Raw genomic sequence first — 53,857 nt, forward strand, 5'->3', positions numbered from 1 at the left:
AGGATGAGCTGGACCCTTTTGGAAAGGGTTAGAAATCTTTTGACTTCATCCGGCTTACCCGAAATGTTTTGGGGTGAAGCTGTAGTTACAGCAACATATTTGATAAATAGATCACCCTCTATCCCCCTTAAAGGTGTATGTCCCGAAAGTAAATGGTTGGGTAGAAGAGTCGACATTTCTAATGTTCGTGTATTTGGGTGTTCTGCTTTAATACATGTTTGCAATGATGGTTTTGATTTGAAAACTGAAAATTGTGTTTTCTTAGGTTATGGTGTTATGGGGTATAGATTGTGGCTTTGTTCTAGACCCGGATTTAAAACTATTTTTAGAAATAATGTGACATTCAATGAATGTGAAATGCCATGTTTGAATGTAGAAAAATCTGAATTTGAATATGTTGTTTCTGATTTTAGTGAAATAAACACTGATTGTTATAATACTCGAAATAAGGTGGAGCATGATAAAGTTGAGATAGAAGAGGGAGAAAATGAACACTTTAATTCTAATTTTTGTTCTGTCAAACAGCAGATTAGGAGTGAATCTGAAAGTATACAATTTGATAATTCTGAAATTGTTGATATGGATTCTGAAATTGATTCTTGTGTTTGTTCTGCTGCTGAAACACAAACTGTTTTTAAAAACAGAAAAGTTGATGTTGAGGACAAAAATGTTTCTGTATTTTGTGCTAAGCCTGCTGTAATTCATGAATTTAATTTTGAAGAAATGCAGTCTTGTGATGTAAATACAGTTGATACTGATTGTGAATCAGAAAATGTGCATTTTGATGATTTAAATAATGCTGATACTGATTCTGAATGTGCACTGAATGTGCAATTTGTTGCTGAAATGCATGTTGTAAGTGAAGAAGTATGTTCTTGTGATGATAAACCTCTTAATATTGATCTTGAATCTGAAATTCGTGCTAACTGTTGATACTGTGCAAATTGATGTTGAATTTGATTATGAGGTTGAAAAGAATAACACTGATTTTCTTTGCAAGTCTTTTGAAAGTCAAAAAGTTGTTGTTGATTACAAATATGTGCAGTTTTGTGAAATACATGTAGATAATACTTGTTGTGAATCAGATTGTGTGCATTATGACATTTTAGTTAATGCTGATATGATTTCTGATTCTGTTTTGTGTGTGAAAACTGCTGCTGAGCAACACTTTGATTCTTTAAACGAAAATGTTGTTATTGCTGATTTTGACAATTGTGGTCAAAATATGGTGGAGTTAGATAGAAACAGTGAAACTGAAATCTTTGTTGATGATTTTCAAATTGGTGTTGCTGCTGGGCAGCATATTAAGGAAAATTTTGAAAATTCAGTTTCTGAAATTGAAAGCAATGTTGGAACTGATTTAAATGAGAAAGATGAGATTGAAAATTACCTATTTGTTAGAGATGGAGTTAGGAAGAGTCCTATATTGTTCTCTATGTTTGGTAATTTGAAGTTATCTTCTTTAGCTTGTTGTATGTTTGATGACTTACATGTGAATGAACCTATGATTGTTAGGGAGACAAGTAATTCTTGGTATAAGTGTCAATGTTTTGAAGCTTTAAAAGAAGATATGAACTCATTACTTAAGAATGAAAATTTGAATGTAGTTCCTAAACATTATGATTGCTTTGGTGGTGATTTGTTATCATTGATTGTAAATGATATGTGCTCTAGAAAGCTTGCTGTTTTTCGTGTTTGTATATTGTGTGATGCATGTTCTTGTTGTAAGACACAATTACAATGTTTAGTAGCTTTGTTAATTGTTGAATTTGAGTATAATCCTATTGGTGAAGATACAATGCTTTGGAAAGTTGATATGTTTGTATCTTGTGTGAAAATTGTATGCTTTGATACATTTGATTAGCCGGTGCTACTTGTGTGTAGCTGTAGGTTTTATTATGTATCATATTAGGTTTTCATATTGTCTTAAACCTAACTTGATTTCAATTTTCTTTGTGCAGGAGAGTAATTCAACAATAGGCTAAAATGAACTGTTTTTTAAAATGAACTAAAATATAAGGAAGCAATGAAAGTTCGGACCGTGATGACACCCGAGAAAACAATCTTCCACGCCCAAAATAAGGTGGAGATTTGTTATATATTTTGGCCCGTGATAATTGAGGCCTAGAATGCACACAACCAACCCGCCCAAATTGAAGCCCGGACCCGGCAACCCACTACCCGACCCAATCTTTTGAGAGACTCGTCGGTTCGCAAGCTGCCTGGCTTTGATCCGGGCTGGACCGGTTTGAACCGGTCTGGACCGCTGGTCTGTTCTGTCCTATATATATAGGCTGATCCATTGAACCGGTTCACACTTCATTCCAGAACATACGATACATAACAGAACCTTCTCGCGATTCTTCTCTCATGCCCTAGGCGATTCCTTCGTCATCGCGTCTGCCTTCTCCGGTGAATCTGTCCGGCGAGTTGGGAGTTCCTCTTCCCCGTTGATGCGCGCCTCTTCCCTCGGTGTTTCTACGGTTTGGTTTAATCGATTTGTGCCTTTATGTGTGTCTCGCGATGTATATGCTGTTCGCGGTGTGATAGGCTTGAAATCGATTGTGTTTCCGTAGATAAGGGTTCGGGTTTGTGTGTTTGTTGCGTTTCCGTGGCGTGTCGTTTGTAGTTGGGTCTTGGATGTGTGATTGATGTCGGTTGGTTTGATATTAGGGTAAACTGAGTTTGAACTGTTGCTTCCGTAATAAATCAAAGTTTTCTTTAAGTTTTCTTCGATGTTAATTTGATTTCGAGAGAATATAGCCTATTGGATCTTGGATTAGTAGTAACAAATATAATAAAGAGTTTTTATTTTAAAAGAAAAAAATGTGATTAGATATATAATTAGGATAAATAAAATTATCTTCTATAAATTATTTATACTAAACACATCCTAAATATATTTATTTATTCTTATTTTTTATCATCCGAACACATTAATTTTGTTTTTAATAAGTATAAATCTATTATATATATTATTATAAATAGTTTCAAATTTATATTTATTTAGATCAATAGTGTCATATTAATTTACATATCAAGAGCAAAATCTTTCATATATAAAAATACTATCAATTATCATTATAATATAATATTCATAAAACTCAAATCAAAAGAAAATAAAGAATCTTTGATTGTGTTTGGTTGTGATTTTTTTTTTCACTATTTATCTAAAAAAATACTTAAAAAATAACAAATTAAAATTTTATTTTTATTTTTATCTTTTTGGATATTGTTTTTAGCCCTATATGTTTATTTTGTTTAAAAAATAAACGGGGATAAAAGTTTTTTTTACAAATGCAATAGTTTTTCTTTTTGTGTTTTCCAATTTTATGTATATTTCAAGTATATGTTATTTCCTTTTCACTCTTAAGTAGTATATTCCCAGTCTGTAAGTAGTGTAATTTTAGAAAAACTGAAAAATTTATAATAAAAAATTGAAACCAAAATTAAAGAAACAAAAATATAATAATAATAATAATAATAATAATAATAATTAATAGGTTAGCTGAATCTCCAATCAAGTCTGACTTCTCCGGGGCCCTGGAATTGCTGACGTGGCTTACGGAAGGAAACGATGTGGCTGCCGGCCATGAACGCCGTCACCCGCTCCGACACTCTTATCTCCTCCATCCTCAGCTCCGCCAGTCTCTGCACGTACTCCGCCGAGTGCACCACGTCCCACACCACTCCCACCCCTCCCGCCTTCAGCACCCTCACCGCCTCCCCCACCACCCGCATCCGCTCCGCCGCCGCCGCCGCCGTCTTCTGCCCGAACTCCTTCCCCACCGTGTGAACGAACGCCGCCGACACCACCACGTCAAACGAGCCGTCGCCGAACGGCAGCGCCCTCGGGTCACCCGTGCGGCACGTGACGTACTCCTGGACGCCCTCCAGACCGGCGGTTCTCAAAGTTCGGGTCGGGCTAACCGACCTCTTCCGATTTCGGTCCGGGTTCAGACCCACGACCCGACCCGACGATCCCGATTTCTTCAGCTGCAGTGCGACGGCGTTGAGGAGGATGCCGCGGCCGCAGCCGAGGTCCAGGGCGTGCCTGACGGAGGACCAGTCCGGGACCAGGGATACAATCCGCTGCGACATTTCCCAGTGCAGGGAGACGGCGGAGAAGAAGAAGTTAGCGGCGGCGAAGAAGAGGCACACGGCGGATATGGCCGTGACGGAGCCGGTGAAGCCGGCCGCGAAGCGGGCGGAGCCCGGGCCGGGTAAGAAACCCTGCAGAAAGAAGCAAATGGGCTCGAAGTAGATAAGGAAGGCGAGGGACAGAGCGGAGAAGACGACGCCATGGACGAAGAGGAACAATGGAGTCTGCCAATCATCCACGCCGTAGATTGCGTAGATCTGCGCCCAATCTCGGCCGTTCGTTTTCCCCATTGATTTAGTAGGGTTTTGCAGACTGACTGAGGATTTATGATCTGATCGGATGGGATCGGATCTTACAATTCGTTAAGACAGAAGTACAACACACATAGTATAGAGCAAAACGACGCCGTTTATGTCGAAGGAGATGAGATAGAATCTGAATTCTTGATGATCAATCGTAAATTCTCTCTTACGCGTTTTCGTTGTGGGTTTTGATCAAGAAACCCAAGAATGAATACATATATATATATATGTATGTATGTATGCAATAGTGGAATTACATAAAAAAGGGAGTGGAAAGTTGCTGTGGCGATTGGGGTTTAGGGTTGGAAAGGATCAAACTTTCATTGTTTCTTTTGACAAAGTAAGTGTGAAGATATATAAATATAGATCTGAGAAATATAAAATTTAGAAAAATATAGATGATATAGATCTAAGAAAACAAGAAATTTAGGAGGTTCTTTTTGTGATGGATCGTCCAATTAATTGTGGGGGGGGAGGGTCTGGTCTGGTTCATGTGTAGAAAGATTTCCTGGAATAAAGGATCTGGGAGGAGTTGATAGAGCACCACGGTTGGATTTGATAGGGACATGATCCGACGGTCCAACTTGCATTTTGGCATCCTTATTAGATTTACCATCTCATTTTATCCTTACATAAACTATGCATTATTATTATTATTTTATTATGAAAATACTTTAAAACCCTCCATGTCCATTAAAAGAAAGTAAGGTTGTTCTCCTCCGTCCCAATTACAATAGTGTTTGTTTCTTATTTTTGTTTGTTCTAAAACAATAGTATTATTTTTATATATAATCATGTTACTATAAAATTATCCATATTTTTTTTATTACACAATTAAAATTATATTTATGGGACGAATAGAGTATTTTTTTTTTTAAATTTTCACATGTTTTTTACCATTCAAATTTTCTTTTTCTCCAAAAATATCAATTTAAGTAATTTTCATTTTTTTTATATTATATTACAATTTATTTTACATTCAAAATATCGTATGAATATTTATTTATATCACATCAAACAACTGTTTAAAACCCCAAACCCACAAACAAACACATCCTAACATGGATATACATATGATGGTAGTTACCAATCTGTCATTACCAAAGAACGAAGTTAATCGAATGATCGTCAAAACGATGTGTCATGTTAATTAACGATAAAATTATAAAATTAATTAATTTCCGATATAATAATTTGACAAAAAGAAATGGAAAAGAATTCATCATCAATATTTGGCTTGTTATCTAGTTGTAGAATCATTAGTCCCATCAAGAAGTCCATTACCTTTTTTTTAAAAAAATAAAAAATAAAAAATAAAAAAATAAGGGTGCGTTGGACAATTAGTTGATAATTTTTAGCTGTTAACTGATTTAATTAACGGTTGATTTGCTGTTAGCTGATTCAATTAGCGGTTTGTATTAAAGTGTTTGGTAAAACAACGGTTTGACATTAGTTGTTTATACATAAAATGACTATTAAGGACATTGATATGTTATTTTTTAAAATATTTAATTTTGTTCATTTTAATTTAAAATTTATGAATTTTTTTTATTAATTATTGAAAATTATAAAAATATTATAAAATATTTATCTTTATTTTTATTAATTAGATTTCGAAAATTATTTTTACTAAATAATAATAATTTTTTTATTGAAATTATGTTAAATATAAAATATAAATCTTTCGTGTATATATATTTCTATTATGTTAATTATTATTTTAATATATATAAATAAATTAATAATTTTTGTTTTTTTTATTTGATTTAGTTTTAAAATTTTATATATTTTACAAATAAAATAATTTATATGTAATAATTAATAATAGTAATTATTTTTAATTTACAAAAGTAAAAATATAATTTAATAAATTGGATATATTAAACATAATTAATAAATACTGCTATAAAAATATATTTATATATATAATAAATAATTAAGTTTTAAGGATAAATAAAAAATAATCAATATTAAAATAAAAAAGTCACTTTCAAAACGTTGGATAAATCAGTTTTTCAGAAATTAACTTTTTAGGTTCAAAAAACTCTTTCAAAAAATTAATTTACCAAATATTTAAATTAACTTTTTAACCGATCCAACAGGTAAAAACTTTTTACAAAACTATTTTCCAAAAAGTTAATAACCCACTAATGGGTCCAAAAGAACAATCAAACCTCTAAAAGTTAACAACCCACTAATGGGTCTAAAAGAACAATCAAACAAAGAACCCAACATACATACATACATATATACATATATTTTGGCCCAATAAATAGGGCCGACTGATTAGTCTAGGCTTACACGATTTTCACCTTGATCATTTATCTTTTATATTCTCTATAATATTCATTGCTTGACAATTTTAACTCACAAAAAATTATTAAAAAAAAAAAACTTACTGCAATAGTTGAAGAAAAATAGGACATATTCTTTTGTGTTTTTACCTTTCTTTTTTCATTGGGCTAACATAAAATTCATTAATGTTTATTATAATTTAGAAATGATTTAATTACTGATATGATTCGATTGCAAATGAGTTCATCAACGTATATCTGTCCGGTCAATGGTTTCTGAACTTCTCTGGCTATCCTATTTAATTTGCTTTTCGGATCTTGTAATTAATTGTCAAGCTATCTTTGCATCTGAGTTTGAATTTTGAGTTGAGATTTGAATAATAAAAATTTTGAATTTGAATAGTTGTATGATGTGATATAAATAGATGTTGATGTGATGTTTTGAATGTAAAATTGATTTTTAGTATAATATAAAAAATAAAAAATAGATGTTTTATTTGATATTTTTTAAGAGAAAAAAATAGAATAAATAGTGGAAATCTAATCCAATCTCCCAAACAAACACACCATAATTAAATTTATTAATTAGGTGGTCCGACAATTTGTATAAATTCATTTTATTTATTAAATTACAATAACTGACTACAGGTTTGTTTAGACATAGATTTTTTTAAACTTGAAAATTTAGAAAAAATAAAAAATTAGTATTTAATTTAATATTTTGTGCTAGAAAAAATGTATTCCTTTCGATCCATTTGAAGAGTGATATTCGTTTTCTTTTGAATATTAGTATTTTATTGGAGTGTAGTAAAAAAGACAAAAATATCCCAATTAGTATAATATAATATAAAAGTAATGATATTTGTGTAATATATGATAAGTTGATCGAAAGGATATTTATTATTTTAAATAGGTAGATAACTTTATTTTTGGACGGACAAAAATAAAAAATAATAATTTTTCAATGGGACAAAGAAATTATTTAATTTAATATTTTTCTTAAAAATAAATAGTATCAAATGAGATGGAAAGTATCTGTGTATTATAATTTATTTTATTTATTAAATAAAATTAAAAGCAACCTCTCCAAGTTGAAAGTTGAAATGGCTCCTCTACATTGAACAAGAACAAGAATCATAAATATTCACTATTCTATTGTCAAAACCGAAGCAGTAAGTAAACCATGGCGATATTCCGATGGCCATCCGCCGCCGTCATCTCACTACTGCCGGTGCTCGCCGCCGTGGTGGTCTACCAACTCGAGACCTTCGACCCGGTCCCCTACCCGGTCGAGGAACTGGACCGGATTGGACCGCCGCTGGTCGCCCCCAAACAAAACGCGCGTATGCTGCTGGGATCTGAAAAGATCGCCCACGGTGAGGTGCACGCGCCGGAGGACATCGCTCTGGACCCCAACACCGGCGATATATACACCGGCGGCGAAGATGGGTGGCTCAGCCGCGTCACGGCCGGAGGCGCGGCGACGAAGTGGGTCAACACCGGCGGCAGGCCGCTCGGGATTGCTCATGGGCTTCACGGCGAAGTCATCGTCGCCGACGCCGATAAGGTCATCTTGTTCAGATAAATTTAATAAGGGTGCTGGGGCGGGCAAAAATTAACTCGACCTGAACCTGAACCTGACCTGAAATAGTTGGGTTTGGATTGAGATTTTCGACCCAATTAATAATTGGGTTAAATCTGTTTAACTCATTTAATTAAATGGGTTAGGTTAAGGTCTATATTTTCGACCTGCAAATAACCCGTCTAACCTGGTTAATTAATATTATTTTAAATTTAAATATATTTTTTAAATTTTATCAATACAATTCAATATTTATGGCAAATTTTATAAAAATAAACAATAAAAAATAAAAGATTGTATTGTCTACTATTATGTAGCATTTGTTAATTCAATTCTTGGATATCGGTTTCAGAATAAATAATTTTTTGCTTTAATATATATATTATGCATTTAAAAATTTTGTTAGTATAAATTGTAATTTTAAATTAAAATTTAAAAATTTTAGATTTAAACGGGTTATATGAATCAGATTCACGTTGACCCGATTAATAAAAGGTTGCAAATATCAACCCATTTAATTAAATGGGTCAAGTTCAGGTCAAGGGTTTTGTAACCCGTTTAAGCTAATCCGGACCTGAACCCGATCCTTTGCCAGCCCTAAAGAGTGTGTTTGTTTGGGAGATTGGATTGGATTTACAATATTCATATAATTTTTCCCCCAAAACATCAAATCAAACACATATTTTTCATTTTTTATATTATACTAAAAATTAATTTTACATTCAAAACATCACATCGACACCTATTTATATCACATCATACAACTATTCAAATTCAAAATTTTTACTATTCACATCCCAATTCAAAATCCAAACCTCCCAAACAAACACACCCTAATATTATAATTATTTCTCACGATTGATTTGAAAATTTATTTTTTTATAAAAAGAAAAAAATATTTAATAAATTGCTCCTTTGACTGACTTCCTAGTATTATTTATTTTGGCCATGTGAATCTGCAGTTTTTTTTTTTAATTCATTCTGTAGTGTTATGATTTTTGTCTTCTAACTTTGCCTTTGAACAAGAGTCCGAAAATAGTTGTTTTATTTTTTTAATAATTAAAATGTAAATACTAAATATGATAATTGGAACAGAAAATAGTGGTTATTTTTAGATATTGGTCCCTCCATCTCATATACTGGGTCTTGTTTGCCACAATTAGTAGATAATTAAAAATATATTAGTCAAAATAATTATCTTATAATATAAATAATTTTAAGATTAAGATAATTAATTAATTTAATTAAAATTTTAAAAAAATAAATTAAAAAATTTAAAATAGATTAAAGTGTGTAATTATTATTATTATTTTTTTTAAAAGTGACATAAAATATGAGACGGACAGAAACGAGAACGTAGGCATGATATGTGGGACGGAGGGAGTATAAAATAAATTTTGATATAATCCTTTATTTGATGTCATGGTTTGAATTTTCTAATGGCCCTGTGTCTATTTATTTCTTAGAAGGGGCTGGTTTATTTGTACTTGTACGGCTCCAATTTTGTTTGATCTCAATTTCAATTATATACATATATATTGGCTTAATACGCCTCTTCACTTAACATAATATATATTTTTAAAATTAAAATACTAAATAAATATATTTATAATAAAAAAAATAAAAAATATCAAACCTAATATACTTATCTAATTATAATTTAACAGTATGTTCTAACAATATACTTTCTTCTGTCAGTTCATATATTGTATTTATATTATATTAGTATATATCGTGCTGACTTTTTTTTTTTTTTTATTTTTTTATTTTTTGCAATTTTGGTTTTTAGTTTGATGATGTTTTTGTATCTAAAGTGTCTTTGGCTGAGTTGTGACTTCAGGGACTCCTAAACATAAGCAAAGAAGGAGTGATCGAATTGCTGACAGATGAGGCCGATGGCCTGAAGTTCAAATTAACGGATGCCGTAGTTGTCGGCCCCGACGGCACCCTCTTCTTCACCGATGCTTCTTACAAATACAATGTCCGAGACAGCGTTCTCGACTTGTCCGAAGGTAGACCCCATGGCAGATTCTTGAGCTATGATCCATCCACGAAACAAACGACACTCCTTTTGGACAATCTCTATTTCGCGAACGGGGTTGCGCTCTCTCCCGACAATGCCTACCTTATTTTCTGCGAAACCGGCATGTGAGCTCTTGAAGTTTCTTTATGCTTGAGTTATCTTTAATTTGAATGAGATAATGTTACTCTCATCGAGACAATTCGCTTCGAAAATTTACTTCTTCTTACGTAGTTTCGAATATTAGGTGTCGCTGCAAGAAGTATTACATAGAAGGTCCGAAGAAAGGAAGTGCCGAAACATTTGTTGAGAACTTGCCCGGGCTACCCGACAACATAAGATACGACGGCAAAGGGCATTATTGGATTGCATTAGCCTCGGTAATAAGTGTTTTGATTTTTGTATGGGCATTATTGGATTGCATTATTTGAAAAGTTTATATTATTCTTCTTTTTTTTTAAAATCCCATGAAACTCTCTCTTTATCTTAGAAAATATTTTACAAAATTCTTTAAAAATTGCACGACGTTTTCTAGCATTCTCGAAACCTTACATAGAATCCTCCAAAAAGAACTTATACGATGTTTTTTAAATCACGAGGAGAAAATGTGCGGACTTTTTAAATTACAGGTGGAGCAATTTTGCCTTCTAAAAAAAACTTCTATCACTACCGGAAAAATCTAATATTGCTGCGGAATTATTTGTCGCAAAACATATATAGTTTCGCGACAAATTTAATGAATTGTCAAAAAAATGTTGCAGAATTATATTTGGGAATGGATTTTTCGTGACTATTTGTTATTATCACGGAAGACCCTTCGGCAACAAATTGCTGGTTACGTTTTCCTTCTGATAAAAAAATATATCTTTTCTTGAGTTTTATTCGATGTCGTTTGTGAAACAATGTAACAGGAAGCGAAATTCTGGCGATTGGCGCAGAGATATACGTGGATGCGAAAAGTCTACGGGATGATGGAGAAGTACAAAATTCGACCGATTCTAGAGAACAATGGCGGTGTTTTCGTGGTGGATTTGGATGGCAAACCAGTTGCACACTATTACGATCCGAAGCTATATTACATCTCCACGGGGATTCAGATCGGTGACAATGTATATCTTGGATCGATAGTGTTTCCATACATCATTAGCCTAAACGTGAGTCGATATCCGGCAACTCCAGTAGCTGTAGCTGCATGATCAACCAGAAATCAATCTAGGAAAGGAAATGTTAGTGTATCATAGGACTCGACGAGGATCATAAAACTCCGTTGTTTTGCTTTCATTTGGTAGAAATAAATACAACATGGCCGTGTTTTTCCCTTTGAAATGCTGTCTGGGTTGAATACAGAACATGTTATTGAAGATAGATTTTAAGAGATCGCGCAGTTAGGTTGTTCTTGTTTGTGATGAGCACTGGCAATGTTCTTAGAGGACACGGCCGTGTTCTTTCTGCATTATTCGGATTGTCTTTTGTTGTTCTTACCTTAGAAATATAGCTGTTTTACTTTTTAGAACAATAAGTCGTTTCTCGGAAGCATTATCGAGACGTAATTATTTTGTATATAAAAAAAGTTTCCGCGACTAGAATATTTTGCGAAAAGGAACCAAGTCACTAAAAAGGAGTATGCCAAAATTATTATTAACACGATTTATTTAACAAATTGTCCAAGATCTAACCTAATATGCCTTGTGAACAAACTAAATTGATATACTACTAACTAAAACCACGAATACTCTACTAGAGTTTTGAATAACTTAAAGTATATTTAAAAGTACTATAATATATGTTCGACAGATAAATTTTAGAGGCATCGAAAATTTGAATCTATGACCTTACAGTTACGAATTCACCTCTACACTATCCGATTCTTCCGGACTAATATATGTACTTAGTAACATGTGCTTTAATTAGTCTGCTGCATTAGTAATATTAATTAGTATTATTATATCAGTAACCAACTGTCCAACTTGAAAGCTCTCACCTTCTCTGATAACACTTATTATAAGAACTGTATGGCTATTTCACTATTCTATTCCATCGCATCTGTAAAACTAAACAAGTTGAACAATGGCGAGAATCCGGCGGTCTTCCGGCGTCATTATTGCAGTATTTCCGGTGCTCGCCGCCGTGTTCGTCCACCGTATCGACGCCTTCGATGCGGCTGCGTACCCGGACGACGAATTGGTCCGGATCGGACCGCCGTTGGTCGCACCCAGACAGAACGCGCACATGCTGCTGGGATCTGAAAAGCTCGGCGACGGCGAGTTGGCGGCGCCGGAGGACATCGCTTGGGAAAGGAAGACAGGCGCTATATACACCGGCGGCGAAGATGGGTGGGTCAGCCGCATCAGTCTCGGTGTCGGCCATTCTCCGGCGGTGAAGAAATGGGTCAACACCGGCGGCAGGCCGCAAGGGATTGCTCATGGCCTGCACGGTGAGGTCATCGTCGCCGACGCTTATAAGGTTTGCATGTCTTTGTTTCGCAAAATCATATACTTTGTCTGTTCAATAAAATTATCTAGGTTTTGTTAATCAATAGTATTGTTTTATCATTTTTGTCATATTTAAAACAATAGTTTATTTTTGATAATAATCGTATTGTTATAAAATTATTTTTATTTTTAATTATAATTATTACCTAAATACCATTGTTTTTTATATTAATATACTAACACTGACAAAATATGTTTTGCTCAGTACTTTCTATACAAAAGAGTATTATTTATTAAAATAAAAATAATAAAATTGTGAGGTATAAATTGTTTACTATAAGAGTGCATTTACTTTAAATCCTTAATATGCCAATCTTAAACATAAAAATCTCGACTCAATTCAGCTCATTTATCACAAGATGCTTCTCAATCTTTGCAGGGTCTTCTAAATATCAGCAAAGATGGCGTCATACAATTGCTCACAGACGAGGCTGAAGGTCTCAAATTCAAATTAATTGACGACGCGGCTACAGGTCCCCACGGCACAATTTTCTTCACGGATGCTTCTTCCAAATACGATCTTCATGACTACCTTCTCGACATCTTCGAAGGCACACCAAATGGAAGATTCTTGAGATATGATCCAGCAACCAAACAGACAACAGTTCTGTTGGACAATCTCTATTTCCCAAATGGGGTTGTTCTCTCTTCGGACAAAACTCACCTTATTTTCTGCGAATCTCCCATGTCAGCCCCAAACCTTAGCTTAATTTTCTAAACAAATTAATTTATTTCAAAATAGAATATTAGCCAATGGATCGATCGATGAGGTTGCAGGTGTCGCTGCAAAAGGTATTACATCGAAGGTTCGAAGAAAGGAACTGTCGAAATATTTGTCGAGAACTTGCCGGGACTTCCGGACAACATTAAGTACGACGGCAAAGGCCATTATTGGATCGCATTAGGCTCGGTACGTAGTTAAGGTTCTGTTTACTTATGGTTTCAAGATTGTTATGGCATTATTCATTAAAACTTATTTTTTTAAAAATTCAAAATGTGTGTATATATATATATAATATTTCTAATTATGTTCACTTTTATATTTATTTAGTATTTAATATTATCCTACATTTCATTCTTGACAACTTTAATTTAAAAAATGTTCTACGTTATTCTATCTTATACAAAACTCACATGCTAATGTGATATTCTTTTTTTAATCGATTATTTAAAAAAAATTCTTTTAAGACAATATAGGTAGAACGAATTGAGTAAAAAAGTAATCTCAATTCATTAATTCAAATACATATACTTCTTATATCTCATAAATAGATATAAATGTGATATTACATTAATAATTTGACGAGGATTATATAAATTATTAATAAAAATGAATATGGTATTATATTCCCATTTTTATTGCTTTCAAAGTAATCTAAAACTCCAAAACATTTTCAAACTATATGTAAAGATACTCTTTAACTTTTAGATTATTGTTCATCATATTGGGTCGGGTTGAAAACATATATATGTGCATCGATTATTTGTGGAGTAGGACGCGAAATTGTGGCGAGTGGCACAGAGAAACCCGTGGATGCGGCAATTGTACGGGACGATGGAGAAATACAAAATACGACCCACCCTTGAGAAGAATGCCGGAGTTTTTGTGGTGGATTTGAACGGGAAGCCAGTTGCGCACTATTACGACCCGAAGCTATATCACGTCTCCACGGGGATTCAAATTGGCGATAATATATACCTCGGATCCACAGTGTTTCCATATATTGTTACTCTCAATATAAGTCGATATCCAGCAACTCTAGCACCGTGATCAACTCAGCACCTTTCTAAATTATAATGTATGTCAACATTTCGATCTACTTTTGAAATTATTTTTGTGCTCGTTAAATATTATTGGTGTGTTCTTCCTTAATTAATATTATGTTATCGTGATATACTTTACTTTTCAGAAATTTCAATATTTATATTCTTTTTTGTCTGTGAATGTGATTTAACATATTCTCGTAATTAATGTACTTAACTTATATATAAGAAAAATAATTTAACATATTACATAATCTAAAAGCTACTTATAATCTTTTGTACCTCTATTTTTTTATAAAATTAATTTTATTAATTATAAATAAAATAATAGGACTTTTTATTTACTTGTATTATATAAAACTTATTAAGTTTTAAATATTTTATTTTATTAAATTTGAATAAAAATAAATTTATTATTTATAATTATAAAATTCAAACGAACTTTTAAAACTAACGACAATACTAATCACATAATATAATAATAATAATAATAATAATAATAATAATAATATAATTAACTTACTAAACTCAACTACATAAATACAACATATTATTTATATACTGTGTTTTTTTAATAAAATATTTTTTGAAAAATAAAAATCACAAGTGAGAACAATCAAAGAATTGGGTCCGATTTATTTTACACTTTCGAATAACGATTGCGAATATCACGTTATTAAAAAAATAAAATAAATAAAGAACAAAGTCAATTAACCGAAGACACGAACAATAAACATCCACAAAACACAATAAATCTTCGATCAACAACGTCTTGTAATATCCGATCAAAACAAAAAAAAAAAAAAAAACGTTTTGTAAAAAAAAAAAAAAACAAAACAAAACAGGGGACCCTTTCCTTTCCCTTTTGGCCTGTCTCAGCCTCTACAGTTAGTTCTCTGCAGTAGTGTGCTTTGCTGGTGCACCTGCACCAGCGCCCACAGCAAAGAACTCCGTGATCACCTCCAGCGGCATCCCCTTCGTCTCCGGCACCTTTGCGAACACGAAGAACCAAGCCACCGTGCACACAACTGCGTATATTGAGAATACGCCGCCGAGCCCGATCGAGTTCAGCATCACCGGCAGCGTATACGTCACAATGATGTCTCCGATCCAGAATGTCAGAGCGCATATCGCGATGCATAGCCCGCGCACCCGAGTCGGGAAGATCTCCGAACAGAGGATGTTCGGGATCGGCCCGAACCCCATCACGAAACAGCAGAAGTACACGATTACGCTCACCGTCGAGATAATTGCGTGCGCCACCGATCCCAAATCGACGACATTGCCGAGCACTAGAAGCACGAGTGACGCCAATAGAACCGGCAATGTCGACAACAACAGCCACCTGAAATAATAGCATTTTAATAATAGTGAGTAGTTAAAAGTAGTGTAAAAATAATTTTGTCTTTAAATAATAATGTGATGGTAAGATAGAAATATTTGTGGAAAAAAAAGAAAAAGAGATATTTAATTAAATGATTACTTTTTAATTGAACTCACAATAAAAATATGTGTACTTCATAGAGAAAGTATGTAATTATCTAAGCATTTCCTACTAATTTAGCTGAGGTCTAAAGACTATATATAATACTATATACTTCCGGCTCTAAGGTCCCATATATTTTTTGTCTATTGATCTTTAAATATTAAAAATTATATAAAAACACAGTACAAATCAAGAGAAAATGACAAAATATTTATATTAGTATCTTATAATAGACTTTTGTGAAAAAATTATACAAAATAGATAAATATTTTAATATTAAATACAATGACGCAAAAGATAAATGAAACTCTTATAGCCGGACGGAAGCACTATATAATTAATAAATATTTTCTCATCAATTTGAACTTACTTTCTCATTAATTTAAACTTTTAAGTGAGATAGGTGTTATATAATAATCCAGAGTCGGGTTTACCGTCTACCGGCAACATCCATGAGCCGCATTGCGACGCCGATGCTTGGAAGCATCAACAACGTCGTAAGACTGCTGATAAGAAACGACGCAGAGTCGGAACCGATGCCCAAATTCGACAGGAGAACTCCGACTCCGGCTTGTTCCAATATTTGAGGAGTGTAGTACAGAACGCCGTTGATCCCCGAAAACTGCGTTGAAAACATATACACGTATATACATGAATGTGTATCGTCGAGAACCACAGACAGCGCAATCGTAGCGAGTATAATCGTCGCAATACCTGTTGGAGAATCTGAATCCCAACGCCTACAACAAGAGCATGTCTAACTCCGGGTTCGAAAAGATCCCTCCAGCTCGGGCCCTTCGCCACGGATTCGAGTTGCTTATCCGTAGCCTTACCGATGGATTCGTGATCAACGAGGTCGTCCACACGAAGAACGGAGCGGTTAACGAGCGCGGCCGCATGGACAAAATCGCTATCGATCGGAGCATCACCTCCGGGAATCGAAAGAACGGAGCCGTGTCTCGATCCTGCGCCGCCCACGCCCTCCTCGTGCAAGTAGATCCTCTTAAGGCCGCTCGAGCTCATTTCATCTTTCCGGTACGCCAATTGCCAACCGCCTCCGATTCCCATACTAACTTGTTCGCCGGGGACAACATGACCACCGTCTTTTTCCGCATTTGTGTCCTGACGAGTGATCAAAGGGCTACGAAGATTGTCGTCGGATTCAGCACCCGAGCCATCGGACACGTCGTCGCCTTCCCGTTGGAGGCTTTCCTCGTCCCATTGCTCGTTTCGTGCATGATCCGCGGCTACGTTAAACATGCTGCCGAAGTTCGAGAAGAGCATGCTCCTCATGCTTCCCGTCTCCGGAAGCTTCTCGTGAACGCTTCCGAAGAGAGTCACCATCGGATCCATTAGCATGCTCCCGTGCCGGGAGGCCATACTTAGCATGCTCGGTCCCCTAACCGGTTTCGCTATCCAAGATTGTCCTTCCTCGGTGCCGTATAACTTGATTCGATCCTTGTCTACCGCATGATCGCGGTGGCCCATCGCGTCGTTATCGGGCCCAATTATGTACTCCTCGATCGATGTCTCGCCTCCAACATCCAAACCCTCGAGCAACAACGCCATTTCAGCTGTCACAAGAACACAAACAAAGTCAGAGAAAATAGTATTTTTTTTCGTTCTTAAATCTACTTTTTCCGTTACTAATGATATTAGAGTTACTAATGATATTAGAGACAGAATTAGTATGTTAGCTGCTTGAACTTTAGAGATAGAATTCTGTTACAAATATATTATGTTTTTGTAAATCTAGTGGTTGGATCCCAGCATCGGTAAGATCTGGGGTTCGATCCTAGACTGTGTGAAAAAAAAAAAGGGAAATAAATCATCGCGCAAGTTTCCTATCTCGTTGTTAATCTTGAAAATTAACTAACAACATTTTACCCGAAACATCTTCGCGGCCGCGAATCTTTTGTAGAACTTTCTTGGCTTCTTTCATCCTCCCTTTACTAACAAGCCATCTAGGAGACTCTGGTAAGAAAAAAACAGCCAACAAGAAATAAACCATCGAAGGAATTGAGAGAACGCCGAGCATTAGCCTCCAGCTCGGCGAATCCATCAAAGACATCCCGAAAACCATACAATAGGCCAAAAACATGCCGGCAGAGCCCGTGAACTGAGGCAGGGTATTGAGAAGGCCTCTGATTTCAGGCGGTGCCGTCTCCGATATGTAGACAGGCACAAGCGTTACGGCGAGGCCAATCCCGAATCCATCCAAGAGCCTTGCAAGAAGGAGGACATACACATTTGGTGCCCACAGCATTACCAGTCCACTTAGGAAGTATAAGATGGATGAGACGATTAGCATCGGGCGCCGGCCGAGCCAGTCGCAGACCGATCCTGAAAATGTCGTGATCACGGTCGCGCCGATAAGCGAGGCGGCGACGATCAGGCCTTCGATGGTGGGCTGACTCTGTAAATCGAATTCCTTCTTGATGTATAGGACGGATCCTGAAGTTAAGAGCAATTTTGATCAGTTCATATTTTCTTACTTGCAAATAATGTTGTGTTCTTTTTCTTCTTATTCTTGATTAAGTTTTTAAAACTAACTTGAATAGTAAAAAATCAAATAAAAACTCAAAATAACACATCCCTAGTATTTCCGAAAGGCCGTGTGTCGGATTGGACTCTTGATCCTGAAGTCATAATCAAATAATAGCTTTGAAAAAAAAAATTATATCTAAAATATACTCCCACAGTCTACATTACATTTTTTTATCATTTTTATAAAATAATTTATATACAACTATCAAAATACTATTAACTTTTACAAAAATATATTGATTTCTTTTTCAATTATAACAATAAAAATATTAAAACACTTTCATTAATAATTAAATACTACTCCGTCCCGTTTGAAGAGTAGCGTTTGTCTTTTATAAGTAGATTTTTTAATATTAGTATTATATTAGGTTATAGTAAAAAAGACAAGAATACCTAATAGGCGTAATATAAAAATAATGTCATTTGTGTAATATATTCTAAGTTGAAATGGTATTTATTATGTTTCCGATAAAAAAAAATATTTATTATCTTAAGGAGGTAGTATAATTACTAAATTAAAAAATAGTAACCTTGTTTTGGGACGGACGAAAATAAAAAATGGTAACCTTTCAATAAAATGGAAGAAGTATTTTAATTTATATTTAAATTTAGAATATTACAACTAGAACTTATGATTATATGAACATCACATCTAACAAGATCAAATCAAATATCAGACTCTATTTCTGTATATTTTCAAATCACTTATTTCATCAAAGATATATTTAAAAACATATACTTAAATATCAATTCTCAAAATTTTCAAAACTTCCAAACATATCTGGATTAGAAGGAACTCAAAAACATATCTAATGAATAAGTGAGGAATAAAAAAAAGAAAAATCAGTATTACCAGCTATGGTAGCATTATCCCATCCTTGCAATAAGTTGCCAATGGCGGCAGCAATTGCAACCAGCACAGCTCCCTTCATTGTCGATCGTTGGATTAATCGACTGAGATCTTTCTTACAATCAAACTCAGATATATATATATATATATGAATTAATAATAATACTCACTGATGCTCATCAAGAATGTATATATATATATATATATATATCAGCAATGGAGATTTGGAATGTGAAGATATACATCAACGACAAAAAAAACCAAAGAAATCTCAGAAACCCATCTCGAACTGAAAATCGATTCTCCAGCAAAGAAACAACATGGGATTCCACTAACTGATTACCCAAACAAAAAGCTAAACTTAAACATTGGCGAGTTGTACATACATATAATACCAAATTAAAGATTGATTTTGTAATAAATGGGATGGGTGAGAGAGACAGAAAGTCGACCTGCTGGCAAGAACGTGAGTGAAGGAAAGGATTAATTGGGGTTTTGGATATGAAACCTAAAAGGTATGAATGAATGAATGAAGAAATAACTATAATGGGGTTTTAGATCAGATTCAGTTTTAAATAAGAGAAGCAACGTGGTGAGATGATTGGTTCTTTGATTTATTGATTGATTAATTCAAAATTGATTGGATCTGTGAAGATTCTTTGGCGTTTTCTTCCTTTCTTGTTGTTTTTAGAGTAAATGGCAGGCTTGTTGACAATGGTTATTATTACATTAATGTCGGATCGAGTCACAGAAAGCGATAGTTTTTGTTGTCATTACAATTTATTTATCTATAATTATGGTTGATTATTATTATTATTATTATTATTATTATTATTATTATTATTATTATTATTGTTTAGTTTAGAAAGTGTGGACGCTGCCTTTAATTTCTATGGCTGTGGTGTATCACAGGTTGTACGTGAAGACTTCTTGAAATTAACTGGTACTGATTTTATGATTTTCTCGCATTATTCATCATTTTTATAGATCAAATACAGATATTTACACATTTAAATTTATCTCCTACTATAAATATATAATAACTTATCACGCATACATTATGAAATAATTATATTTTCCAATTTTATTTTTTTTAAATAGTGCTACATAATATTTATTTTAATAGTATTTAGTTTTTTAATCTTTATATATATCCAACAAAAACAAACACATTTTTTTACCGGAAATAGTATAAGTTATTACTAACATAGTATTTTTTTTTAAATAAAAATTAATAATGCCTAAATTATAAAAAAAGATGGCATAATATTAATGGAGGGACCGGATTTTTGTCCCATATGTACATATACAAATCTTTACTCCAAATATATACATATATATGTATACTTCCATATTATTAATTGTAGTATTATTACTATTATTTATTTTTTAAATTCAAAATATCATAAAAAAATATAAATATATATATATATATATATATATATATAAGCATTTGATATGGATCCCACCAATGCTAAATTGTACATACACGATACTGTCTCCAAATCTAACAATACTACAACAATGAATTTGAAGGCCATACTTCAAATATAATCTAAATCAGTTTTATTAATTTAAAATCTGATCTCAAATCTAAACGCATCTAACAAAACAAAAAAAAACTTGCGCACACATTATTTGGAGTGAAATTTCCAATAATGTTGTTTTACCAATTTTTTATTTATTTAATATACAATTCTATAATCAATTTGTTTACTTGTAACTTCAAATTTATTAAAAATATATTGATTTTAATTTTTTAAATTTATATTGTTATTCATTTGCTTGTGTCGAATTTTAAAAATAATAGTATTATATTTATACATAATACAAATTAAAAAATAATAATAATACTTCGATGTTGTATAATACAAATGTAATGACATTGTATAATATTTTATACAAATATACATTAAATATAATGACCAAAAAACAAACAAATATTTTGTTACAGGACAGGAGCATAAAAAATATTATACAAAATAAATAATATTAATTTAGATTAAAATCACAAAAAAAAAAAAAAGAAAAAAACCATCATTTCCAATAAAAAATATATACTCCCTTTTACCCAAAAGAAATGTCTTGTTTTTTCTATTTTCGTCCGTCCTAAAATAATTGTCTAGTTTCCTTATTTAGTAATCGTAATCCCCACTTTATAACAAAATTATTCATACTTTTTCAAACTACCCCGATTATTACTTTAACTTTTTAAAATCTTTCAAGCATTTTAATCTTTTATATTCTACTTTATACTCACTTTCAATTAAATATGTGCCAACTCCTAATAAGACGTCTATGAAGTTAAACTACTATGCAAACACAACCACACACAACAAGTACCAATTAAATTAATCATATCATATTTAGTGTATTATAGCAGTAACGCAAACCTACAAGGCAGGATGAATTGAAATAAATAAAAACTCTACAGTTAAAATAGTAGTCTACAACCTATTGGGTGTCAAGATATGATATGTGCCAAAGGAGATATAAATAGAAGAAACACTTGGGGTGAGGGATTCTGTACTATTGCATGTGCAATCTGCAAGATACCCACCCACCATTTATTTAGTGTGTGTGTGTTTTTTCTTTAAAAAATACAAACAAAAATAAAAATATTTTTCTGAAAAGGGACTTCCCACAGCTCATCAAACTCAAACTAACCATTAACATACACGTACATTTAAGATTGATTTCTACAACTTCACTATATTGGTTAGTTTTCCAATATCCGAAACCCAATTCACTCATCTGAGCATTTTCTTTAAAATAACAATAATAAATAAAAATAAGTATAACCCTTGAGATGTCTAGGTTCAGGAACCCTCACCCTAATTTTAGGGTTCCATTGTCATTAGCAAATTGTGCATTTTAACAGAGACAAGGACGATAAGGACACATATAATAGTAGATAATAACATGAAGAAGAATTATATAATTATTTATTAAAATAAAACATACAGCCCTTGAATACGCAGAAGTAAGAAATAAATAAATTAATAACAACAATGGTGATATAAGAGGAGACATTCCAATCTAACCCAGCCATGTTTAGAACAACTTAGATTTGCAGTCAGTTTAACCTTGCAAAGCCTAATAAAGTTTCCATATCTTTTCTACCTAAACGAAGAATAATAATAATAATAATAATAATAATAATAATAATAATAATAATAATAATAATTTATTATTATTATTTATTATTATTATTTTTCTAAACAAAAAAATTCTATGAATCGCTCTAGAGGAATTATCAGCAACAAAGTGAAGCAACAGAGAGGGCAATTAAAAGAGAACATAACTTGGCTGTCGGGAAAAAATGCTTAACCATATTAACTTTCTTCTTCAAATCATCCCAACTCAAGAACTCACTTTGTAGATCCAAATTTATATACTCAAATCCTAACTGCTCAATATTATATATAAACATTGTCGCTTAAATTTCCAATCCCAATGTATAAATTTGGAACATTACATGTAAGTTGTAACTAATGGGGAAAACATGAACATATGAAGACCCCAATCAAATTTGGTTATAACCAAGCAGGTATTTTCCGAAACAAGTTAAATTAGAAACAATCAGACTGTTTTAGGTTGGGCAATTGCTGAATTAAACACATACAAAAGGGTGTGTGATGATGTAACCTGACTTAATGAGAAACTTGTTGAGCTGGTGGAGCTTGCATGAACAGATACTGCAGAATGATGATCGATGTCAGGGAGGTGATTTACCAAATGAAGTTGCATTTATAAGTAAAAATTGTGAAAGTGTCAATTGTTGCTACTATTACCTCAAAACTCTTTCCTGATCTCTCAAACTCGAGCATGCTTAGAGCAACCTCACAGCTTTGTGCTACAATGGGCTCGGGGTCCTTCGTGAATTCCTCCAGCAGGGCAACACATTGACTGTCTGCGATAGGATAATATTATATGGTCAGCATAAATATACAAACCCACAAAAATATATATATATATATATATATAGAAAGCACACAATCAATTAGCTTAATCTATCAGAAAATGTCGGGTGTTAAGGGGCTAGTGTGCTAGTTATGAGATGCAGTATGATAATTTCCCTATTCTGCAAGTTACTGAGCTGCTTAATAGTGTTTTAAGATAAGTTACATGTAACTCAGGTATACACCGGAGGCATAGCATCTAAATGACATCTAAGTATGAATTAAGGCTGCACCACATTTTTTGGAGATTATAGAACAAGATTTTGTGAGTTAAACATAGATCAATTGCAACTCCTTGAGATGGGAATTGGTCTATCAATAAAGAACCGTACGGACCAGCAATAGAACCAAGTGCTTCAGCTGCTTCATGTCTAACCATTGGATGCTCATTTTTGTCTTGAAGAACTTGGGAAAGTGCATCTGAAGCTTTTTGGTTCTGCAATTGACCCAACACATATGCAACCTGGTTTGGATCCAATTTCAGAAATCAGTCACATAAGAAACAAGAAAGAAAAATAAAAACAGCACTATGAATAGAAAGTAATCAACAGTAGCACAGAACTTGCTTGACTATAATAACCTAACAGAACAGCGGAGCATATTGCATAATAATATATAATAAAACAATAACATAAAAGTGAATTAGAATTTATATTCGAACCCTCAGAATATATACTTTCAAAATGTAGCTGATTTCTTTCTCTTATTTATATACTCACATAACTCTCCTCCTAGGGACACATCTTTGATGCACCGTGCATGTTAACAATTCAATTCATTAACTGATATTTAACACTCCATTTCTAAATTGCCAGAATCTGTGCCAGAAAAGTAATCTGGTCAAAGAAAAAGCAGCTGGACAATAATTGGAATGGCGGCCAGAAAAAATGACCAAAGTAGTGACCGTAAGAACCACTGCAAAGAAAGCTGGCTTTTTCAATCTCTATTTCAGAGTGCAAAATCTCATAATGGTCCGAATTAAACAGTTCTATATATACCTAATTGAGTAACCCTATACTGGAAAAATTATTAAACCCTCACAAAAGCACCAAGCAAGAAGAAGACAACACACCTCATGTCGTAGAAGAGCACTGTTTGAACCTAGCGATTCCACAATAGCAAACACAGCATCATCTTCTCCAAGGTTTCTAAGAGCAAAAAGAGCAGCATAACGCTCATACATACTTCTATCCTCATTCAATAGAACTTCCCTGGAAAACAGAGGATACTCAAGTGGCAAAGTCGTAAACTACTTACAAGATCAGGAACTTGTGATAGTTGAATAAATTAACTACCTAAGTTCTTGGATAGAAGAAGATGCAGCAGGTGCAGCAGGGTCAACCGACAAAAATGGAGATGAATCTGAAATTGAGGTATTCTTCAGCTCCTCAATTCGACTAAGAGCTAATTCACAGGTTTCTCGTACTTCCTGAGCAGGATCTGATACTAAACTGTTTGTGAGGAGTGGGACATTACATTCCAAACCAATGGCACCAAGAGCTTCTGCGGCCTGATGAAGCAGAAGCAACATGAAGTTAATTAAGAATATATTTTATGTATTATAGATAATGAAATATTGCGATCAAAGCTTGATCTTATACATACCTCATGGCGAACAATAGGGTGCAAAGAGTAATCATAAAGTATGGCTTCTAAAGCTGGAATAGCTTCTGCATCTTGCATCTGACCCAAAGCAAATGCAGCCTCATGTGCAAGCAGGTTCGACTTATCCCTAGTGGCTGATGTAGAAATTTTGATATTAAATGTTGTTCTCTATCTATTATGAATTTACATTTATCTAAAAGTTAAACGACCAATGAAGCAAGGAAATCACAGTGTTACAATTTTTTAAGATTTCATTCATGAGGGAAAAAGTTATTTTTTTTTTGGTGCTTTCGAAGGCCGTCACTTATCACAATGCCTAACCTTAGTAGTGAGTCACTCAAATAAAGGTTCTGATAAAAATTCCTTTTCACATAAAAGAGTGATTCCATCCTTCAACTATTTTCCACTTAAAATATAACATACAAAATTTATTTTTTATTTAAAGCATCACACTAAATACCTATTTATTATCAAATAATAATTTACAATCTAAATTTCTAGTATTCCCAAAACACCCAAACACAATCAAAGAAACTCAAATGTGCATGCTTGTTGAAGAGAACTTTATTTACAAGCCAAATTTCTACTATTCCCGAAACACCTAAACACAATAAAACAAACTCAAATGTCCATACTTGTTAAATTAAACTTTAACTACTTCAACATGAAATTTGGATCCAAATTCCAACTTAAACAAGAAAAAATGCAAGTAGTATTTCTCCGCAGGTAATTTCAGTAATTTAAAACCGAAATCACAGTAGTGCATGACATAAGATAAATTTTATTAATATTAGATAGAAATCGAAATAAAACAAAAACTAACTTCTAAACAAGTTAACATAAGTCAATAACCAAAAGCATTAGATACACCTTGGATAAGAGCACTGCGGGGCGCAGAACCACGAAGGTTGCGTAGAGAGAACAGGGCTCTAAATCGCTCCGAGATAGGCTGGCTTTGATCCAACAATCTTTCACAAAGAAATTTTTCAGTTTCGGGAGAGACGTGGAATGGACTACAGTTCGAATTTTCCATTGAGATCGAGAGTAGAATTCCAACTAAAATTCCAAAGCCCTAGCCCGTCGAAGTCTCCCAAAGTCGCGCGTTTTAGTGAGCTTGATTGATGGCTTTCAATCGGACTTACCAAACGAATTTCGCAATCAAACGCAAAACAGCAATAACGATGAGGAAGGAATTAAAGAGAATTTCAAAACCAATATTATAAATATACAAATAGTATAGCCTACCGCCGACTTCTACCCTTAGCGGGAGAAACACAAAATCAAGATATATAAACGAGATGCAGATCTTTCCGAATCCGAGACGGCGGAGTGCGCGACTGCTGTCGGCGGAGGCGGAGCCGGTGGTGAGGAGGATACTAGGGCTTAAAAGATGGATTGCGTTCCTCTGAATTGGGAAAGTAAAATCGGGCGGGGTCCCGGTCCCGGGATACACACAAATTACAAATATAGATAAAAATATCTATATTAAAAAGTTAATTATTTTTAATTTAAGGTGCAGGATAAGCGTGGAAAATATTTTTTCACCACATTGCCAAATAGCTATGAATTAAATATATATATATATATTTATAATAATTAGGAGTAATTCATTTTTCATACTCAGCACACTGCTTATTTGAAATTTATCCACGCCTAATTTGTGCTGTTAATTTAACTAGTGTGATAGTTATAATAGAATAAAATTATTTATTTAGAGTAAAATAAATATTAATTACTCCGTATTTAGCAGGACCGGTACATCTGAATGTTGCAACGAGATTGAACAAGGACCTAATCTCCAAAGGGAAGATACTAGTAGCATTCGTTATCTTTAACAGAAAATAAAATACAAATTAGGCTCGACGAAAAAGTAATAAAATAAATTACAAAAATAATAAAATAAATTTGTAATATAATATAATAATTTAAATTTTATTAGGAAAAAAAAATCATATACACATAATCAATTAATTTGGAAAAGTACGAAACCTTACTGTATTATGTTCGGCTAAGAATTTACTGATGAGTGGAAGATACGTATATGATTAGAATTCGATATTTCCTTAATTATTAATTATATATTTATATTAATTAAAATATGAAAATTACAGACAGACGTTGACTCAAACCTCAATTCTTCCCTCACAATAAGAATAAAGCAAGCTCCTTCCCGAATCCCCAATTCAATTCCGCCATGGATGAGCTCAAGCCCAGTCCTCCCAATTCTTCCCCCTTGACTCCCATCGGCTTCCTCGAGAGGGCCGCCGCCGTCTACCGCAACTGCCCCTCCATCATTTACAACAGCACCGTCTACACCTGGTCGGAGGTCTTCCGCCGCTGCTCCAAATTGGCCTCCTCCATCGTAGCCCTAGGCATCGCCCGACGCGACGTCGTTTCCGTCGTCGCCCCCAACGTTCCGGCCATGTACGAGCTCCATTTCGCTATTCCCATGGCCGGCGCCGTCCTCAACACCATCAATCTCCGCCTCGATCCCCGCAGCATCGCCGTCATCCTCCGCCACGCCGAATCCAAGCTCGTCTTCGTCGATTGCCAGTCGGTACCTCAGATCCTCGAAGCGATCTCGCTGTTCCCGCCGGAATCCGCTCCGCCGCCGCTAGTCGTCATCCCGGAGGACGGCGATTTGGGGTGGCCGGAGAAAGGATTCTCCGGGAACTACGAGGCGATGATCCTGAACGGAGATCCGAACTTCGATTGGATCCGACCCGAATCCGAATTCGACCCGATGACCCTTAATTACACCTCGGGCACCACCTCGTCGCCGAAGGGCGTCGTCCACAGCCACCGCGGCTGCTTCGTCGTCGCCGGCGATTCGTTGATGGAATGGTCGGTGCCGAAGGAGCCCGTCTATCTGTGGACACTGCCGATGTTCCACGCCAACGGGTGGAGCTACACGTGGGGGATGGCGGCCGCCGGCGCCGCCAATGTCTGCCTGAGAAAGTTCGACGCCGCCGCAATTTACGCCGCCATACGTAAATACGGCGTCACGCATATGTGCGGCGCGCCGGTGGTCCTCAATATGCTGACAAATGTCCCCGACGGAAAGCCCCTGGAGAAGCCGGTGCATATTCTGACGGCCGGAGCGCCGCCTCCGGCGGCGGTGCTTTTCCGGACGGAGTCGCTCGGGTTCGTCGTGAGCCACGGGTACGGGCTGACGGAGACCGGCGGGCTGGTGCTTTGCTGCTCGTGGAAGCGGAGCTGGAACAAGTTCCCGGCGGCGGAGCGGGCGCGGCTGAAGGCGCGGCAGGGTTTCCGAACTCCGGGACTTGCGGACTTCGACGTGATCGACGAGGAGTCCGGGCGGCGCGTGGCGCGTGATGGGAAGACGCTAGGGGAGGTTGTGCTAAGAGGCGCGTGTGTGATGCTGGGGTACCTTAAGGACGCCGCGTCGACGGCCGCCGCCATGAGAGGCGGCTGGTTTTACACCGGAGACGTGGGGGTGATGCATCCCGACGGGTATTTGGAAATCAAGGACCGTTCGAAGGACGTGATCATCAGCGGCGGGGAGAATCTGAGCAGCGTGGAAGTGGAGTCGGTTCTGTACGGACATCCGGCGGTGAACGAGGCGGCGGTGGTGGCGCGTCCGGACGAGTTCTGGGGGGAGACGCCGTGCGCTTTTGTGAGCTTGAAGGAGGGGGTGAAGGAGAGGCCGACGGAGAAGGAGGTGGTGGCGTTCTGCCGGTCGAAGCTGCCGGGATTTATGGTCCCGAAGACGGTGGTGTTCAAGGCGGAGCTGCCGAAGACCTCCACCGGAAAAATCCAGAAGTTCGTTTTGCGGGAGATGGCCAAAGCCTTGGGACCCTCCAAGGCGAGCAAGCTCTAGCGAGTTGACTCGGTGAGTCGTAACTCGGTACAAACAATTATGGAATAATTGTGAGATATATTGGGGGTTGTACCGTGTACTTGTCACTTCTTGCTTGCTTCTATTTAGTATTTTTAGCTATTTTGATACTCTTCTCATATGCCAAAATGAGTCCATTCGAATTCGACACGAAAAATAAGAACAATAAATATTTTATTAAATGAGTGATATGTAATATAGGGTGTTTTTAAAATTTTGCTTTGAAATAAAAGTAAATGAAAATGAAAATTTTGGTTTGAAATAAAAGTAAATGAAAATAAAATATAATAAAGAAAGTTGGTGACGATTGTTATAAATAATATTGATTTGTTGATTTTACAAATTAAAAATAAAAATAAATTTGATGAATAAAAAATACTATTATATAACTTTTTAATTGAACAGAGCAAAAATTTTAATGGCTTGAGAGAGTTTACCGGTAAAATTTTAATTTTGATTTTGATTTTAAACAATAAATATTTGAATTAAAATAGTAAAATCGAAAATAAAAATCTCACAAGTAAACATGACGCAAATGTGGTCATTTTGCCTTTTGTGCCGTGATTATGTTATGATGTAACTTTTACTACTATTAATTTGTATTTCACATAAGTTTTTTATTCTATTATTGCAATATTTATCATAAAAAAAACTAATATCAAAGCAAGATTAAGACCTTTGTAGAATCTTCCATCTATAGGCATAATCCATGGCAAAATTAAAACGCAAATATTTTGTCTAGCATCAAGCCCTGCAAATATTTAGTTTAGGACTAAAGTTTGGTCCATTTCTTTATTAGCTTTTTTGTTTGTATATATAGGTTTTATTTTTGCATTATCTAATCATTCAATCCACTTCAAAAATACAAAGGGTTTGTTTCTTTTGATAAGTTTGAAAAGAATTTGATTTAAATTTGGTATTAAAATAATATATAATGAAATATTTTGTAAAAAAATATATATATATTTTTTTTTTGAAAAACAGAATTTAAATAGTAGAAAGTTACGAGGGTTTGGGGGTAAAAGAAACACGCCCAAAGTTTTGAGGTCACCTTTCATTTGAGGTTTGTATTTGATGGGTAGATTTATATTTTATTTTTTAAAAATCCTTAATTGAATAATTTATTTTATTTTCCCTCCGTCCCACATACTGCGTCTGCTACACTGTAGATACGGTATTTTAGGAGGAGTATAATTAATAGATAATTAAGAATGTATTAGCGAAAATAATTATCCGATAATATAAATAATTATAAATTAAGATTAAGATAACTAATTAGTTTAATTAAAATTTAAAAAAATTAAATTAAAAAGTTTAAAATAAGATTAAAGTGTGTAATCATTTTTCCAAAAAGAAAAGTAACATGGTACGTGGGACGGACAGAAACGGCAACGTGAACATGGTATACGAGACGGAGGGATATTATTCAATTTAAAACTTTCAATTCAAAATCAATTCGAATTCAATATTTATTGAATTGATTAATTCAAGTTAAACACATCAAAGTTAAATTCCATCAACTTTTTTTTAACCAATAGTTAAATAATTTTAAAATTATCAATTAGTTGAGTATTATAGTTTTATGTTAAACCTAAATTTAAATCAGGTATTTAAATATTTTAAGTACTATATCTCAATAATAATCCGTCTGTTTCAATCTAAAATACTATTTTATCATTTTCGTCTATTATACTTGATACTCCAAAATAATTTTTTTTTACAAAAAAGTAATTATACACTAATACAAAAATACACTTTAATTTTTATTTAAAAATAATAAATATACTATTACATATACAATTATTTTTTACAAAAAGTTAAAATGTAAAAGTGTCAAAATCTCTTACACATTTCCAGTAACTAATAAAATATTATTATTATTTCTTAATTTATTACAAAACCTCAAATAAGCATTTCAAAAGAAAGTATATAATATGTATATCAAATTTTATATAATACAAATAAATTAAAGAATATATTTAGTTATTTATAATTAACATAAACTAATTTTATAAAAGATGAAAATTTTTAAATATAGATAAAAATATTTATTTATTAAAAAAATAGATAAAAATTAAAAGATTTTGAATGGATCTGCTGTGTAAAAAATTTTAAATTTAATTAAATTAATTTATATTTATTAAGTATTTTTTAATATTGTGAAATGAAATTTATCAAAAAAAAAAGGCATCTTATTAAATTTACTCTCTTCGTCTCAAACAATGTGTAGCATTTTATTTCGATTCGGAGTTTTACATTGATAGTATTAAATAAGATAATTTAAAAATTAGGTAATGTGATGAACAAAAAAAAATGTATATTTTATAGTATTTTTTTATCAGAATAATATAATGAGATAAATGTAAGATAAAAATTAAATATAATTAATTATTTTCTTTATAAATACTTTACATATTTGGGACATGCCAAACAAAAAATATTGAAAAATGTTTCAAGGCAGAGTGTACTATATTTTATGTGGTCACCTTTCATTTGAGGTTTGTATTTGATGGGTAGATTTATATTTTATTTTTTAAAAATCCTTAATTGAATAATTTATTTTTCCTCTTAAAAAGTAGATCATTAATATTGTACTATTTTTTATTTTTTATATATATATTTTTTTTTACGTGTATGATTTGAATTCGTGGGTGGAAAATAGTTACAAATTCATTTATTATTAAGAATGTTTGTCCATACCTCCTCATATATATTGCTCTCTGGTGCAATTTTTTTTTAAAAAAATAAAATATAATTAAAAAATATATTAATATAAATAACTATAAATGAAAATAACAATAATTAATTAAATTAATTGAGACTACAAATATTAATTATAAAATTTAAAATATAATTAAAATGTATAATTATTTTAAAATAAATATATATATATAAATAAGATGAAAGTGACTAAAATAACAATAATTGACCAATAAAGTAAAACGGATGATGTATAAAATAATATTTGTCCATAAGCTTAGGCTTATCCTCAAAAAGGGTGGTACATAATTTGTAATTTTGTATCACTATTGCCTATTGGATACTGTCTTCGGTAACTTTATAATATTTGGATTCGATACAAAATATTAAAAATATATATATTATTGAAAAAATAATAAAAATAAAAAAATAGTTAGGATCATTTTTAAAAATTTAATTAGAAATTAAAAGAAAAATAAGAAGAGAAAATGTAATAAAAATAGTAATATTTATTGTAAATAAGTATTAAATGGAGAATAATAGTTAAATGTTGATTTTGCCAAAATTAATAATGAGTAAATTTAAGGGATAAAATAAAAATGAAAGCTAGAGCAAATTTGGATGACATACTGAAAAAGAAAATAAAAATAAATTTGACGATTAAAATGAAAAACTTTAAATTCATATATATTTACATAAGTATTATTAAATCAAATTAAAATATAAAAAACAAAGAGTCTTCATATACAAATATATTTACTATTGTTTAATATAATAGTCCTTTCATTCCAGTAGAAGGTATTTATTATTTTATTTTGTGATATTTTTATATGTTTGAATAGATATAAAATAGATTGAATATAGTACTCTATCCCCTCTTTTATTTAAATTTATGCTCACTTTTTTTTTTAGCTGTCATTAAAAAAATATTCTTTGTTTCCTTTTTAAGTAAATGATTATTACATTTTTGTATTTTATTAAAACTCGTGTATGGTCAAATAAGCACACATTATTATTTAGACTTTTAAGTTATCAAAGTAAAAAAAAATGATTAAATATTTTATAATCACATTATTATTTTTACAATTTAAATAAACAGTAAAATTATAATTATACTATTTTTAATTATTTACTACAATTAAAATAATATTATATTTTAAATTCTACATAAAAAATTAAATGTATACTTGTAATAAATATTTCCTACACGTTGGAAGCAAGCTTCGAATACTATAAATACATTTATTGAAGTTCATTAAGGTGTGTTTGTTTGGAGGATTGAATTTAAATTCAACTATTCATCCAATTTTTTCTTCCAAAAACATCAAATCAAGCACCTATTTTTTATTTTTTATATTATACTAAAAATCAATTTTATATTCAAAACATCACATCAACACCTATTTATATCACATCATACAACTATTCAAATTCAAAATTTTTACTATTCAAATCCAAATTCAAAATCAAAACCCTCAAACAAACACCCTAAAAATGACAGTGACGTGATAAGATACGTCACCAAGGATGCTATGCTCACAACTTTTAATAATTTAAATTAATTAAAATACTCTTAAACTATTTATCAGTGGCTAAGTATTAATTCAGCATATTGCTAATAAAAATTAACAAATCATCGCACAATATCCAAACTCAAGATAGAGATACACATGCCACGTACTTGCTGCGTTCTAGATAACTGTTCTTGACTTTTGAAATTTTAATAATAGTAATAGAATTTTAAAATTTAATATGATATTTTTTAAAAAATTTAAAGTACCAATTTTGTTTTTTTTGTCTTTTTTTAAGTATAAAGTAGATAAGTAATTCTATAATTGACCGAAATAAGCGATATTCACTGGGCCAAGAGCACTCTTCGAGTAAAAACTTTCACGGTCGATTGCCCAAAATAGGATCCCAAATTGCCCAAAAAATATCATATTCATAAAGCAAAAACATAGACACACTCCTATGGACATAGAAAATAGACCGGATTGGAGAAATATTTTGTTATTTGTATATAAATTATTTTTTACAATAATAAAATAAATGATACTTTTTGAATAGACACATAGAATTAATATAAAAAAATATACTATATTAAATTGATATAAATAAAATATTAATATTATATATTTATTAAAATGAGAAATTTACGGGACAAACAAACTCATAATAATTTTAGCATATATAGATTTAAAAAAAAGAGATGATGTTATGAAAAAACGAAAAAGAAAGCAAATAAAGAACACATAAATTTTACGTGGTTCGGTGACGGTGTGTCAATCTACGTCCATGGGTAGGAACCGGAGAGATTTTATTATACTGATTTAGAGATTTACAATTATATCATCACACTAAGAACCATAACTATCTATTAAACACCCCAAAATACCCTAAATCCTAAGTCTAATTGTTATTAATTAAGATAAATCAAAAAACCACTCTGCCAATTGAAACAACCATTTTGCTTTGATTTTGAATCGAATAGACGGCTAAATCCAAATCACGTGTCTCAGCGGATGATACCAAAACGATGGTGATGCTGGCATTGAAGATGAGGCGTCACGTCACTCTCTCTATTATTATTAACACTTATCCACAACCTAAGTTTGCTACCTTTCTGATAAGCCCTACACTTCATACACATATATATAGAGAGATATATATATACAGAGAGAGAGATTAGAATAAGAATAAGAATGGGAATGGCAGTAGCACATTGTGTTCAGTTCATGTCACTTGTTAATCCTGTCAATAATAAGTACTACCATAGGTCATTAATCACCCTGCCCACCAAGCCATCATCATCTTCTTCTTCTTCTTCTTCTTCTTCTTCTACTGATCTCTGCAGGTACTACCATCATAATATATAAATAAATAATTAGTTTATTAGTATGGCTGTCTTCTCTTCTTGTCTACGGTTGATTGATATACAGTTTTGTGCAGTGACACGCCCAGAGTCAGAGAGAAGAGTCGCAGCTGCGTAAGCGTAACCTCCGTCCCCGTCCGTGTGGCTCATGAACTCCTCCAAGCTGGTCATCACTATCTCGACGTCAGGTAATTAATTAATTAATTAATTAATCAAGATTATGGTTTTGTTTTAATTTCAAACTACTACTATTTTCAAATTTAGAGAAAAATAAAAAATTTGTATCTAATTTGATGTATTGTACAAAAATATATATTTGATGTGATATTTTTAAAAAAATAAATAGTATCAGATAAATGAATAAGTAAAAATGTGTTGTATAAATAGAACGAATAATATACTACTACTTAAGTAAAATAAAATAATAATAATTTTGGTTGCGGTGGCAGAACATGTGACGAGTTCAGCGGTGGCCATGTTGTGGGTGCCGTCAATGTTCCTTTCATGTTGAGCCTTGGACCGGGTTAATTATTCTCTTCAATTTTCTATTTTTATTTAATTTATACTACTACTATTCTAATTAATTAAATTAATATAATTGGTGACTGGTGCTGCAGGAATGACAAGGAATCCTAAATTTGTGGAACAAGTGCTCAATCACTTTGGCAGATATGATGAGATCATCGTTGTAAGTCTGTGATTAATTAATTAATCAATCCTAATTTAATTAATGATTAATAAATTTTATTAATTCATGATGGGCTTTTAGGGTTGTCAATTAGGTAAGAGGTCGATCATTGCTGCGTCTGAGCTCCTCTCTATGGTAAGTTAAATGACTGGACACACGTGCGCGCTAAATTATTAATTACATATAAATTAATAAAAATAAAAATGATTGAAACAAATGGTGACGTGGCAGGGGTTTACTGGAGTGACAGACATGGCTGGTGGATATCAAGTGTGGGCGCAGAATGGGCTTCCATCCACACAGTCATACCCTCGCTGTAACCTGTCCCTATAATGAAAGGATGCCCCAACACGGCCGTGTCAATGTCATAATCTATAGCGAAAGGATATACCCAAACACGGCCGTGTGTCAATGTCATAATCTATAGCGAAAGGATACCCGAACACGGCCGTGTCAATGTCATAATCCAGAATGTATAGTGAGAATAATTTGTTGGTTTTAATAAACAAATGAAATTAATTATGAGATATTTGTTAGATATATAAAGAGTGAAAAGTTGAAATAGGAGAAAATTCAAACGAAAAATGCATCAACGTAATGCATCAAATTGTCTTCAACCATTCAAGAACATCTCATCGAGCTCTGATTCTTCTAACCAAAACATGCCTTACGACCCCTCAGTTAAAGCAGCTGCATTCCCACCTAACCGTCTCCGGCGCAATCGGCGATACACTTACCGCCCGAAAACTCGCCGCACAATTGGCGGTTTCCGACTACTCTCACGCCTGGACCTTCCTGCGCCACCTGCCTTCCAAATCCGGCTCCATCTGGACCAGCTCTATTAGATCCTTATGCGAAAATCACCATTCCGAGAATGCAATTTCACTCGCCAATCACATGGTTAGAAGCGGCTGCTACCCTGATAATTACACCTTCTCGTTTGTATTCCGCGCCTGCGCTGAAATTTCCGATGTTGCGTCGGCGTTGATGTTTCATAGCTTGGCGGTGAAGCTAGGGTGGGCTGGGTATGATTACGTGGTTAATTGTTTGATCCATTGTTACATTGGGTGTGATGCCATGGATAATGCGAGGAAGGTGTTCGACGAAAGTTCTGTACGGGATGTGATCACTTGGACTGCAGTGATCAATGGGTATTTCAAGATTGGGCAACTTGAGTTAGCACAGAAGATGTTCGACGAAATGCCGCAGAGAAATGAAGTTTCTTGGAGTGCTATGATCAATGGCTATGCTCAAATGGGGATGTTTATGGAAGCATTAGAGGCTTTTAACGAAATGCTGGCCTCCGGCGTAAAGCCTAATCAGTCGGGATTGGTCGGAGCCATCTCAGCCTGCACGCATCTCGGCTCATTGGATCAAGGCAGATGGATCCATGCATACATCGATCGAAACGCAATACAATTGGATGGAGTGGTGGGGACGGCTCTCGTCGACATGTACGCCAAATGCGGGAGCATCGACATTGCCCGTGATCTCTTTGAGAAGATCCCGCGCCACGAAAGATATGCTCATGCTTACACCTCTTTGATCACGGGTTTAGCTAATCATGGCGAGAGTAGAGCCCCGCTCGAGTTGTTTAGAATTATGGAGGAGGACGGCGTTTGTCCTAGCGAAGCGACGTTTGTTTCCGTCCTGAGTGCTTGTAGTCGGATCGGTTTAGCAGAAGAGGGGTTAAGAATCTTCCGAAGAATGGAAGAAGTTTACGGGATTGTTCCGGGAGTGCGCCATTACGGTTGTCTTGTGGATATGTTGGCAAGAGCCGGACAATTGGAAGAGGCTGACGAGGTTGTAAGAAGGATGCCGATGGAGCCTAGTTTGTCAGCGTTGGGAGCATTGCTGAACGCTTGCAGAGTTCACGGCGACGTGAACCTAGGAAAAAGGACAGTTGATGAGTTGTCTGAGCGCTCTCTCGACCATAGCGGAGTGCACGTACTTTTGTCGAATATTTATGCATCTCTCGACAAATGGAACGAGGTGGCGGGTGTCCGGGCGAGAATGGCAGAGAAAAGGGTCCAAAAGGTTGCGGGATGTAGCTGCATCGAAGTCGAAGGTAAGGTTGTTGAGTTTGTAGCTGGGGAGAAATGTTTGATTGATATGAACAAGATGGATGAAACTATAGCAGCATTGGTGAGGGTTGAGAGACACTCTAAATCACTTTGTACTTGATACTGATATATACTACATTGTTTTCTTGATGTTCTTACAAAATTCATAGCAAGAAAGTTTTGAAGTGTGTATCCATTCCCAAATGTCCTAACAAGAAAAGAATGTGAAATGACAAAACTCTTGAATACCAATAATAATAATAATAATAATAATAATAATAATAGAGAATAGTTACGGTGCTGATTTGAAAATTTTTGTACTATGTTAAGATTTTCAAATCAGTACCTATAATATATATAAACAACACATGTTTTTTCTACACACAACATATGTGGTGTGTAATAAAAATATATAATGTTTGTTCATAATTATATGTGTATTGTATAAGAGTACGCTGTGTTCTAAAATCAATTGTTCTGTGTGCTATATGTGAATATAGCATGAACTGTTAGGTTATGTGTTATATTTGTATTATATTAATATATATAATATATTGTCCGTAATAATAATATTGTATGCTGTTAAACAGAACATACTGTGCTGAAAGTACAATGCTCAACACTGTAACCACCGTCATAATATAATAATAAACAAGTCACTAAAAAAGTGAAATCAAAGCAAGCAAAGATGTTAAAGCCCAAGTAATCAAACCAACAAATTAGCAATCAATTTCAATTCAAAGTTTGATTAGTTTTCCAAACCAAAAAATTCATGAAATATACAACAAAATCTTCATGTATTAGGTATTGGGGATTCAATCAATGCCTCACGTGGTACCATTTCCCACTCCTAATCATATACTAAGTTACTACAACGGAGTGATCATGTAATCAAATTCTATCAATCAATTTTTTTTTAAAAGTTTTTTTCCTTCTAAATATACAATAGAAAACAACACACAAAACAAATGTAGAGAAGTACCTCTTCTTCCCTACTCACTTCATTCCAATACTCATCTTTCTTGCTCACTTGATATTGAGCCACGGATCTTGTAGGCATTTTCGGGCAGATGGTCTCTTCTCAGGCTCGAAATCAAGTATGGGACAAAGAAAGGCAGCAAGTTCTCGAGCATCTGTGTCAGAAAATTTATATTTATCCACGAGTAGTCGATCAAGAGATGAGTACTTGAGTCTTCGAATCCTTTTCAAATCACCATATCTATTGAAGTAATCTTTGGATCGAACCCCCGATGAAGCAACCTCAATTTTACAAATAATAATAATCAGCAGTCAGCAAGAGTAGTTATCCAAGGTTCTTAATAAGATCATGATAATAGTATATAAACAATTACCTTCCGTGGCATCTTTCCGAGGACCTCCATCATCAAAGCAAGGTGATCCTATACAAAATATAAGCGTCGTACAAGAAATCAAGGGACAAAAATTCAGGTAAAGCTTGGCAAAACTGCTGAATAATAAAGAGCATAAGAACATTAGCATTTTTGTTTCCTTCTCTTAGTTTAATATATCTTTCGCTAGATGTGCACACAAAATCCGAAGGGCCATTGTTCAGCATCAAGAATTGCAAAGTAGTGATTGGAAGTCTTTTAATTGAAGAATCCCAGAGGCAGAGGTGGTGCAAATTACTAATCAAGAGATTGTTTAACATCAATAAGATCATGGAATAAATTGGAACCAAATTAAGAATTAATACCTCATCCTCACTGAAGCCTTCTCCGCCTTTTGGAGTAAACATCATTTCACCAGTCGCGAGTTCAAAGGCAATACAAGCAAAAGACCACATATCCGCAGGATAAGAATAACCAGCTTGAAGTATAACTTCTGGGGCTCTGTACTGTCTAGTTTGAATTTCTTCAGCTATCGGACTCTTCGCCCAACATGCATTTCCGAAATCTACAACCTTACATCTCAAGTCAATCCCATCCAAGCACCTGGCAGGCTTTGCAGATGCATGTGTCACCCCTTCCATTGTAGATCGCTTCTCTGATATCCTTGCAACTGCTCTTCGTGCCCTTTGCTTTAGTTTTTTTTCTATGATATTCGAGGTTGCTCCACTGAGTCCACTCCCCTCTGGCCTTTCAAGAATTGGAGTCATTCCTGATCTAACTGGATCTTTCGAAGGATTAATGGTGGAACATAGAAGAATGTTTTCAAGTTTCAGGTCAGTATGTAAAATTCCAAGCTCCCCATGTATATAATCAAGTGCTACTAGAATGCATCGGCATATCTCCCTTACTTTATTCAACTCAAGTCCTTTGTACCGGTTATACTTAACAAGGCGCAGTAAACTATCACCGAGAAATTCCAGGACCATGCATGGATGCTGCCCGTTTGGGCCAACATGCTTAAAGTGATCCACTAACCGTACAACAGATTTTTCATTTGAAGGATCGCCATTAGCAATGGCAGAAAGAACTTCTATCTCATGAGCAGCAGCTTGAGCAAATTCTGGAGCACTCTTCTGGATCTTTAAGGCAACATATTTCTATAGCAAAGCCAACAGACCCACAAAACAATTTCAGAATCGAGACAGGCAACTTAAAATAATTATTATTGTTATTATCTTTCTTGAAAAGTGTTTGCTAGTAGAAATCCTCCCCAATTCAAAACCCTTAAAACCATCTAATAGAAGAACAAGTTGCAAAGGTAAGCTTCTTGAAAAAAAGAACAATATAGTGCATCGAAATCCATCTCATTTAATTACCCCACAAATCTAGTCAGAGAGAGATGTAAGTAACCATATATAGTGAAAAAAAAAAAAAGGTAAACTTTTATTGAATAGGGACAATTGAATCAAATATCTTCCAATATTAATGAACAATAAATGCCCAACAAATCTGAAGAAGAACACTTATGGAATCTTTCTTAAATTGATCAGAAAATTAAATTCAATTAAATGATCATCTATGCTCACCTCCTTAACATGTCCTTATCAAGATCTTTTAAGTTCATCTATACAACACTACATATCATACATGATTCCTGCAACCATCAAATCTTAAACCAGAGACGCGATGCAGGAAATGAAAATTGGAATCTCTAATCCGAACCAATTCGATTGAATAAAAACAAAGCAGCACAATGCCGATGCACATCAACAGAGCTTCAGATCCATCTTAAATCAACGAAATCCCCATAGTTCGCACGGGAAATCCACACATTCAATTAAACATAACATCACAAATAAAAAACAGACAACTACACACAAAATAAACACAATCGGAGCAACTGCACACAAAATCAAAATCAAAATCAAAAGCGAAAAGTAGAAATAAATACTCACAGAAGATTGAGTATCGTAGGCAAGCCACACGGTGGAGAACTGACCCCAGCCGAGTTTCTTCTGGGCGATGTATCGGCCGCCGGCGAATGAATCGGCGATCCTGACAGCATGGTAGCCTCCTTTCCTGTACGAATCGAATCCCTCGTCTTCTTCTTCGGATCCCGAGGAGGAGGAAGAGCAGGTAGCCATTGCGATGGGAGTGGAATGGATTGGCGTTGTGAATCAGGCAATAATTTCTAGCGTTTGATCAAATTAATATTAGTAAAAAGAACTGAAATCAATGAAATGATATTATTATGTGGCCTTCGCCACAGAACTCTCTCCACCTTTTTCTCTTGGTTTTATTTATTTTTAGTCTTTTTTCAACCTTTTTATTTCATCTTTCTTTTTACGCTTCCTTCCTTGTATATATATCAAATTATGCTGATTTATATTAAAATTAATTACTTAATTAATTTTTTCCACTGTATTATTTGTGGGTTTTAGGGTGGGTCTGTTGCGGATTTTGAATGGATCGGCCCAGTATCTGGATGGGCCTGAAGGCCCAATATATTAATTTAATCTCACTTTTATTTTTCTTTTTAAGCTTATGTATTTTGTTTAGATATGTTTAAACTAAAACAATTCTTGATGGGGTGATAGCAAGTGTGGCAGTGATCTAAGGCATCGGTGTTAAATCAATGATGTAAGTTAAGTAGAGGTGAGATTTATTTATTTATTGTCTAATTTATTTTACCAAAATTTAAATTTAAAATTTAAATTTTGCCTTTTATATTCCAAAAACTCTCTTGTGAACAAATGTTGAACATAAATCGAAGAATGAAAAAGCGTTCACGATTGAAGGGGTTTTTTTTATTCAATTTCGTGTGTTCGTAAATTAAACAGATCTCTAATAATAATAATAATATATTAAGTTCGACCGGAGGTTTATCCGGTCTGCACTTTTGTGTAGCGGTTGCGAATTCTCATGTTATATAATAATAATAATAATAATAATAATAATAATATAATTCTTTAAAGTTATAGATTTATAGATTTTCTTGTGGGTAATGTGGTTCCATCCTTAATCATCATACATGAGCCATATACAGTGTGAACCCGTCCAATTATCGGACCTAATTATTGATTTGAGCAGGTTTGTAATTAATATATAAAATACTTTTTAAAATAATTAAACATATATTTTAAAATTAATCAATTATATATAACATCACTTATTTCATTCAATTCAGCAATTCAACCACAAATCCCATAAACAACCAAAAAATTTTAAAAAAAATTAGCCTAAAATAACCAAAAGATAATATATGACGGGAGTGCGTATGGTTTGGGGATTTTGTAGATTTTCTATTATTCTTTAAAATAAATTTCTCAAAAAAGTATTAAATTAAAGACATACTTTGCAATTTTATTTTATAAATTAGGTTAGTAGTTTTGAAATTTTAAAATTTTGAAAGAACTTATGAATAAACAAATTAATCTTCAATTTAATACTATTTTCGTCCCAAATTGCAATAAATTTTTGGTATATTTCATAATTATACAATGTTTTAAAAAGAGATAATAATTAAATATATTTAATTTAGGTTTCATATTTTATCTCACCATATTTTTCTCTCTTATCATATTAATTAATTATTAAATTATCCTAATCAATATTACTTACCTAAATTTCTCGTGGGAAAACAAATATTGTATATTTTATAAAAAAAATAAAGTCGTATGTATTTATTGACACTTTAAAAATAACTACTATTAACAAATATTAAAAAAAGTTCCAAAATTTTTGAAAAAACAGATCATACCCCAAAATTTTAAATTTTTATTATTTAAACTATATATTTTATAAAAAAAATAAATACATTTTTTATATAAAATATCATACTATACATTATTTTAATATTAAACTCAAATCAAATTTATAAAAAAAACAAACCCTTAGTTAAATAAGGGAAAGTGGAAAATTGAGGATTAATCTGAAAACTGCAACTAACTCAGGGGATTTAATTGCAAATCAACATCACACGAGTTGATAAGATACGTTGAGAAATACACATTCGCACACGACAAATTAGCGCTCACCCAAGTCTCAATACAAACGCCGAAACAAAGAAAAGGCCAACCGGGCGGTCCACATCCACGAACTCCACGCGCCCTAACGCGCGCGTGCACTTCACTTCCCCCTTTGCTCATTATCCCCCACCCCAACCCTACCGCCCCCACCCCAGATTCTCTATAAAATCCAAAATCAAAGCCCCACACTCCCAAATCCCCGCCCACAATCCCAATGGATCACTCCAAAAAAACCGACGGCGACGGCGACGCCGATAGGAGCACGGCGGCGGGGGCGGCGGCGACGGAGGAGGAAGAGGCGGCGTCGGTGGAGAGAATATTCGAGAGACAGGATGTGCCGACGTGGCGCGGACAACTGACTTTCCGGGCGTTCTTCGTAAGTTTCGTCCTCGGGATCCTCTTCACGTTCATCGTGATGAAGCTGAATCTGACGACCGGAATCATCCCTTCCCTTAACGTCTCCGCCGGCCTCCTCGGATTCTTCTTTGTCCGTACGTGGACGGCGTTTCTAGAAAAATCTGGACTCCTCCGGCAGCCCTTCACCCGCCAGGAGAATACTGTTATTCAGACCTGCGTTGTCGCCACTTCCGGCATTGCCTTCAGCGGTCAGTTCTTACATTAATATATATATATATATATATTTGATTTGTTGTTGTGATTGGGAATTTTTTTAATTTTGGATTTCTGATGGGTTTAATTTCTCTTTTGATTAATTTCTGAAATTCGTAGAAATTTCTGTAGAGATTAAACCCTGACGCAATTCTGGGCACTAGTCTTTGGTTGCGATTGATTGTGATGAAATTGAAGTACAATCGATCTTTGTTGTAAGAACATGGCCGATCCGCTGGCGTAATTAATAAATAATAATAATAAATAATTGAAATTGAAGATCCAAAAAGTTTGGCAAGCTAATGCTAGCAGTGCGCGGTGGGTAAAGCGGGGGCTCTTTATTTATGATAGGTGTGTTAATGTGGACCATGGAATATACTTGTTTAGGTTTGAGATTTAAATGGTAAAATTCGTGAATTTGAATAGTAATATGATTTGATGTTTTTACGAAATCTTTTTAATAAATTAGTAAATTTTGGAGAAAATCTTTTGGAACAAACATATGGGTATATCCTCTACTCATGGTATTAGTGTATTGCTTTTTTTGCATGAAGCACTGTCAAAAATAAAAATAAAAAAGATTAAACTAATCTTATTAATATAGTATGATATAAAGACAAAATTGTAAAAGTATTTGTAATATTAGTAGATAATATATTTTGTTATGGTCATATTAAAATAAAAAAAAATGATTAAATTAGTATGGAAGGAAAGATGCATATGATTTATTTTTTTTTTTTTTATGTTTTTTAGAAAAGAGTAAAACCCTTTGATCAAAGGATACTACTATTTGATATGCTATGATGTGATATTTATTTAATTTAAGAATATTTAGTGTATATAGTAGGGTCGTATTTGTTATTGTAATTGAGTGCAAGATAGAGACGATTAAAAGTATTATATTTATGTGTGCCATCATTATTATCTATTTTGTAGGCACAGCCATTATCAATTGGCTTTTTCATTTTAATATATATATATATATATAAAAGGATTTTTTAAAAATAAATAAAAAATTAAAAATGAAAAGGTAATTGGAGTGTGGGAAAGCGACTTTCAATTCTGAGACGATTTTATTATTTTTCCTTGAATTCTGTGACACAATCTTGGGATGATCGATGATCTATTATTGTTGGGTTGGAATTTAATGGCTTCACACGACCTTCTTTGGTCCACCTGTCCCCTTTTTTTTAAATATAATTTAATGTGTATATATAATTAAATATTTTTTGGAATATATTTTTATTTTTTGATTAAAGAATATATGTTATAACACCAGTTCAGTTTTATTCATGCATATGGTTCCCGTCCATGTTACGGGAGTGACGTTACTCTGATGTCAATATGCCATCACCTATATAGCTTACTCTTCCTCCGCCCTCCTCTGAGGTTTTGCATTCCTTAAAGTTCCCGAACCATTCGTGAATTCTAACGTTGCAATAATTTTGGCTAAGCTTTTGTGTACGAATGTATAAATCCATCATCAGGAGGCTTCGGGAGCTATCTCTTCGGCATGAGCGAAACCATCGCGAAACAATCGACGGAATTAAGCGATCCTTTGAACATCAAGAATCCGTCGCTGTCCTGGATCATCGGATTCCTCTTTGTCGTCAGCTTCTTGGGCCTCTTCTCCGTTGTCCCCCTTCGAAAGGTACGCTAATTCACCATTTGAAGTGAACATTTTGTCGAGTAGCATGTTTTTGTCCTAACAAAATTTTACTGTCCGAATTTAGATCATGATCATCGATTTTAAGCTCATTTATCCGAGTGGAACTGCGACCGCGCATTTGATCAATAGCTTTCACACTCCTCAGGGCGCAAAACTAGCGAGGTCTGTATTGTTGGAAAACTATATAATATATAATTAATGATGCATTTTTCCTATTAGCTTATTTTTAAATGTGTGTCATTTAGCCGGCAAAAATACTTAAAATCCACCAATCATTTGAAAAGTCTACGCCATTCTCCCTTATGGTTGAAAAATTGCATTAGACTTTCTTACTTTTTCAAAAATATTGCAAAAAATCCATTTTTAGGGGATTATGTGCAATATATTCAAAAAACATGAGGGATTTTCGTATAATTTTTGGGAATTTTGTGTAATATTTTTAAAAATACAATAGAATCTCATGATAGTTTTTAATTATAAAGGAGTATGGGATGCAAATTTTTCAGACTACAAGTGAATTATAAGTAATTTTATCCATATCAAAGTGGGGCTTTTTCGTAAAAAAAGGAAAGAAAAAAAATTGTCCTCGCGCAAGATATGTGTGACCGTATGTAGAAATGTATTTGTTCTTATGTATGATCGATCTTTTCTTAGGAAACAAGTTCGAACTTTGGGGAAGTTCTTCTCCTTTAGCTTCCTTTGGGGTTTCTTCCAATGGTTTTTCACCGCCGGCGACGGCTGTGGGTTCGTCAACTTTCCTACATTCGGCCTCCAAGCATTCGAGAACAAGTGAGTTGTCGTAATTTGGTGTAGAATAACTTGTTTTAATTAAATACCCGAGTTTTTCCTTTTTCTTTTCAATCGTATAAAGTCTATTTACTTGTGGTGATTGGAAAACCAGATTTTACTTCGATTTCTCGGCAACATATGTTGGTGTCGGCATGATATGCCCGTACCTCGTCAACGTCTCGTTGCTACTCGGAGCCATCCTTTCGTGGGGTATAATGTGGCCGCTCATCGATAAGAAGAAAGGAGATTGGTACCCGGTTAGTGAAGCGTCCGGCCTCCATGGCTTGCAGGGATACAAGGTATGCGTCGATATATATGTCTTTTTAAATTCATTGAAGGATAAAATGTAGTTTCATCGATTTTTCTTTGAATTAGGTCTTCATTGCGATCGCGATGATTCTTGGCGATGGCCTTTACAATTTCGTCAAGGTCCTCAGCCGAACTTTTATAGGGATGTACGGCCAAATTCGTCAAAAACACGCCGGGCATGTCCTTCCCGTCAATAACCAGTCTCCCGATTCGAACGCTGCAACTTCTTACGACACGGAGCGTAGAACCGAGCTTTTTCTGAAAGACCAAATCCCGACGTGGGTCGCCATCGTCGGCTACGTAAGCGTTGCAATTGTCTCGGCTGCGGTGCTCCCGCACATCTTCCGCCCTCTCAAGTGGTACTACATCGTCGTGATATACATATTCGCGCCGGTTTTAGCGTTTTGCAACGCGTACGGATGTGGCCTCACCGACTGGTCTCTCGCATCAACTTACGGGAAGTTAGCGATTTTCATCGTCGGGGCGTGGGCTGGGTCGCATAATGGGGGTGTCCTCGCCGGATTGGCGGCTTGCGGGGTTATGATGAACATCGTTTCGACGGCGTCCGACCTGACGCAGGACTTCAAGACCGGGTACATGACGCTGGCGTCGCCGCGGTCGATGTTCGTCAGCCAGATCATCGGAACGGCGATGGGTTGTGTGATTTCGCCGTCAGTATTTTGGCTATTCTACAAGGCTTTTAAAGGAATAGGCCAGCCGGGAACCCAGTACTCCGCGCCGTACGCGCTCGTCTACCGCAACATGGCGATTCTCGGAGTCGAAGGGTTCTCGGCGTTGCCTTCGCATTGTCTTACGTTGTGCTACGTCTTCTTCGGTGCAGCGATCGCAATTAACGCCGTAAGGGACATCGTCGGACCGAAGTGGGCGCGGTTCATCCCGCTTCCGATGGCTATGGCGATCCCGTTTTATATCGGTGGGTACTTTACGATCGATATGTGTATCGGGAGCTTGATTCTTTTCGTTTGGGAGAAGATCGACAAGGCCAAGGCTGATGCTTTCGGACCGGCTGTAGCGTCGGGATTGATTTGCGGAGACGGGATATGGACGCTGCCGAGCTCGATACTCGCCCTCGCCGGGATAAACCCGCCGTTGTGTATGAAGTTCTTGTCGAGTAAGGACAATGTAAGAGTGGATAGCTTCTTGAAAGGTTCTTGATTGATGATGATTCAAGAAGCTCTTTAAGACACATCCATCCTCTCCTGTTGGCTTCTGTCCAGTTCGTGCAGTTTGTGTTATACGTTGGAGTGTTTGATCTTATGGAACGTTATTGAATTTGCAATAATTTGATGTAATTAGTCATTTTACTTCTATCTTCCTTAATGTTCTCTAAACCATGTGTGCATATCTAAATCGAAACTGTTAATTTGATGTTTTAAAAAAAAAACGATCAAATCAATTACTACGCTGACTTGACCGAATTAGTAGTCTATTATCAAATTACTCTAAGCTGCTTCAATCAGCTCTCTGATAGGCTTCCTATAGACATTGTCCCAAGGGATTGTCGTAAACTCGGACAGAACTGCCCTAAACTCATCCCCAGAGATTGTCTCCTTCTCCATCAAAATGTCGACAAGCTTATCAATGGCTTCCCTGTTGCTCCTTACATGCCTCTTCGCAACCTCGTACGCCTCCTTGATTATCCGCTTCACCGACTCGTCGATGTCTTCCGCAAGTTTCTCCGACATTTGATTTCTCGCCATCATTCTCATTACCACGTCGCCGCTCTGCACGGATTGATCGATCAACGCCCATGGCCCGATCTCAGACATCCCGTAAGTTATAACCATCTGAGGTTCGAGATCCCGGGACATCTCAGTAAGAGGAACCCAATGTAAGAAATTAGTAGTGAGTGATCATAACAATACCTGTCTGGCTATTTGAGTCACTTGTTGTAAGTCTCCGGCTGCGCCCGTCGTGATTTCTGCTTCCCCGAAGATGACTTCCTCCGCCGCCCGGCCACCAAGTCCGCCCACAATTCTTGCAAACAACTGCTTCTTTGATATCAGAGTCAGGTCGTCCCCCGGCATGAACCATGTTAGGCCACGGGCTTGTCCTCGAGGGATCAGCGTGACTTTTTGCACGGGATCGTGTCCCGACGTTAATGTCCTAAAAGAACACAAATAATATAATTAGTCAGCACAGTACTAACAACACAGATCACAAATCAATATTACATAAAACGGCGGCTATATTACATAAGACAGCAAATCGCATTACACGGTATCACTACCGGCAGCACAATGTATGCATTCATATAATACAAATACAACACATGCTATAATCTTATATAAACAATAATTGATTTCAACACATAATATAATGTTATATAACATACTTATAATTATGAATTAACAGCAAGTGACTTTATTATAGACAACATGTACAATATATAATAAAATTGTATGCTCTTTAATATATATTATAGATGCTGATTCCAATTCAGTACCCTAATCGTCCCGTATTATATTTTTATTTTTTATTTTTAATATAAAACAAAAAGTGATCTGAAAACATATATAAACAGAGGCTTACGCGCATAGGGCATGCCCGATCTCATGATAAGCCACCAAAATCTTGCTTTTTCCATCGGTCATCTTGGTTCCTTCCATTCCGGCGACGATGCGATCGATGGAATCATCAACCTCGGCAAGAGTGATGGTGTCCTTGCCTCGCCGGCCGGCAAGAATGGCGGCTTCGTTCATGAGGTTGGCGAGGTCGGCGCCGCTGAATCCGGAAGTTCTCATGGCAATAACGCCGAGATCAACTTCCTTGTCGAGCTTCTTGTTCCTACAATGAACTTGCAGTATTTCCTCCCTTCCTCGTATATCTGGTAGCCCTATTCCCACCTGATCCATACAATATCTTTCCATAGTCTCTGTTTTGTGTTTAACCGTTTAAATTATGCACTTGACTAGTAAAATTGCATTTTTATTAATTAGTATTACGCACGTGGCATTCATGTCGACATATGTTACTCGGCATGCCACGCAGATCTCATAGATATTGAGGATTAAATGTATTAAAATATTTTTAAGATTATTTTAAGACAATTTTCGGCATTAAAATGACAAAGAGGTATTGTTATAAAAAAAAATAAATAAATTACCTTTAAAATAATAATAATTAAAAAAAAAATGGTATCGATAAAAACTGACCTGACGGTCAAACCTTCCCGGCCGGAGCAAAGCAGCGTCGAGAATCTCCGGCCGGTTAGTGGCAGCAATTACAATGACGCCGCTGTTCCCGGCGAAGCCGTCCATCTCCGTCAGCAACTGGTTCAGCGTCTGCTCCCTCTCGTCGTTCCCGCCGCCGATCCCCGTCCCCCTCTGCCGCCCCACGGCGTCCACCTCGTCGATGAACACCAGGCACGGCGAGTTCTCCTTCGCCTTCTTGAAGAGGTCCCGGACCCGCGACGCCCCCACCCCGACGAACATCTCGATGAACTCCGACCCCGACAGCGAGAAGAACGGCACGCCGGCTTCGCCGGCGATCGCCTTCGCCAGGAGCGTCTTCCCCGTCCCCGGCGGCCCCACCAGCAGCACCCCCTTCGGTATTCTCGCCCCCACGGCGGCGAACTTCTCCGGCGTCCTCAGAAACTCCACGATCTCCTGAAAATCCTGCTCCGCCTCGTCGATTCCGGCGACGTCGTCGAAGGTCATTCCGGTGTTCGGTTCCATCTGAAACTTAGCTTTGTTCCTGCAAATTTCAGAATTACAAATTCAGAGGCGATCAAACCCTAATCGAGACAAAAAAATAAAATTAATTAATTAACCTTCCCAATCCAAACGGCAAATTTGGTCCGCCGGAAATATCGAGGCGGGAGCGGCGGAGGAGGAGAAAGCCGAGGAACATCAACGGGAAGGCTAAGTTTCCGATCAAATCAAGAACGGCATTGACCGGACTGACTTCCACCGGGTGCGCAGCGAAATCGACGTTCTTCTCCTTGAGCTTGGCGAGGAGCTCCGGTGGAAGTCCGGGGAGCTGAATCTTGACGCGCTGGATTTTTTCGAGAGCAGGATTGTATATCTCGGCAATGGCGACGGTGCCGTTCTGGAAAATATCGACTTTTCTGACAGCATTCTGGTCCAAATACTGGAGAAATCTGGAGTACGACATCCTGCTCGACGTGGCCTCTTCCGGGGCCTCCGGCAACTCCGCCGCCGGCGCCGGCGCCGGTAGGGTTGCAGAAAGGGTGAGGGCTGTGGAAGTGGCTAGTTTTCTTCTGGTTAATTTGGGGGTGGGTGGTTCTTTAGGGTGAGGATGATCGTAATTTGTTGTTAGTTTTGGGAGACAAGCGTTTGCAGAGAGTGAAATGGCTGGCGACATCTTGAATCAATGAATTAATTGTTGTGTTGCATTAATTGAATTTAATTATTGTTTTCGAGGGTTTTAAGAATAAGATTAAGATGGTTCTAGCGATTGAGGGTTTTCGGGAAGAATCGAGAGGGAAGAAGACAAGACCGTTAAGTTTTTGTAATTGTCCGAACACTTGTGTGGACGATGATGGATATGATATGATCATCGACTCATTCATTTCACTTAATTCCACGTTTCATTCAAATCATTGGGCTGTGTTTAATTTGGATGCTGTATAAAAACTACACTTGGTTTTGTTTTGTTATATTTTATTTTTAATAAATTTTTTAAATAAAAAAAAATATATGTTTCTTTATATTTATTTTTTATATTAAAAATATTTTTTTAATCAAAATTATTATCTAACTCAATTGTTTCCTTTTAGGTTTGATATTGCACGTATCTTTATCACTTCGTCAATCCTGTCAAAAAAATATTCATATACGGGGATACAAATAGATGCCATGAATTTTTTAAATGATTAATGATCTCTATTTATAAAAATTAGTATGTTATGTGAAGTATTGATTTGTTGGGGTTGTGGAAAACTGCTGCACCAATAAATTCTCGTACATTTATTCAAATTGGTGAACTCTCGAAACGTAGTTATATCACAGTTATAACGACGATTTATCAATGAAATAAATGCAAGAATTTCAAAGCAATAAATGATAAATTATTTGTTTGTCCGGTTCGGATATAAATTATCCTACGTCCGGGGATACCAATCCATGAGATGAGAGGTTCATTAATAAGTGCCGATTAAGAACAAAACACTCAAACCTCCTTCAACCCAAACTACAAGTCAAATACCTACTTTTGGAGGATATCCAAAAACAAATCCGTGCGAGCTCAGCCCAAAACGGACAATATCATACTAGTGTTGAGTTGACCCAATCCCATGATTTGACATGCAATTAATTTCACTTGATACTAACAAGGTTCAAAGTGTCCATTTTGTCTTGATTTGACTCCACAAGCAGCAGATGATGGAGTTTTTGATCAACTTAACATGTATTTCAAATATTAAAGTAGGCATCTAGTATTCTCAATCTCACAATTTATTTTTTATTTTTAATTTTGTTTGATAAATTCTAAACTCTCTCGCGTACTAATTTCTTTAACTATAAAGATCATATAAGATCTTTGGAGTAAGCTTCACATATTTAGCCATATTACTATGAGCAATATGAGCATCATCTATTATTCTGTGTGCTATAATTAAATGTGTGTTATACTGATCAGTGAGATAATGTGTAAATTAAAAAATAAACTTATTTATTTTACTTTGTATTTCACACTGTATTTTAAATAAAAATTTTCATAGTTTTTTAAAATCAAAATATTTTTATTGAGAGCTTTCATATTGATATTTTTTTATATCTTATCTTTTTTTTACATACCGCACCAAAAGATTAAAAAAACAAGTCTGGATGTTATCTTCCGATATTGATCTTTATTAATATTTTATCTTTTCATCACAAAACCTATCTATTAAGAATAAAGTAAATAAAACTATTACTCTTTTTTTTCCTTCAGAATCAAATTTTATTTCAATTTGAAGAATTTCTTCTCTAGAGGCATTAATTAGGCTAATATATCCATTTGTAACTACTTGAACCAACATTTTGAAACTCATTTTTTATAGTTATAAGTTCTAATATATATATATATATATATACCCAATAACAAAGATTTATTCATCACTAAATTATCAAATTTCATAATCTGTATGTATAATCAATTCTAACACCAATTATTTAAAATGTTAATCAAGTTTTCAGTTTTTCTCACTTTTCTTTGGCAAAATAAAATCAAAATTAAAATTTGTGTAGTTGTTAATAGGGAGTTGGCGAACAAAAAAGAGTTTGGAGAAGATGACGAGGAATATGTCGACGAAACATCATTTTTTCGACCTTGAAAGAATATTTTTTTATGCGAATTATAAAGAATTTTATAAGTAATATAAAAATAACGAAGATATGTAATATATTATTTTCTTGAAAAAACGTATTGGAAAAAAAAAAATACAAAAATAACACACTCATAGAAATGTGTTTGTTGCTTCTTCTTTCTTTCCTTTTCTTTTCTCTCTTATTTATTTATTTATTATTATTATTATTATTTTTGTCCTTCCAGAAGGTTTGCTATCACGAGGCTTGACTCCATTTTTATCTTTATTATTTAACTTTTGACAAAAATAAAATTATAATATAATAACTACCTTGTAGCCATTTAAGTAGTTAACCGAGGTAAAAATAAAATAATAATAATAATAATAATGCTTATGGTGCTTATATTGGTTCTATAAATGTTTTTTGATGAATAATTTATATAATAAAATTGGCATATAATATTTTATATATTTGTCTTAAAGTGCAAATAATATAATTCCTCCTTCCAATTGAAATGTTGTTATTTTTTTTTTATTTTTGTCCGTTCCAAAAATAAGGTTATCATTTCTACCTACCTAATATAATAAATAACATTTCCAACTTATACTATATACACAAATGTCATTACTTTTGTATTATATAATGCTAATAGGGGTATCTTCGTCTTTTTTACTACAATTTATTATAATACTAATATTTAAAAATTTATTTGTAAAAAGTAACCTTGCACCGGAAGGGAGTATATAGTATATCCCAAAAATATATATATATATATATATATATAAGTTGGAGAAACATTAACATACAAATGTCAGCTATACTACAAAACCTGCCTTGAAAATTAAACCAACTTTTTAAATAATGTTAACATAACAGACGCAATAAAAAGTCACCTATTTCTAATGCATAAAGTCCTAAATGTAGGCAAACACTTCTTTGACTTTCATCTTTAACTATAATACCTTAATTTAATCTATTGGATTTATAAATCATAATAAAAGTTTAAATCTAAATAAAAATTTTGATTTTATAAATAAGCATTTAATAATTTTTTTAATTAAAAAAAAATATCATAACATATTTTTTGGTCATGACATTATATTTAAAATGTAATTTTTTATTTAAAAATTTGCAATTTCAAAACATACTTTCCAACTGAACACAAAATATATCAAGCCCTTATGTATTTGGTAACCAAGAATAAATATGATAAATTTGGTAGGGGGAAAAAATTATGATTAGTCAAATTTTCAAAATTAAATAAGGATAAAGCCGTTTACACTTGTTGTTTTTAGCATGGATTTGAAAGTACATTCGCTGTGTTCATTTAATATTTTTCATTGGAACAATTTCCTATAAATATGATTAAAAATATAAATATACACTATTAACATAATATATATCATTCATTCATAAAAAATGAATTATTCAATACAAAAATATTATTTTTTATATTACTAATACAATTCTTTATACCATATACAAAAAAAGTTAATTAATTAAACAGACTAATTGTGTGACATTTATTGAGTATTAACAAAATATATATATATATGCATAGAATCCATATTTTATGTATTTTTTCAAAAGGGTTGTTACATACGATATCATCGTAAAAAATTGAATATTAGTATTTTTTAAAAG

General features: G+C 34.4%; 11 protein-coding genes across 13 annotated transcripts; 6 read left to right on the plus strand and 5 right to left on the minus strand.

Annotated features, from left to right (window-relative positions):
- Positions 1–3,416: 3,416 nt before the first annotated feature.
- Positions 3,417–4,875, minus strand: LOC127262457 (uncharacterized). Its single transcript, XM_051291146.1, has one exon. The coding sequence runs from the start codon at positions 4,390–4,392 to the stop codon at positions 3,505–3,507; it is 888 nt and encodes a 295-aa protein (XP_051147103.1). The 5' UTR covers positions 4,393–4,875; the 3' UTR covers positions 3,417–3,504.
- Positions 4,876–7,788: 2,913 nt separating this feature from the next.
- On the plus strand, positions 7,789–11,835 carry LOC127262594 (protein STRICTOSIDINE SYNTHASE-LIKE 5-like). The gene is made up of 4 exons (XM_051291350.1): positions 7,789–8,265; positions 10,121–10,428; positions 10,548–10,680; positions 11,212–11,835. The coding sequence occupies exons 1-4, from the start codon at positions 7,882–7,884 to the stop codon at positions 11,494–11,496; spliced, it is 1,110 nt and encodes a 369-aa protein (XP_051147307.1). The 5' UTR covers positions 7,789–7,881; the 3' UTR covers positions 11,497–11,835.
- Positions 11,836–12,351: 516 nt separating this feature from the next.
- LOC127262627 (protein STRICTOSIDINE SYNTHASE-LIKE 5-like) lies at positions 12,352–14,567 on the plus strand. Its single transcript, XM_051291404.1, has 4 exons — positions 12,352–12,763; positions 13,172–13,479; positions 13,570–13,702; positions 14,288–14,567. Exons 1-4 carry the CDS (start codon positions 12,368–12,370, stop codon positions 14,561–14,563), a joined length of 1,113 nt encoding a protein of 370 aa, XP_051147361.1. The 5' UTR covers positions 12,352–12,367; the 3' UTR covers positions 14,564–14,567.
- Positions 14,568–15,215: 648 nt separating this feature from the next.
- LOC127262626 (monosaccharide-sensing protein 2-like) lies at positions 15,216–20,498 on the minus strand. 2 transcript variants are annotated; one of them, XM_051291402.1, is made up of 5 exons: positions 19,443–20,498; positions 17,930–18,496; positions 16,757–17,616; positions 16,477–16,664; positions 15,216–15,901 (listed from the first exon to the last, which is right to left on the minus strand). In XM_051291402.1, the coding sequence occupies exons 1-5, from the start codon at positions 19,519–19,521 to the stop codon at positions 15,445–15,447; spliced, it is 2,151 nt and encodes a 716-aa protein (XP_051147359.1). In that variant the 5' UTR covers positions 19,522–20,498; the 3' UTR covers positions 15,216–15,444. The 2 variants fall into 2 exon arrangements, with proteins under 2 accessions (XP_051147359.1, XP_051147360.1); XM_051291403.1 differs by lacking the exon at positions 19,443–20,498 and having other exon boundaries at positions 15,221–15,901; positions 17,930–18,016; positions 18,128–18,236.
- A 2,360-nt stretch (positions 20,499–22,858) lies between these two features.
- LOC127262184 (deoxyhypusine hydroxylase-B) lies at positions 22,859–26,459 on the minus strand. Of its 2 annotated transcripts, XM_051290750.1 has the most exons (8): positions 26,252–26,458; positions 25,877–26,143; positions 25,007–25,140; positions 24,697–24,911; positions 24,474–24,612; positions 23,738–23,864; positions 23,234–23,352; positions 22,859–23,137 (listed from the first exon to the last, which is right to left on the minus strand). In XM_051290750.1, the coding sequence occupies exons 2-8, from the start codon at positions 26,037–26,039 to the stop codon at positions 23,093–23,095; spliced, it is 942 nt and encodes a 313-aa protein (XP_051146707.1). In that variant the 5' UTR covers positions 26,040–26,143; positions 26,252–26,458; the 3' UTR covers positions 22,859–23,092. The 2 variants fall into 2 exon arrangements, with proteins under 2 accessions (XP_051146707.1, XP_051146709.1); XM_051290752.1 differs by having other exon boundaries at positions 24,474–24,549; positions 25,877–26,459.
- A 675-nt stretch (positions 26,460–27,134) lies between these two features.
- On the plus strand, positions 27,135–29,047 carry LOC127262183 (2-methylpropanoate--CoA ligase CCL4-like). The gene has a single exon (XM_051290749.1). The coding sequence runs from the start codon at positions 27,201–27,203 to the stop codon at positions 28,845–28,847; it is 1,647 nt and encodes a 548-aa protein (XP_051146706.1). The 5' UTR covers positions 27,135–27,200; the 3' UTR covers positions 28,848–29,047.
- Positions 29,048–34,238: 5,191 nt separating this feature from the next.
- Positions 34,239–35,647, plus strand: LOC127262300 (thiosulfate sulfurtransferase 16, chloroplastic-like). Its single transcript, XM_051290928.1, has 6 exons — positions 34,239–34,419; positions 34,515–34,625; positions 34,887–34,960; positions 35,055–35,125; positions 35,207–35,260; positions 35,357–35,647. The coding sequence occupies exons 1-6, from the start codon at positions 34,268–34,270 to the stop codon at positions 35,456–35,458; spliced, it is 564 nt and encodes a 187-aa protein (XP_051146885.1). The 5' UTR covers positions 34,239–34,267; the 3' UTR covers positions 35,459–35,647.
- A 70-nt stretch (positions 35,648–35,717) lies between these two features.
- LOC127262299 (pentatricopeptide repeat-containing protein At5g48910-like) lies at positions 35,718–37,373 on the plus strand. Its single transcript, XM_051290927.1, has one exon. It carries the CDS (start codon positions 35,723–35,725, stop codon positions 37,307–37,309), a length of 1,587 nt encoding a protein of 528 aa, XP_051146884.1. The 5' UTR covers positions 35,718–35,722; the 3' UTR covers positions 37,310–37,373.
- A 521-nt stretch (positions 37,374–37,894) lies between these two features.
- LOC127262112 (uncharacterized) lies at positions 37,895–40,859 on the minus strand. The gene is made up of 4 exons (XM_051290638.1): positions 40,493–40,859; positions 38,903–39,694; positions 38,541–38,588; positions 37,895–38,448 (listed from the first exon to the last, which is right to left on the minus strand). The coding sequence occupies exons 1-4, from the start codon at positions 40,679–40,681 to the stop codon at positions 38,215–38,217; spliced, it is 1,263 nt and encodes a 420-aa protein (XP_051146595.1). The 5' UTR covers positions 40,682–40,859; the 3' UTR covers positions 37,895–38,214.
- Positions 40,860–42,731: 1,872 nt separating this feature from the next.
- LOC127262109 (probable metal-nicotianamine transporter YSL7) lies at positions 42,732–47,266 on the plus strand. Its single transcript, XM_051290636.1, has 6 exons — positions 42,732–43,170; positions 44,662–44,825; positions 44,908–45,005; positions 45,498–45,632; positions 45,745–45,931; positions 46,008–47,266. The coding sequence occupies exons 1-6, from the start codon at positions 42,780–42,782 to the stop codon at positions 47,115–47,117; spliced, it is 2,085 nt and encodes a 694-aa protein (XP_051146593.1). The 5' UTR covers positions 42,732–42,779; the 3' UTR covers positions 47,118–47,266.
- On the minus strand, positions 47,235–50,390 carry LOC127262111 (ATP-dependent zinc metalloprotease FTSH 6, chloroplastic). The gene is made up of 5 exons (XM_051290637.1): positions 49,735–50,390; positions 49,118–49,658; positions 48,495–48,808; positions 47,828–48,068; positions 47,235–47,749 (listed from the first exon to the last, which is right to left on the minus strand). The coding sequence occupies exons 1-5, from the start codon at positions 50,286–50,288 to the stop codon at positions 47,405–47,407; spliced, it is 1,995 nt and encodes a 664-aa protein (XP_051146594.1). The 5' UTR covers positions 50,289–50,390; the 3' UTR covers positions 47,235–47,404.
- Between the last annotated feature and the right edge of the window lie 3,467 nt (positions 50,391–53,857).

The sequence above is a fragment of the Andrographis paniculata genome, unplaced genomic scaffold (assembly GCF_009805555.1).
Source record: "Andrographis paniculata isolate CXL003 unplaced genomic scaffold, ASM980555v1 Contig65END, whole genome shotgun sequence".
In the NCBI taxonomy this organism is placed as follows: Eukaryota; Viridiplantae; Streptophyta; class Magnoliopsida; order Lamiales; family Acanthaceae; genus Andrographis; species Andrographis paniculata.

Coding starts and splice junctions, on each gene's coding strand:
- LOC127262184 (XM_051290750.1), bottom strand. CDS start 26,039: ATGGAAAATTCGAACTGTAGTCCATTCCACGTCTCTCCCGAAACTGAA. Junction 24,912..25,006: donor ACCCTATTGTTCGCCATGAG/GTATGTATAAGA, acceptor CTGCTTCATCAG/GCCGCAGAAGCTCTTGGTGC. Junction 23,353..23,737: donor AGCACTTGGTTCTATTGCTG/GTCCGTACGGTT, acceptor ATCCTATCGCAG/ACAGTCAATGTGTTGCCCTG.
- LOC127262300 (XM_051290928.1), top strand. CDS start 34,268: ATGGGAATGGCAGTAGCACATTGTGTTCAGTTCATGTCACTTGTTAAT. Junction 34,420..34,514: donor TCTTCTACTGATCTCTGCAG/GTACTACCATCA, acceptor AGTTTTGTGCAG/TGACACGCCCAGAGTCAGAG. Junction 35,261..35,356: donor CGTCTGAGCTCCTCTCTATG/GTAAGTTAAATG, acceptor GTGACGTGGCAG/GGGTTTACTGGAGTGACAGA.
- LOC127262299 (XM_051290927.1), top strand. CDS start 35,723: ATGCATCAAATTGTCTTCAACCATTCAAGAACATCTCATCGAGCTCTG.
- LOC127262112 (XM_051290638.1), bottom strand. CDS start 40,681: ATGGCTACCTGCTCTTCCTCCTCCTCGGGATCCGAAGAAGAAGACGAG. Junction 39,695..40,492: donor CCTACGATACTCAATCTTCT/GTGAGTATTTAT, acceptor GCTTTGCTATAG/AAATATGTTGCCTTAAAGAT. Junction 38,589..38,902: donor AAGGCTTCAGTGAGGATGAG/GTATTAATTCTT, acceptor TATTTTGTATAG/GATCACCTTGCTTTGATGAT.
- LOC127262457 (XM_051291146.1), bottom strand. CDS start 4,392: ATGGGGAAAACGAACGGCCGAGATTGGGCGCAGATCTACGCAATCTAC.
- LOC127262627 (XM_051291404.1), top strand. CDS start 12,368: ATGGCGAGAATCCGGCGGTCTTCCGGCGTCATTATTGCAGTATTTCCG. Junction 12,764..13,171: donor TCGTCGCCGACGCTTATAAG/GTTTGCATGTCT, acceptor CAATCTTTGCAG/GGTCTTCTAAATATCAGCAA. Junction 13,703..14,287: donor ATTGGATCGCATTAGGCTCG/GTACGTAGTTAA, acceptor TTTGTGGAGTAG/GACGCGAAATTGTGGCGAGT.
- LOC127262594 (XM_051291350.1), top strand. CDS start 7,882: ATGGCGATATTCCGATGGCCATCCGCCGCCGTCATCTCACTACTGCCG. Junction 8,266..10,120: donor TCGTCGCCGACGCCGATAAG/GTCATCTTGTTC, acceptor TTGTGACTTCAG/GGACTCCTAAACATAAGCAA. Junction 10,681..11,211: donor ATTGGATTGCATTAGCCTCG/GTAATAAGTGTT, acceptor ACAATGTAACAG/GAAGCGAAATTCTGGCGATT.
- LOC127262111 (XM_051290637.1), bottom strand. CDS start 50,288: ATGTCGCCAGCCATTTCACTCTCTGCAAACGCTTGTCTCCCAAAACTA. Junction 49,659..49,734: donor TTGCCGTTTGGATTGGGAAG/GTTAATTAATTA, acceptor TGAAATTTGCAG/GAACAAAGCTAAGTTTCAGA. Junction 48,069..48,494: donor ATCGGGCATGCCCTATGCGC/GTAAGCCTCTGT, acceptor GTGTTCTTTTAG/GACATTAACGTCGGGACACG.
- LOC127262109 (XM_051290636.1), top strand. CDS start 42,780: ATGGATCACTCCAAAAAAACCGACGGCGACGGCGACGCCGATAGGAGC. Junction 43,171..44,661: donor TTCCGGCATTGCCTTCAGCG/GTCAGTTCTTAC, acceptor ATCCATCATCAG/GAGGCTTCGGGAGCTATCTC. Junction 45,633..45,744: donor CTCCAAGCATTCGAGAACAA/GTGAGTTGTCGT, acceptor TTGGAAAACCAG/ATTTTACTTCGATTTCTCGG.
- LOC127262183 (XM_051290749.1), top strand. CDS start 27,201: ATGGATGAGCTCAAGCCCAGTCCTCCCAATTCTTCCCCCTTGACTCCC.
- LOC127262626 (XM_051291402.1), bottom strand. CDS start 19,521: ATGAAGGGAGCTGTGCTGGTTGCAATTGCTGCCGCCATTGGCAACTTA. Junction 17,617..17,929: donor CGGCCGCGAAGATGTTTCGG/GTAAAATGTTGT, acceptor TTCTTGTGACAG/CTGAAATGGCGTTGTTGCTC. Junction 15,902..16,476: donor ATGGATGTTGCCGGTAGACG/GTAAACCCGACT, acceptor CTATTATTTCAG/GTGGCTGTTGTTGTCGACAT.